At 41.5% G+C, this 60948-nt stretch overlaps 2 protein-coding genes and 1 pseudogene across 9 annotated transcripts; all 3 read right to left on the reverse strand.

Annotated features, from left to right (window-relative positions):
* Positions 1–133: 133 nt before the first annotated feature.
* LOC142844980 (PR domain zinc finger protein 4 pseudogene) lies at positions 134–2473 on the reverse strand (annotated as a pseudogene).
* A 5982-nt stretch (positions 2474–8455) lies between these two features.
* On the reverse strand, positions 8456–9394 carry LOC142844982 (olfactory receptor 4F6-like). Its single transcript, XM_075963750.1, has one exon. It carries the CDS (start codon positions 9392–9394, stop codon positions 8456–8458), a length of 939 nt encoding a protein of 312 aa, XP_075819865.1.
* A 19953-nt stretch (positions 9395–29347) lies between these two features.
* On the reverse strand, positions 29348–59713 carry LOC142843758 (uncharacterized). 8 transcript variants are annotated; one of them, XM_075961692.1, is made up of 11 exons: positions 59601–59713; positions 57518–57643; positions 55416–55532; positions 53352–53468; positions 51287–51412; positions 49474–49668; positions 45611–45789; positions 42388–42541; positions 32851–32936; positions 30280–30385; positions 29348–30057 (listed from the first exon to the last, which is right to left on the reverse strand). In XM_075961692.1, the coding sequence occupies exons 1-11, from the start codon at positions 59703–59705 to the stop codon at positions 30010–30012; spliced, it is 1359 nt and encodes a 452-aa protein (XP_075817807.1). In that variant the 5' UTR covers positions 59706–59713; the 3' UTR covers positions 29348–30009. The 8 variants fall into 8 exon arrangements, with proteins under 8 accessions (XP_075817807.1, XP_075817806.1, XP_075817810.1 ...); XM_075961691.1 differs by having other exon boundaries at positions 49474–49722; XM_075961695.1 differs by lacking the exon at positions 55416–55532 and having other exon boundaries at positions 49474–49722.
* Between the last annotated feature and the right edge of the window lie 1235 nt (positions 59714–60948).

Here is a 60948-nt window from a genome sequence, read left to right on the forward strand (position 1 = left end):
CTTTAGTTACCCCCACTCAGTCCACTTTTGGCAGTGGGTTGGAAGGATCAGAAAGCATTCCACATTAGAAACCACTGCAGTGTGTTGGTTTTGTGTTTTCCTGATGCATGGTCCACCCAGAGCAGGTTTCCTTCTATTTATGTGAGGAGAGAGGCTCGTCTGCTGAGTAAATAGCACTGCTCTGTTCACATGGAGTCTGTGAGATCATCTTCAGAATCCTCCTCCTCCTCCTGTGCTGAGGAACTCAGGTGGGCCCTTGGCAGGTCTTCAGGTGGTGAGTGACATGGTACTTGGTTAGATAGCCCTGTGGACATTTCTCACAGGCACAGCCTCGTTTTCCTTCGTGAGAATTAAGATGCTTCTTCAAGGGGTTTGTTCTTAAGAACAGTTTATCACACTTCGGACACTTGATCTGGGATTCTTGTGTGTGGTTGGGCAAACACTGCTTGAGGTCCTGCCTCCGCACAAACAGCTTGTCACAGTAATCACACTTGAGATTCTTTTCACCCGTGTGCATGACCATGTGTAACTCTAGGTGAGCCTTCTGGGTCAAGGACTTGTCACACAAAGTACACCCGTAATCCTTATGACCTGTATGTGTTTTGAGGTGTGTCCATAGGTTGCTTGGATCCCTAAAAGCCTTGCTACAAAAATCACACATATGACTCATAAACTGAACGTGGAGTTTGGAAGGAGAGCTAAAAGCCTGGGGGCACATGGAACACTTCTACTTCCTTTCCTTGCTGTGGCTTGGCCCGTGGTTGCTGCTGTGGCCCTGCCAGGGAGATGGCTATGGATGTGACTGGTCAGATGAGCTTTGAACTCTGAATAGGAATTGCACTCCTTGCCACAGTTATAGAGGTGCACATCTGGGTGTTCAGGAACACCAATCTGTTGAGCACAATCCCGGCTGTAATAGAAAAGCAGTTCATTTTCAGGAGGGATGTCTTGTGAGGCAAAGAAATAGATTTTTCCATCATAGGGATAAGCCACCAAATTCTGTTCTTCACGGTTCCTGGCTTTGCCCACAAACACCATCCAGTTACACTCATTTTCATCAGTTGTAATGATGCAGAATTCTAGGACACCATTGTGGTATGTCTTCCAGACATGGTACTGCCTTGTCTGGCCACTCTGCTGTTTCCATGGAGTGACTCTGATGACCAATTAGAATCCCGAAGCAAGTTCTCACAGGAATGATTTCTGCAGTCCATATACCTACTTCTGTCCCACAGTGGATGTGCGTAGAACAAGTTACTTTGGGAGTGACAGCCTTGCTCTGCTTTCTATTGGTGTGTCAGGAACAAAATTCTCTGGTCCGGTGATCAGGGCAGTCTGAAGGGTAGGCTCAGTCACAGAGAGTGCACCAAACTGTAAACAAGGTTGCCATGTTTTCTTTATTTGAATTGGATTCTTCCATTTGCAGCGAAGGTGGCCCAAAAGCCAAGCTGTCTGAGTATTCATCTACATGACCTGTCCCCACAGCAAGGTCCTGCATGATGGAAGAGACAGTCACAGGCTCTAGGCTAACACCAACTTCACGGAGAGAAACAGATCCTAGGTTGTGTCCATGTTTACAGAGTTGGTGCTGGTGACTCATGGTGTGGATAGAGTCACTGAGAGCACTGTCAGACATCCCATTGCTCTGATTTACAATGTGGTCGGTTTCCATGACCACAGGAAGCTCCAGACCACTCCCATGGATGGGTATCACAATCCTACAGTGTCCTACAGTGTCTGCTGTCAGGTTGTTGCTTACAGAATCCACAGAGAGAGGTTCATGACTTCTGGAGCCATTGGGGATTTGTGAATGATCTCCTGCAACACCATCCACTGTAAGCTCCTCTGCCATTCCATCTGTCGAGACTGGGCTGCTAACCCTAGAAACTTCTTCATAGCGATTGTTGTTTCCAGTGTCATGTCATGGCCATCATTAGGATGAAGCCTTTGGGCACCATGTACGTTCACAGAGCGAGAGTCTATTGAAACAGCACCTAATTCTCATCTAACATTTCCATTGACCTGATGTCCGGGATCTAGTGCTGAAGGGCTGTTGGTGATAGACAACGCTGTATTACCATCAGCATTTATAGAGTTGGGGTGGATGTACTGAGGAGATGGTCTGTCAGCCATGTAAGATAAAATGCCAGGTAGAATAGTTCTGAAGTAACTGCTCCGTAGGTGAGAGTAAGGCTGTGGAGGTAGGGTATAGTTTCTTTCAGGTAACCCACACATCACCCCTCGATCTCCAATGCCCAAGCCCACGGGGATTATCAGAGACAAGGCAGAAGGCAGAGAGCTCAGGGAGGGACCCAGGTTTGGAATTGCCACTGGGAGACCTGGAGCAGGGATGGCGACAGTGAGAGGGAGAGGCAGTCAAATCCCGGTGACTTCCTGAGACTGGTAGGGCATTGCTCACAGAGGATGAAGACAGTTGTTCCATCCCCACTGGGCTCAAATTCACGTCATTCATCCTGCGTGGGCAGTGCAGGTGCCGGGAGTCCGACTGGAGAGCGCCGGGGCCAGTGTCACATGCTATCACATCCCGCTGGTGGCCGCACCTCCGCGGACTGCCCGACATCCCGAAGGCTGGTGGCAGTGCTCCCAGCCGAGGGCCGGGCATGCGGGCCGGGCCCTGGCTGTTTCTCCGGAATCGCTGGCAGCCTGACTGGCCGCCCTGAGGCCCGCGCTGGGGAGCATCTGCTGGAAAGCGCCCGGCTCTTCATCCGTCTGGAGCTCAGCCCAGAAGCCTTTGCTTGCTCGGGACCCCGCCAATTTAACTTTTCGTTATAGCTCAATAAATCTTCACTCTGAATATATACAACAAATTTTATTTTAAAATCCATTTATCTGTTGGCAGACTCCAAGGTTGAATTATGTAACTCCGAAATTCTGTAATTCTCTCATTACCACCATCTTCCTCATATAGACAATTTCTTACACTATATCACTATATCACAAACTGTGATTGTATTCACCCCTTGTTACCTCCATAGTTCTCACACACTTTCCTCTCCTGTTAGTTTCTTTCCTTCCAACCCGGCTCTCTTGTATTTTGTGACAGGAATTTGAGTAGAGAATAATATGCAAAACTAAAATTAAAAAAATACAGCAAAGTAACAATACTACTAAATGTACAGTAAATAGCAATAAAAAGGGATTCACTAAGACAAAAACAGAAACATAAAAATGATAAGAAAGAAGCCAGTAGCGAGGCATGGCTTTAATCCCAGAACTCAGGAGGCAAAGGCAGGAGATTCTCTGTGAGTTAGAGGCAAGGCAGGTCTACAGAATGTGCTCCAGTACAGACAGAGCTACATAGCAAGACACTGTCTCAAAAATCCAAAAGCCAACCAACCAGTCAACCAACCAAAAGATAAGAATGATGATGAACAGTTGGAGTAGTTTCTTTCTTGGCTCACAGAAATTGAATACTGCTAGTTATAAAACACACATAGACATATTTGCGTACATGCACATACATACATGCATGCATACACACAAACGCACACACACCTGCATACAAGTACATACACACAGACACGCATAAATTCTTATATATACATGCAAATATGTCTGTATATGTGTGTGCATATATACATACACACACACACACATATATATATACACTGATACATAGTCAGTATCAGTGCAACCAGACATACATAAGCAGGTACACACATGCATACATATATGCATGTACACACATATACAGACATATTTGCATATATATGCACATGTTCACACAGACATATCTGCACACATGCACCCACATGGATGCTTATACACATGTATATTGATTTATGTGTATTTAAAGAACTCTATCACTTGAAAATGAGAGCAAAAACATGATATATGTCTTTTGTCCTTCTCTGTCTTTTTTGTTTAATATCATGATGGCCAGTTACATCTATTTCCCACTAAATTGCCTAATTTTATTTTCCTTTATGGCTAAATAAAAGTCCACTCTCTATATGTACACGTTTTCAAATTCTTTTTTATTTCCTGTTAACAGACACCATGGCTCAGCTCTGTAATTTAGTGTGCTAGTTTGGTTTCTGTTGCTGTGATAAAACATTGAACAAAAGCAGCTTGGAGGAAGAAAGACTTTCTTTGGCTTACAGGTTACAGTTCATCATAGGGGAAAGCCACGGCAGGAAGTCAAGGCAAGAAGTTGGAGGCAGGAACTGTAGCAGAGACCATGGAGAAATGCTGCTTCCTGGCTTGCTCTCCACAGCTTCCTCAGCTTGCTTTCTTTTATAAGTGTGGATCACCTGCCAAGGGAAGACACGCCTGCAGTGGTCTGGGCCGTCCCACCTCAATCACTAATCAAGAAAAAGCTTCACAGGCATGGCCACAGGCCAATCTGATGGAGGTAATTCCTCAACTAAGGTTCTGCCTTCCCAGGTAATGCTGACTTGTGTCAAGTTGACAACTAACCAGCACATGAAACTATTGTGAACAAACAGTATTGCAGTATGTATGATGGAAAGGCATCTTGATGGAGATTTGTCCTATAGTCTTTGGAGTGTATATACTCAGAAGCGACATACCTGGGTCATAGGGTATTTGCCTTTCTAGTGTTCTGAGGAGCTGCCATAGTTCCTAGAACAATCTATACACCTCTTTCTCAGCACTTTTTGTTTGTTTTTCTAATGATAGCCATTATAACTGGGGAGGGATGAAATCTGGATGCAGTTTTAATTTGTATTTCCCCAATATCTAAGGATGTTGAACTTTTAAAGAGCATTTATTGGCCATTTATTTGTACTTGATCTTCTGAGAACTGTGTGTTATTTGTCCCACTTATTGATTGAATTGTTTAGTTTAGTGGGGTCTATATATATTTTGGACATTATTTCTTCGTAAAATGTATGGGTATTGGCTAACTTCTCATGGGTGTGTTGCTCATCTTTCTCCATTTCCTTTTTTGACATCCTCTCACTTCTTTGTTCTGAAGTTCTTTCTCTCACTCTTTGGAATAGCATCTACTTTTTCTTTTCTTTTCTTTTCTTTTTTTAACTTTGTCCTCTGTTAGTTCACATGGAGTCAGCGTCTAGCCAGTCATACTAATCTAAAATTCTCATGGTTGTGTATTTTTAAGCATCATGAGACATTGGCCCTCTGACCCAGTACAATTAAGAAAATGATTGACCCAAATGATTGAGTAAATTTCCACTTTAGAAATTATACTACAGAGAAAAAAGGCAAATTTCTTTCTATGATTCTTGATCTACATTTGAGGTCTTTAATTTATTCATGTAGATATAGTGTTGCATGTTAAAGCTTCATGACAAAACACTGAAATGTCCACTAACACGTAATTAGCCTAAAGGCCCCAGGTGAAACAGGAACATGAGGATCTTGGTAAGATATTTTCCGGCCAAGATAATTCAGTGAGCTCTGTGAGACTTGTAAGTCAACTGATAGGCTTGAAACACAAATGTAAATTCTAAAGGCATAACTAGAGTAATAAAAGGGAGGGAGGCCTAAGTTCTGTTTGGATAGAGGTTTACATTAATAGTGAGAGAATGAGCCAAGAGTACAAATAGACACCATGTATACATTTCCCCTCAATATCCAATCAAATTGGGATGAAGTTGAAATTAACCTTTGCTTGTACTCAAAGTATCCAAATGACAATATTTAGAAATTATAATTCATCATCAAGTTTATAGACATGTTGGGAAGAGATTGATGATCTAAATAGGAAGAAAGAATGCAGATGACATATAATATCTAAGAAGTCACCTCTCCTCTTTAAGGTTGTTAGGCCAAATTCTTTTTATGTGATTAGCATGAATACGACATCATATGGCTGTTATGAACTCAAATATTATCCAATAAATAGTTTTTTCCCTTAGTTTTCCTTGCAAAATCCAGAACCCAAGTCTACTTATGATGAAAAAATTTAGAGAAACTCAAGTATTTCAATGAAGTTTGAAATGTCCAAATGTTCTAAAAATTCACAGCTATGGAAAGAGTCAGATTAAATACTGTCAGGTGAAACTCAGAAGAGATGCTAAGCATGACAGAGTATCTAGAATTGAATATGGACTAAAAATAGATATAAATGAAAAAAAACCCAAGATGAGTGAAATATGAATAAGCTGTAGAGTTTAGAATAATGTTGATGTCTCAGTGACTGGAAAATATGAATAATGTTAATGTCAGGGGATCTAAGTTTAGTTTGGGTAAAAGGTCACAAGGAGACTCTGGTGCCAACTTTGAGTGCTGATGAATCTGAAACAATTTCCAAAAAAGGCTTAAAAACAGAATGAGCAAAGGAAGAAACATCTAGCTGAATATCAGTAAAATCCAAGTAAAAAGCCAACATGAACGTTTGTTGAAATTCACTATTCAAATTAACATGAAAAACACAAGGAGAATAATATACATGGTCATGTCAATGAAAAAGCAGTTGGAAAGCACACCAGACAACTAAGGGAACATGATCTCGAATGACAAATGCCAGGAAAGGACCAGCAATCTGTCAAAATAGATTAACTTTTCTAAGGAACTGCACAGTTTGCAGAATCTTCCTACTTGAAGGAGCTTTCTTTTTTTTTTTTCTGTGATAACAACAGGTGATGGGTCTGTCAACTCCCCCCCCCCTTTTTTTTGGCAGTTCCTCCTTGTAGACTCTATTAAAAGGTTCTCAACCTTCCTAATGGCATGGCCCTTTAATATACTTCCTTATGTTGTTGTTACTTACAACCATAGAATTATTTCATTACTACGTCATAACTGTAATTTTGCTACTGTTAGGAATTGTAATGGAAATATCTGATATGCGATCTCTGTAGGGTTTGCGATTCACGGTTTGAGAGTCTCTGTTCTATTACAACTGTATGTCACCTCAGTTTTCTTAATTCCATCCCAAAGGAGTAGTCAAACCTTCCTCATAGACATGTACTAGGCATGGTACCTCCTACTCAGGGTTGTGTCCTGCCCTGTAGCTCTTTCTTTAAACTGGCACACTGGCATCATCAGACTGCCCAATCCACCTGTCCTTCTTCCAAACTTCTTCTTTCTGTAGCTTTGGAGCCTGTCCTGGAACTAGCTCTTTTAGACCAGGCTGGCCTCAAACTCGCAGAGATCTGCTTGCCTTTGCCTCCTGAGTACTAGGATTAAAGACATGTGCCAATACCGCCCAGCTTTCTTCCAAGCTTTTAATCATTCTGCTGATTTACTTTAAATTTTAATAATTCTGATATTTTCTCTTTATTTATTTTGCTATCTCTATGTATGCATTCTGTTTTTAGCCTTTCGAAAAATGCTACTTCTGTGATCATAGATTTATGTCTCTTTCAAATAACTTGCTCAACACTGTTAAAAACAAAAACATCACAAATGTTTTTGGATTTTATTAGAGACATAATTGGTTTTTATTTGTGATTCTGGAATTTGGTAGCACCCCACTTTGAAGTTGAATGAGTGATCTGTTGATCTAAATGGAGAACGTTAGCTTCATGAGGAGAAAAATCCTGAATAAAATATGACTCAAAGGAAAAGGCAAATTTGGAAAGAGGATGCTTTTCATTTCATTTGCTCCATATTTTTCCTTTCCATCTCCTTGCTTTTGTTTGTTTTGTTTTTTTTAAACTGAACTGTTTAGAAATGGAGTTTGAAGATGAAAGGCTCCGTTAGCACTGAGCCCTCTTTGGTCTGGTCTGTGCCACTGGAAACTCATCTGAAGCAATGGCTTCTCGTGAAAGCCATTCAGTGGAGTTTTATATTGAGTCAACAGTTCTTCATATTAAAGTTTGTCTTTAAAAAAAAGATGCAGTTTCAGTCTTACTGGTCTTTGAGGAAGCAGATTAGTAAATAAATGATTGATAAACTGAAGGGGTAGAAAATAAATTATCAGAATAGTAAGAAAAATAAGTTGTAGTAGACACTATAAGTAAGAATTAAATTTGAAAGCAATCTCAAGATTGGAAAGATAAATAGGTAAAAATCACATACCGATTTTTACAAGTTTATCATTATTGCATTCATCATTATACCCATGCAACATCTTTGGTGATGACTGACATGCACAAACTTTAGCTTTTTAGTATGTATATCTTTATTAAGAAAGTTTTATTTTATGTGTATTAATGAATTGTTTACAAGTATGAATGTATACTAATGCATGTTGGTCTCTATCATAGGCCAGAAGCGGCGATTTGATTTATTTATACTGGAATTACAGATAGTTGTGAGCCTCCATGTGAGTTCTGGAAACCAAATCTTGGTCCTATGTAAAAACACTGACTGATCTAAACAACTGAGTCATCTTTTTAAGCCCATCAAGTCTCTTACAGAAACTATGTATTAGTTGGTATTTCACTTTTGGGGAAAGCAAGTGAAGGCATATCAAATTTTGGTACAAAAAACATTCTGGATAAATACAACACAGTCAATGTAGCAATATCCATCTGAAATTCTAGTATAATTTGTGTGTTTTATATTAAGAAATTTTATTGTAATTAATAAACTGACTGCATAGTCTTCTCATTGCCACCTTCATCTCTTTATTCCTAAGTGTATAGATCACTGGGTTTAGAAAAGGGGTAATAACTGCATCAAAGAGCGCAAGAAACTTATCCAGATGTGATGTTGGAAATGGCCACATGTAGAAGAAGATTAATGGTCCAAAGAACAAAATGACCACCATGACATGAGCTGACAGAGTGGAGAGGGCCTTAGATAAACTACCCAAAGATTTCTTTTGAACGGTCATCAAAATAAATATGTAAGAGATGATCAGAATTAAAAAGGAGGCCACAGAAATGAACCTACTATTGGCAGTAACCATGAACCCCAAGGTGTATGTGTCCATACAAGCCAGTTTAATAAACCGAGGGAGGTCACAGAAAAAGCTGTCTAGTTCATTAGGGCCACAGAAGGGTAAGTCTATGACAAAAATCAACTGAGTCACTGAGTGGATGAAGCCAATAATCCAGGAAGCAACTAAAACCAAAATGCACTTTTTTGGACTCATGATAGTCAAGTAGTGCAGAGGTTTACATATGGCAACATATCGGTCAAAAGCCATGGCTATGAGCAGCACCATCTCAGTGCCTCCAACTGCATGGATTAGGAAGATCTGAGTGATACAGCCCCCAAAAGAGATGGTTTTGTGCCTTCTGAAAAGGTCGTAAATCATTTTTGGTGCTGTGGAGGAGCTAAATATCAAGTCGAGAAAGGAAAGATTAGCTAAGAGGAAGTACATAGGGGACTGTAAATGGGGGTCTGAAGTCACTGTTAGCACAATGAGAAAATTCCCCAACAGACTTGCCACGTAGAACATACAGGAAAAGAGGAAGAGGAAGAGCTGGGTTGTCCATGAGTTGGAGAGTCCCAGGAAGACAAACTCAGATATCACAGAGCGGTTTGCTTCACTCATTGCTTCTGTTGGCTGTGACAACCCTCATGTCATCTGAAACAGGAGAGCGATGAGAAACTGGTTTAGGACAAGCAATGCTCAACTGACAAAGTCACATGAAAGACTAACATGCCTTTGGCGATATTTTAAGTAAAATAGCAATTATTTATCTACTGAAGAATTTTGAGAGCAAGAGAAATAGTCTACTCCATGGAAGAAGTCCCCAGTTGTTGACCCAGTACCAAGTGGTCAGCCCTGAAATCATGTACATACAATACATACAAGTAACAATATATTGACTGAGTGGATTGTACTTATGTATTTATGAACATATATATATATATATATATATATATATTTATTTATTTATTTATTTATTTATGTAGAAACAATGAAAGAAAAAGATGTCGGGAGCTTGAAACAAAGCAGGGGGGAAATACATGGAATCAGAGGGAGGAAAGTGAAGTAATTATAATTTCAAAATATAAAAAAAGTCATGCTTCTTCCAGGTCAAATAAATGCAATTAATATTCCTCACATAGATCATTGTTAAAATATACTAAAATAATTAACTCTTTTACTTACTTTGATAACATATTCGTTATATTTTAAAAATATAATTTTGTTGGCATATCTTTGAGATGACTCTAAACTAAAGGTTTTTGGGATATTAAATGTGAAGAAATTATTAAGTGATGGTAGTATCCATGATTTGGATATTCCTTAATATATATTAATATTAAATATATGATTACATTAAATGCCCATATACATATTTCAGGACTAGAGATAAACATTTCTCTTTTCTCTACATTGTGATGACAAGGTGACAAAATGGGGCAGAGGATGCAGGTTTAAGACACTTACTGTGTGACTTGGAGAAATTAAAAAAGTCATGGATACTCTGGAGCAGATTCTGTCTGATCCTCAGTAGAGGAAATAAATGAAAAATATCAAGTGAAAAAGGCAACCAGAATGAGGGCAGTGTGTCATGATCCTCCACACAGAAATGAGAGTGAATATGACCGAGAATGTGGTGAGGACCTGTGTCCTCGTAGGTAAAGATTCTTAAGTTTATTCAAAATTAAATTAAATGCATGTCAAAATATTAATGTAACTGCCATTTCTTAATAATTAGCCAGGAGTTTAAATATTTGACAAAATTCAAGGTTTGGTGGTGGGTAGAGAAGCAAGCATTCTCACATCTGGTTGCAGAAAAGTCAAGAAGTTAGGTTTCAAACACCTTCTAAGTTTTTACTTTGGTGTTTGCTTTGGTTAAGCACTTCTGTCTCTATGACTGAATATTATTGAGTATACTCATATGTATTTCATGTAACTATGTATTTCAGGTAGACAATGAAATAACAATTTTTGTTATTTTTGGATAAAGCACTGTTTTCAAGCTCAATGTCTTGAAAATGCCTTCAGTTTAAGTAGAGGGAGAACACTGACTAGCTGGACAGTATACAAACAATGCCCATACCTGCTTATCTGAGTTTTACAAACTATAGCAACTTATTTACTTTTAAACCATTGTTAACTTGAAAGTCTAAAAAACACAATATTCTAAGAAGAGTTATTTACCTAGGTCCTGTGTCACATTAAATTTAATTTAAAAATCTGGAAATCAGGTGTGGACATTGTTGATGGACTGTCGAGCTGGTTAATTCTCTGCCTCTATTTAAATCTCAGTTCCCCAGGTGTGAAACTTGCTATTTGTTTCTCAGAATGACTATGCTTTAAAGGAGGGCAGAACTGGGACTGAAGCTGATGCTAGGACAGGGGTCGCTCTTCTCAAATTGAAAATGAGCATCATTGAGAGGCCAACATCCACAAACTCACCGAATGTAGAGAGTTTGAGCTCGTGCCTGTATGGAGCCTTCACTTGTATGTTCTAGTCTCTCTGGTGAGGGAAGGTACTCTGAAGGGTACTGAAAGAGAAACATGGACACCAAACCAGCCACAAAATCCTCAACGTAAAATCTGTCCTGCTTGCCAGGTGTGCTGGGGCCATGGTGGCACAGAACTTGTGAGAAGAGCCAACCAATGTCTGATGTCAATGCCATGAGAGAGAGTCCATGCCTTATATTGTGTGGGATGGTTAAGAACCAGAGACTTAGGGCAGAATCAAAATGAATGGGGAAAATATCATTAAAATGATTACTAATAATATTCTTCTCTAATCATAGATTGATGCCTTGTTCAGTCAGTATCAGAGAAGGTTCCTCTGGTAGATGAGAGTGAGTGCTCAACCACAGCAGACAAAACGCAGGAGGAAGAGTCTAAATTGAGGGCCTCCATCAGGTCCGTCCCCTCTGCACTTGGGGAAGGGAAGAAAGATTGTAGGAATCAGAGAGGCTGGAGGATGCAAGGAGAGCATGAGCCACTGAACCAACTAAGTGGGTGCATATGGCCTCAGAGAGACTGAAGTGGGAAGTATGGGGTTTGCACGGCTCCTCACCAGGTTCTCCGTGTGTGTTAAGGTGTTTTTGTGGGACTTTTAACACTGAGCGTGTATCTCTGACCCCTTTGCCTGCTCTTAGGACTCTCTTCTTTCACAGGGTTGCCTTGTCCAGCCTCCATTTGAGGGCTTTTGCCTCGTCTTATTGTACCTTGCTTTGTCATGTTTGGTTGGTGTCTCTTGGAACCTACTCCCTCCTGCAGGGAACCAAAGGCAGAGGGGACCTAGTGGAGAGGACCTGGGGAAGAAGATAGGTGAGGGAGTGGGGAACAGTCGAGGGAGAGGAAACTGTGACAGGTTGCATTGTCTGAGAGCAGAAATACATCTTCATTTAACAAAAGGGCAGAAAAGTAGTTTAAATCTAATACTTCAGTGAAAACAGATTGAAGACTGAATAGTGTTTATTAATGAGGATTCAGACCTCAGTTCCACTGTCTTACCTGTATTCATCTGAGTGCAAGAGTCTGTGTTCACACTTCCGCTGCTATGTGTGAAGTGTAACAGGAAAAGCCTCAGGGTTCTCTACAGAGTAGGGCATTCCCTCCTGTGCTCAGGGCAGCTCATCCTTTCCTGGGCCAACATCAACAGGCAATGGACTTTAAATCATGTGAAATTAGCATCGATGGAGCAGCTTGATAATGCTAGAGTTTTTGTTAAAATCACAAGTCAACATTTGAAACAGATCACGAAAAGACTGGCTATTTACTTTTTCTTTTCAATTATTAAAAAATGTTGAAGTAAATTAGAAGTTTCTGGATAGTGCTGAAAAATTTCCTCAAGAGTTCAATATAATCACCAGAAGCTTCTCCACTGTATCCTCTTCCTGGGATGTACAGAGAGAGGTCAGGACATTGCTCAGTGTCCTAGAAGTTATGTAGAGAGGACATTAGACCTGCATGCTTTTACATGAGTCCTTAGTGCTCCTGGGACAGACTGGAAGGCTACTATCACCCCAGTGAAACTTTGCTGCATGTTTGTGACAGTCTTTTGATTCTAAACTAAGATAACAAAGGTCCACGAAGGGTGAGGACTCTGCTTAAGCCTTAGAACAAACTGTTGGAAAATCTGAGTAAGTGTGTTTCCCTCTTGGTCTCATCAGTCCAGATTTATTTATTATTTCATTCCACCCCCTTATTTTTCTATGATTGTCCTACACTTTGTGTCCTGCCTGTGGATCAAGGAATCACAATACATCACTTGGATGAAATTTTAAGAAGAGAAGGTTTTGAAGGTTTTATCACATAGTATAAATCAAGTTTTAATCAATTGTTTGCCAATCATCCCATATTGTTGATACAATATGAGTATGTCTCTTAACAGCTTATTGTATATCTATATAAGTATTGTATTTACAGTTAGAATTCAGCCCTTCAACATATCTATCTATCTATCTATCTATCTATCTATCTATCATCTATCTATCTATCTATCTATCTATCATCTATCTATCTATCTATCTATCTATCTATCTATCTATCTATCTATCTATCTATCTATATGAACCCTAGCTTCTTTACTGTTTTCCAAAATTATTGATATTTTTCCCACCTGGCTACACTTCAATTCTTATTTTATTCCCTTTGTGGAACACACATGTAAGACTTCCATGAAAATGCCACTGGAGTAATATCTACCATGTTGAACACCTCATGGCTTTGCTCATTCCTCTGATTTGTATATTTTACTTGATATGTTGCAATTTCCACATTGAATTTATTTTTATAGTTGATTAGGTTTTTCTTCTGCTCAATGTGTTTCCATTGAATTTCTGATTTTCTTCAAAGATAGTTCTATCAGTGGGATAGACAGAGGTGCAAGGAAGTGCTGGATAGGTAGGTCAGAACGAGCAAACACACACACACACACACACACACACGTCAATATAAAACTTAGAATGTTGTGAGCTAACTATAGAAAATAACGGAAAGCCAGCTTCCATCCATCTAACCTACCTGAATCAGTGTTGGGAAGATCACAAGTTAGATAACACAAGCCTGCTGAGCCCCAGGCTGTGCCATAGCTTAGCATAAAAAGTCAAGTGTTGTACCTCCACTGAGGAAAGGCGACTACTTATCAACATGGGAAAGACACTGAAGTGTTGCCATAGAATTTTGGGATTGTTATTTTGTGTACATTTGCCAATGGGAATTGTTTCCAAGGACCACAGAAATTTGGCCAGAGCCAAAGGAAAAATTTGGTAATGGGTCACCCGAGGAGAGAGAAGGCAGACTACAGGGATTTCGTATTGGTGAACAGCACAATCTTTTGCTTAATTTAAAATCCTTTTGATCTATTGCTTTTCTTATTTATAAGAAGAGAAACTCTATAAGATTTAAAGTATATACTTTTAAAAAGTAAAAAGTAATGTATCATTTCCACAGGAAGGTAGGAATGGAGAGATAAAATGAGTAAAATGTCCCTCAGTGTTTACTGTATGGTATAATCTATGTCCCATGACAATGACTGACTGAACTAGATTTGATAAGAGGTACAGCTGTCTGGTTAATATTGAGCCAATTTATTATTATTATTATTATTATTATTTGAGACAGGGTTTCTCTGTAACTTTGGAAACTGTCATGGAACTAGCTCTTGTATACCAGGCTAGCCTCAAACTCACATAAATCTGTCTGCCTCTGCCTCCTGAGTGCAGGGACTAAAGGCATGTGCCACCACCACCTGGTGGCCAATTTGTTATTGATTATTTGATATTCAGAGAAAAAACAGAACTCAATTAGAATAGCTCAAATTGAGGAACGGATAGACCTGGTGGATCAGGTAAAAGGCAAATCATTTACAGTTCACCTTTTCTAGAATAGGATATTTTTTCTTAAAAATATCAATAAAAGCTAAAATTTATAGGTAAAATTTGTTTCTTTATCTAAAACATATGTAGAGAATCGATTATAGGGCCACTGTAAATTAGAAACTTCTTTTGTTGAGAGTTCTCTGTTCAGTACCCCATTTTAATTGGATTAATTAGAGTTTTAATGTCTAGTTTTTTGAGTTCTTTATATATTTTGGAGATCAGACCTTTGTCTGATGCAGGGTTGGTGAAGATCTTCCCCCCTTCAGTAGGTTGCCTTTTTGTCTTAATGACAGTGTCCTTTGCATTACAGAAGCTTCTCAGTTTCAGGAGGTCCCATTTATTCATTGTTGTTTTTATTGTCAGTTTAAATCTTGATAGTACAATAATTTGGTCACATGCTTTTCTAGATTCATTTGTGCTTTTGTTGCTGAGGCTTCTGACCCTCAAATAAATTTCAGGAACATAAAAGAAATGCAGCCTGGTTTCTGAAATGGAAGGGATCCTACTCTATTGCAAAAAAATTCTCAGAATCAATGAATCAGATTATGTATACAAACATATATGTTTTCTTTTTAAAAAATATTTATTTATTTGTTATGTATACAATATTCTGTCTGTGTATATGTCTGCAGGCCAGAAGAGGGCACCAGACCTCATTACCCATGGTTGTGAGCCCCCATGTGGTTGCTGGGAATTGAACTCAGGACCTTTGGAAGAGCAGGCAATGCTCTTAACCACTGAGCCATCTCTTCAGCCCAACATATATGTTTTTACATCATATGTACATGTATATACACACACTTTTATTAGCTGAGGTGTTTACAGAATGGAAGTTTGGAAGATATAAGACAAAAGCTAATGAAGGAGGGTCATCTGTCTATCTGTTGCTTTCTTTGGTTAATTAATAAAGAAACTGCTTGGCCTGATAGGTCAGAACATAGGTGGGTGGAGTAACCAGAACTGGATCCTGGGTAGAAGGCAGTGAGGCAGACGTGATGGAGCTCCAGCCCAAGATGGATGTAGGTTAGAATCTTCCCGGTAAGCCACCACTTTGTGGTGCTACACACATTAATAGAAATGGGTTAAGCAAGATATGAGAGTTAGCCAAGAAGAGGCTAGATATAATAGGACAGGCAGTGTTTAAATGAATACAGGTCATGTGTTGTTATTTCAGGTGTTAAGCTAGTTGTGTGGGAGCCAGGCGGGATGAAAAGCAGGCCTGCCAGCAGCTCTGTCTACAAAAAGCCTTTACGAATCCTCTTGGTGCACTTTTAAATTGATGCATATGAAGTGTCCTTCCCCATCTCTTTTTATTAATCTTGGTTGGAATTTTATTTTGTTAGATATTAGAATAGCTACACTAGCTTGGTTCTTGGGGCTGTTTTCATTTCTTTTTTTTATTGAAAAAAGGAAAAAAAAACAAGTTTCCACCTCCTCCCAGCCTCCCATTTCCCTCCCCCTCCTCCCACCCTTCTCCACCTCCCCCCACTCCTTTCCCCCTTCCTCTCCAGTCCAAAGAGCAGTCAGGGTTCCCTGCCCTGTGGTAAGTCCTAGGTCCTCCTCCCTCCATCCATATCTAGGAAGGTGAACATCCAAACTGGCTAGGCTCCCACCAAGCCAGCACATTACGAAGGATCAAGACCCCGTGCCGTTGTCCTTGGCATCTCATCAGCCCTCATTGTTTGCCATGTTCAGAGAGTCCAGTTTTATCCCATGCTTTTTCAGTCACTGTCCAGCTGGCCTTGGTGAGCTCCCAATAGATCAGCTCCACTGTCTCAGTGGGTGGGTGCACCCCTCGTGGTCCCAACTTCTTTGCTCATGTTCTCCCTCGTTCTGCTCCTCATTGGGACCTTGGGAGCTCAGTCCAGTGCTCCAGTGTGGGTCTCTGTCTCTATCTCCATCCATCTCCAGATGAAGGTTCTATGATGATATGCAAGATATTCGTCAGTATTGCTATAGGATAGGGTCATTTCAGGTCCCCTATCCTCAGCTACCCAAGGAACTAACTGGGGACCACGGCTTGGGCACCTGGGAGCCACTCTAGGTTCTAGTCTCTTGCCAACCCTAAGGTGGCTCCCTTAACTAAGAATTGTGCTTCTGTGCTCCCCTATTCAACCTTTCTTTATCCCAATCCTCCTTTTTCCCCAAGTTTCCCCCATCCTCCCCTACTCCCTTTCCTCTCCCCATCTCCCCTTACCCCTATCCCACCCCACCCCCAAGATCTCAATTTTCTCCCCGGCAACTTTGTCTATTTCCCATAGACAAGAGGATAACTATATGTTTTTCCTTTGGTTCACCTTCTTACTTAGCTTCTTTAGGATCACCAATTGCAGACTCCGTATCCCTTTATCTATGGCTAGAAACCAATTATGAGTGAGTACATCCCATATTCATATTTTTGGGTCTAGGTTACCTCACTCAGGATAGTGTTTTCTATTTCCATCCATTTGCATGCAAAATTCGAGAAGTCATTGTTTTTTACCGCAGCGTAGTACTCTAATGTGTAGATATTCCACAGTTTCTTCATCCATTCTTCCATTGAAGGGCATCTAGGTTGTTTCCAGGTTCTGGCTATTACAAATAATACTTCTATGAACATAGTTGAACAAATGCGCTTGTCATATGATAGGGCATCTCTTGGGTATATTCCCAAGAGTGGTATTGCTGGGTCCAGGGGTAGGTTGATCCTGAATTTCCTGAGAAACCGAAACACTCATTTCCAAAGTGGTTGCACAAGATTGCATTCCCACCAGCAATGCATGAGGGTACCCCTTCCTCCACAGCCTCTCCAGCAAAGGCTATCATTGGAGTTTTTTATTTTAGCCATTCTGACAGGTGTAAGATGATATCTCAAAGTTGTTTTGATTTGCATTTCCCTGATCGCTAAGGAGGTTGAGCATGACCTTAAGTATCTTTTGGCCATTTGAACTTCCTCTGCTGAGAATTCTCTGTTCAATTCAGTGCCCCATTTTTTAATTGGGTTAATTAGCATTTTAAAGTCTGGTTTCCTGAGTTCTCTATATATTTTGGAGATCAGACCTTTGTCTGTTGTGGGGTTGGTGAAGATCTTCTCCGAGTCAGTAGGTTGCCTTTTTGTCTTGGTGACAGTGTCCTTTGCTTTACAGAAGCTTCTCAGTTTTAGTAGGTCCCATTTATTCAATGTTGCCCTTAATGTCTGTGCTGTTGGGGTTACACATAGGAAGCGATCTCCTGTGCCCATCTGATGTAGGGTACTTCTCACGTTTTCTTCTATTAAGTTCAATGTGTTCTGACTGATAGTGGGGTCTTTAATCCATTTGAACTTGAGTTTTGTGCATGGTGATAGATATGGGTCTATTTTCATTCTTCTACAGGTTGACATCCAGTTATGCCAGCACCATTTGCAGAAGATGCATTCTTTCTTCCATTGTACACTTTTAGCTCCTTTATCGAAAATGAGGTGTTCATAGGTTTGTGGGATAAAATCCGGGTCTTCTATACGATTCCATTGGTCGACTTCTCTGTTTTTATGCCAGTACCACCCTGTTTTCATTACTGTAGCTCTGTAATAGAGTTTGAAGTCAGGGATGGTAATGCCTCCAGAAGATCCTTTATTGTATAGGATTGTTTTGGCTATCCTGGGTTTTTTGTTTTTCCATATAAAGTTGATTATTGTCCTCTCAAGATCTGTGAAGAATTTTGATGGGATCTTGATGGGGATTGCATTGAATCTATAAATTGCCTTTGGTAGAATTGCCATTTTTACTATGTTGATCCTCCCAATCCAAGAGCAAGGGATGTCCATCCATTTTTTGATATCCTCTTCAATTTCTTTCTTCAATGCCTTAAAGTTCTTGTCAAATAGATCTTTCACTTCCTTGGTTAGATTTACCCCAAGATATTTTATGCTGTTTGTGGCTATCGTGAATGGAGAAGCTTCTCTAATTTCCCTCTCTGCTTCCATATCCTTTGTGTATAAGAGGGCGACTGATTTTTTTGAAGTTGATCTTGTATCCTGCCACATTACTAAAGGTGTTTATCAGCTGTAAAAGTTCTTTGGTGGAGTTTTTGGGGTCGCTTATGTACACTATCATATCATCTGCAAATAAAGAAAGTTTAACTTCCTCCTTTCCAATTCGAATCCCCTTGATCCCATTATGTTGCTATTGCTAGAACTTCAAGCACTATATTGAAGAGGTATGGCGAGAGTGGACAGCCTTGTCGTGTTCCTGAGTTAAGTGGGATGGCTTTGAGTTTCTCTCCGTTTGAGTTTCTCTCCATTTGAGTTTCTCTCCGTTTGAGTTTCTCTCAAATTGATGTTAGCTGTCGGCTTGCTGTATATAGCTTTTATTATATTTAGGTATACCCTTGTATCCCTAATCTCTCCAATACTTTTATCATAAAGGGATGTTGAATTTTGTCAAATGCTTTTTCAGCATCTAATGAGATGATCATATGGTTTTTTTCATTCAGTTTATTTATATGATAAATTACATTGATAGATTTTCGTATGTTGAACCAGCCCTGCATCTCAGGAATGAAGCCTACTTGATCATAATGGATAATTTTTCTAATGTGTTCTTGGATTCAGTTTGCCAGTATTTTGTTGAGGATTTTTGCGTCGATATTCATGAGTGAGATTGGTCTATAATTCTCTTTCTTAGTTGAGTCTTTGTGCGGTTTTGGTATCAGAGTAACTGTAGCTTCATAAAAGGAATTTGGCAGTGCCTCTTCTGTTTCTATATTGTGAAATACATTGAGGAGTATAGGTATTAGGTCTTCTTGGAAGTTCTGGTAGAATTCCGCATTGAAACCATCTGGCCCTGCGCTTTTTTTGGTAGGGAGGTTTTTGATAACAGCTTCTAATTCTTCGCGACTAACAGGTCTGTTTAGATTGTTCACCTGGTCCTGGTTTAATTTTGGTAAATGGTATTTAACTAAAAAAGTGTCCATTTCTTTTACATTTTCCAGTTTTGTGGCATACAGGCTTTTGTAGTAAGATCTAATGATTCTCTGAATTTCCTCTGTTTGTGGTTATGTCCCCCTTTTCATTTCTGATCTTATTAATTTGCAAATTTTCTCTCTGCGTTTGACTAGTTTGGTCCGGGGTTTGTCAATCTTGTTGATTTTCTCCAGGAACCAGCTTTTTGATTCATTGATTCTTTGGATTGTTTTCTGTGTTTCTATTTTGTTGATTTCAGCCCTCAGTTTGATTATTTCCAGTCTTCTACTCCTCCTAGGTGAGTCTGCTTCTTTTTTTTCTAGAGCTTTCAGGTGGGCTGTTAAGTCTCCAATGTGAGCTTTCTCTGTTTTCTTTAAGTGGGCACTTAGTGCGATGAACTTTCCTCTTAGGACTGATTTCATAGTGTCCCATAAGTTTGAGTATGTTGCTTCTTTATTTTCATTGAATTCCAGGAAGACTTTAATTTCTTTCTTTATTTCTTCCTTAATCCAGGTATGGTTCAGTAGTTGACTGTTCGGTTTCCATGACTTTGTAGGCTTTCTGGGGGTAGCATTGTTGTTGAATTCTAACTTTAATCCATGGTGATCTGATAAGACACAGGTGGTTACTAATATTTTTTTGTAACTGTGGAAGTTTGCTTTGCTACCGACTATGTGGTCGATTTTCAAGAAGGTTCCATGAGCTGCAGAGAAGAAGGTATATTCTTTCCTCTTTGGGTGGAATGTTCTATAGATGTCTGTTAAGTCCATTTGCTTCATTACCTCCATTAATTCTCTAATTTCTCTGTTAGGTTTCTGTCTGATTGACCTGTCCATTGGTGAGAGAGGAGTGTTGAAGTCTCCTACTATTAGTGTGTGCAGTTTGATGGCTGCCTTGAATTTTAGCAGTGTTTCTTTTACGTACGTGGGTGCTTTTTATTAGGGGCATAGATATTCAGGATTGAGACTTCTTCCTGATGAATCGTTCCTGTTATGAGTATAAAATGTCCCTTTCCATCTCTTCTGATTGATTTAAGTTTGAAGTCAACTTTGTTAGAAATTAGTATGGCCACACCTGCTTGTTTCTTAGGTCCATTTGCTTGATAAGCCTTTTCCCAGCCCTTTACTCTGAGTAGGTGCCTGTCTTTGTGGTTGAGGTGTGTTTCTTGTAGACAGCAGAATGTTGGATCCTGTTTTCGTATCCAATCTTTTAGCCTGTGCCTTTTTATAGGTGAGTTGAGCCCATTGACATTAAGTGATATTAATGACCAGTGGTTATTAACTCCAGTCACTTTTTTAGTAGTAGGGTTTGTGTGTTTCCCTTTTTTGAGTTGCGCTGGTTAAGGGGTCTAGATGTCTGAGTTATTGTGGTCATTGTTGGACTCCTTGGTTAGTGATTTTCCTTCTATTATTTTCTGTAAGGCTGGATTTGTGGCTACGTATTGTTTAAATTTGTTTTTATCCTGGAAAATTTTGTTTTCTCCATTGATAGTGAACGAAAGCTTGGCTGGATATAGTAGTCTGGGCTTGCATCCATGGTCTCTTAGTTTTTGAAGTACATCTATCCAGGACCTTCTGGCTTTCATGGTTTCCATAGAGAAGTCAGGTGTAAGTCTGATAGGTTTACCTTTATAAGTAAGTTGGCCTTTTTCCTTTGCGGCTCTTAATATTCTTACTTTATTCTGTATATTTTGTGTTTTGATTATTATATGGCGAGGGGATGTTTTTTTTTTTTTTGATCCAGCCTATTTGGTGTTCTGTATGCTTCTTGAACCTTCATAGGTACATCCTTCTTCAGGTTGGGAAAGTTTTCTTCTATAATTTTATTAAGTATATTTTCTGGACCGTTGAGCTGCACTTCTCCTTCTACTCCAATTATTCTTAGTTTGGTCTTTTTATTGTGTCCCATATTTCCTGAATGTTTTGTGATGAGAGTTTGTTGGAATTGCTGTTTTCTTTGATCAGTGCGTTTATTTTCTCTATGTTATCCTCAGAATCTGAGATTCTTTCTTCTGTCTCTCGTATTCTGCTGGTTATGCTCGTTTCTGTAGTCTCTATTCGTTTACCTAGATTTTCCATGTCCAGCCGGCCCTCTGTTTGTGTTTTCTTCTTTGCCTTCATTTCAGTTTTCAAGTCATGAACTGTTTCCATTATCTGCTTGATTGTCTTTCCTTGGTTTCCTAGGGTATCATTCACTGATTTACTCAATTCCTCGAACTTTCTGTTATACTTCTCATACATTTCTATAAGGGCGTTTTTTTATATGCTGTTTAAGGGTGTCAATCCCTGTCATGAAGTCAGTTTTTTCTACTTCTTCTTGATTAAGGTGATCATGTCCTCCTTTTGCGAGGTTGCTGGCTTCTGGTGGTTTTGTGTTGTTTTTCAGATTGTTGGGTGAATTCCTGCCTTGGTGTCACCCCATCTCTTCCTCCCAATACTCTCCTATGGATCTTCTTTTACAGGATCAGGTCTTCTTGCCCACTGATGTACCTTCCCAGTGATGTCACTCCCCAGTGATGTTTCTCCTGGTGTCCAGATCGGATCTCCTTGCTGCTTCGTTAGCTCGCAAACAAAGGGCCCACCCTGCTTGCTGCAGGCAGGCTATGGGGACAAAGGAGCTACCGCCCTCCCCTTTCCCCTAAGCTTCGGGTTTGGTCCCAGTGCCCAAGCAGGCTGAGCTGGGAGGCGCTCTGCAGCCAAAGAGGGGAGGGAAGGAGGGAGACGGGGGGGGGGGGGGGGGGGGGGGGATCTGGATGTAAGCTGGGTGGGATAGGAAGAGAGAGGAGGTATTGGGCAGTATAGCCCCTGTAGGATGACCAGGAAGGGTAGGCGGGCTGTTCCCGGGTGCCGCAGCACTCACTCACCACAATGGTGTTTCACTCGGTCGAGAAGGAAAATCTTAAACTGAATATATTGTATGAAGAAGATTTTCATATACTTAAAAAGGATAGAATCATAATACATTGTGTATATTTTGGAATATGCTTTTGAAACTTAGAATGTTACTGCAGGATCATTGTTATCAAGTCATGTTGTGATGATTTATGGAAGATTATGAGTTTTCAGGGTATCTTCTACCAGTATTAAATACAGATTTTTTTTCTACTATCTTAGCACATTCTAGTGGTTTGTAGAAGCTTTTGAAAGCAAGTGTGTAGGACACAGAGAGCAACGGCTTTAGAGGAGTCTGTGGGAGGAGACTGATGTTCTTTTTTTTTCAAAAGATTTATTTATTATGTATTCAGTATTCTGCCTGCATGTATCCCTGCAGGCCAGAAGAGGGCACTAAATCTCATTACAGATGGTTGTGAACACATGTGGTTGCTGGAATTGAACTCAGGACCTTTGGAAGAGCAGGCAAAGCTCTTAACCACTGAGCCATCTCTCCAGCCCCGAGACTGATGTTCTTACCCTGCTTTGTTGCTGTGTGCACAATCTATTGTGAAGCATTTATGACTTTAAAGGCAGTGTTATGAATTAATGTGCTCTTCTTGAAACTAAAATTCATGCTTGGACAAATGTATCATGAGTTATTGTTCTCTTATTTTTATAATCCGAGTTTAAACTATTTTAATTATTTCTTTTTAAAAAAAATATTTATTTATTTATTTTTTATGTATACAATATTCTGTGTGTGTGTATGTCTGCAGGCCAGAAGAGGGCACTAGACCTCATTCCAGATGGTTGTGAGCCACCATGTGGTTGCCAGGGATTGAACTCAGGACCTTTGGAAGAGCAGGCAATGCTCTTAACCACTGAGCCATCTCTCCAGCCCTTAATTATTTCTTTACACATGATTTTAGGACTAATTTTTCAGTAGTTATGCAGTTTTGTTTTGTCAAACAGGTATTCATTGGATGTTTAAATCTTGACAGAAACTTGTGGATGTATAGTTATATAAGGCAATGTTCCTTCCCTGGAAAATTTTCTATTATTTAGAGCAATAAAGTAAGAAACAGAGTTCCAGTGTTAGTAGTTTAGCGTGGCAGAGAAGCATATACAAAAAGTCAAGAGACCACAGAGTGGAAGACAGCAGAACACACCTGTGTATCACATTACCTGAGGGACTTGCAAAAATACAGAGAAAACATTTAACATTTTTCAAGAAAATAAAATGTTCAATATATGAGAGTTTTAATTTCCAGAGACAAAAGGTATGAGTTAGCTTAAACAATCCTGAAAACTAAATGACAAACTCTCAAGTAGATCACAGAACTTATCAACCACAGGAAACTACAAAGGAAAACAGAATAAGAGAGTAGGAAGGGATATGACATTGAAGATGGGAGACTTTTGTGCAGTTTCCTCCTCCTAGCATTTTCAAATGGTTAAAATTCTACTTCTAATTCATATCCATCTCAGATTCTTTTATAAACAGTTAATTTCATTTTTAGATATGATATGGATAATTTAAAAACAAAAGAATATCTAAAGTTCCGTGGATTTATATTTATTTTTTGATTTTCTCCTATCAGTTATAGGTTATGTTTGTACTAATTTTATTTTTGAACAGCAACTAGAAAAAATACTGGTAAAGAATTTTGAAAAATAGAAAGTTTTAAAGTGTGGTGTAAAGTGAGAAAGAAAATGAGAAATCATGAAAAGGATTTTTAAGCTATTTGGGCATGTTGGTACACAGCTTAGTTGACTGAGGCAGGAGGATTGCCAGGAGGCCAACCTGGAATACACAAAAGGACATTGTATCAAAAGAACAACTAAACATTTAGTTTATTGAGTCCAGAAAATTTGAGGCTACAAAGTCATTTTCTTTTATTTGTGTATGTATTTATTTGAAAAGGACACAATCATTTAAATTTCCCACAATAATAATTAAAAATAGAGATTTTCCAAACAAATTGAGAAGTTTCAAATATGAAGTATTTCAATTGAGTGTGTGAGTAAGCTTGCAATATTTCTAGACTGAAAAAGAAATAAACATGGAGGATGGTTTACATGAGCACTGCTCAGTGAAGATATTGAACTTGATGACTCTGTATTAGGAACGTCAATACCAAACACCTTGTCCATCATTAAGGACTGAATGTCTTGGAATATGTATTCCTTGGTTCATACTTTTGTATAGGCCAAGGAAAAGCATTAATTACTACACTAGGCAAAGACATGGGATGGTCTTTCTCATCCTGGATATTTCAATAGTTATGAGTGTAAAGAATGTGTTTATGAAACAGCACTTTCAAGTAGGGCTAATGTGTAAGTGAAGACAATTCCAAACACCAGTCTTAGGAGTTTTCTCTGTGGGTAAGTATGGATTCCAAGTAAATGAACATCTTGTCCTTGTGTACAATCTAGAAACTTTTTTAATGTTTGTATTTCATACCTATATTTATTCATTGAAAAGATTCTTCTCTCATACAACACATCCCAACTACAATCTTCTGCCTCCACTCCTCATACCTCTCCCTACCTCCCCTCTCACCTAGAGCCACTCCCTCTCTGTTTCCTCTTCAGAAAGAATAGGTCTCTAAGAGATGAGAGATGACAGCCCAAATCGGACAAAGCAAAATACAATAGGACAAGGCAAAAGCCCTCAGATGAGGCAGGACAAGGCAACTCAACAGAAGGAAAAGCACTGAAGGAGCAGGTAAGAAGAGCCAGAGACCCCCACTCCTGTTAGGTGTCTCACAGAACACGGAGCTGACAGTCATGACATATGCAGAGGACCTCCTGCAGACACATGCAGGCCCAGTGCCTACTGTTTCAGTCTCTATGAGCTCATGTGAGCCCCGCATAATTGATTCAGTGAGCCATGTTCTCCTGGTGTATTCCATCCCCTTTAACTCCTACAGTTTTTACTCCCCCTCTTTGTTGGAGGTCCCCGATCTCTGAGGGGAGGGAGCAGACAGAGACCTCCAATTTACACATTCTCTCCACATAATGTCTGGCTGTGGATCTCTTCACCCACTCACATCTGCTGCCAGAGATGACTGGACAAGACACTGATCTATGACTATAGCAGAATATTATTAGGAATCACTTCATTGATCTTTTTTCCAATTGTGTTTGCTTCTATCCCAAGTCTTTGGGTTATCCAGGCCATCCAGGCACTGTAGGGAATGAGGCTCCCTCTTGTTGCATGGACCTCAAGTTAAACAGGTCTAGACATATTTATATAACTTTCCCTGTACTAAAAATTTAGCTGTTGGCACTGTTGTCTTTTAATTCTAATCTTCCTAATTTATCATATATGATATCTTCTGGTATTTTTGCTGTACTTATATCTCACTCTTCTCTAATTATGAGTTATCATTTTAGGCTAAATTCACTTTCGGTAAATTTTTAGTTCTTACTAGATGAAGGGCATTGCAAATAAAAAAGATAGTCAAATTCACAACTGATAAATTGAGAATGTCTTCAAAGAGTTTTAGAACGTAAAACCCAAAAATACCGTAATAATAATTGTTATCTTATACACATTCAAAAGAATCAAAAAAGAGAATGGATTTATGAAATTTATCACTGTGCAATGAATATATGCAAAATACTTATATATAACATACCTGAAATTATTGTATTTTTATTGTTCTAATTTTATGGTTTCTGAAGGATAGCTCTGAAAATCACTGCTTATCATTCCTCATAAAATATCCATTATTTTGCTACAGGAAACTGCTTTCTTTTTCTCTTTCTAATTGCACAAATGCTGTTCAATTTTCTTAGTTCTTTTAAAGATTTTTTCTTTATTCTTATTTATTTCTACTTTTTCTCCAAATCTTTAATTCTATAATCTTTTATTTTCTAATCCTCTATCACTTTATAATTCTGGTCAGTCTCTTTGCATACCTTCTTTGGCTATATAATAACATTTTAATGTGGTCTTTTGTAGGCTCATATTTTTATATGCTGTGGCAGCCAGGCTCTAAAGCCATAGGCCCAACTTGAGGTAGTCAGGTAGCCTTCCAGACAAGCTGTCCCTGCCCTAACAAAGGGTTAGGATGTTGTTTTGCTCCTTGCTTTGCAATTTGGAGGATGCCTGATAGAGATGCTGATTCAAGCCTACATGCCAGCTAGCATAGAGAGCACACAGGGAGTTGTGGACATGACTAAAATCCATTCACCTGGATACCTAGGAAACAGAATGCTAATATATTTCCCACTCAGTTTATGTTTTGGAATAAAAAGCTGTTTGGAAAATAAATGAGAGGAATTCTTCAGGATGTGAACTCGGGAATTCATGGGGGATCACTGAGAATCTCCTTCCCAACAAAACCATGTGAGTTGTGTCTTTATTTCTGCACCTCCACGCCAGTCCAGAGAGAGATAGTTTATATTGGAGTCTGGTTCAGAGAAATAATTGAAGGTCCGGGCTAGCATCAGTCTCTGACATAATGGCACCCAATGTGGGGCTGATCTGCAAAATCCAAAAAAAAAAAAAAACAAGGAATAAGCGACCAGATGTGAGGAACCAATGAGAAAAAAGTTGGTGGATATGTGAATATTGAGCACTCAAAAATAGAGATCAGAATTTAAAAAAGTGTAGACAAACGGGACAAAATTTAGATCTGGAGTAAAAATTTGTAAATAATAGAAAAGAGTATTCAGTTACATATGTTGATAGCTAAAGGGAGTTATAAGAGTAGAAGAAAAACAATGGCAAAGATACTTAAAATCTGTAAGTGTGATAGATGCAGAATTGCAACTTTTATCACTTGTTAAAGAGGTAGGAAAACAGCTTTTGGCCCAAGAATCACCTAGGTTACCACTGAGACTGAGACACGATGTGAGCACAGTAGTCACCTGATTCTAACCCACCTTTGGGTAAAAGGCAAGCAGGAGCAAAAGTAAGTTTAGAGAGCAAATTTAACCTCCCACAGTCAGTACCCCAGAGTCAATCAATAAAACAAAGGAGAGAATTCAAAAATTCTCCTAATTTTATGATTTACAAGTTAAAATAAAAAAAAAGATATTTAAAAATCTGCCCGCCAGAGCTTAGAAAGACAGGTTGGCAGACCGAGAGAGATTGTGTTCTTCCCCCTGCCATGCAGTGCAATTTCAACTGAAAGCTGCAATACAGGTTTAAAATAAGAAGCCTCTGAGAACTACAACTTCAGGTGAATTAAAAGTAAATAATAAGGTTAAATATGTTTCTTTTCCATTTCACAATTTTGCTTCTTTGTCAAAAGTCAGCACTCATTGTCAGCCACATTCAGAGAGTCGGGTTTGATCACATGCTCATTCAGTCCCAGTCCAGCTGGCCTTGGTGAGCTTCCATTAGATCAGTCACACCATCTCCGTCGGTAGACGCACCCCTCGTGGTCGTGACTTCCTTGCTCATGTTCTCCCTCCTTCTGCTCTTCATCTGGACCTTGGGAACTCAGTCCAGTGCTCCAATGTGTTTCTCTGTCTCTATCTCCATCCATCGCCGGACGAAGGTTCTATGGTGATATGCAAGATATCCATAAGTGTGGCTATGGGAGAAGGCCAGTTCAGGCACCCTCTCCTCTGCTGCCAAAGGACCTAGCTGGAGAAATCCCCTTGGACACTTGGGAACCCCTCTAGAGCCAAGACTCTTGCCAACCCTAAAATGGCTCCCTTAGTTAAGATATCTTCTTCCCTGCTCCCATATCCACCCTTCCTCCATCTCAACAATCCCATTTCCCTAAGCTCTCCCCATCCTCCACTTCTCCCTCCCCATCTCCCCTTCCCCCAAACACACCTGACTCCTCTGGCAGCCTGAGGTCCTCAGTGACAAACAGACAGCAAAGAAGTCCCAAGATAATCATAAGAATTTGTTATTGAATCTGACCCAGGCTCTTCTGACCTTGGTGGGCTATGGAATTGTGACCTGATTGGCTTAGAGATAATGAACCCAGAAAGGGTCCCAGACCGGTTTCTCTAATCTTGGACTGAAGAGGCATTTCTACAGAAGAACAGAGCTTTTCTGCAGGAGAACAGACAGCTCCTAAGGTCCCTTCCAGATGGACACTGGACTCGGGACATTTCATTTGTTCTGTTAAAGCTGTTTTAAAGTAGAGACAATGTAGAAAGGGGAAATCTTCTAGCTAACCTGGAATTCTAATCCAATGTCAGAATTAGAAGTATCAGAGCAGACGTTATAACACATCATATGGCAATGCTGTTCTCTGGAGAAACCATAGGACTTTAGAGATGAGACAGAGAAAACTCATTTCCCCTTTACAGATATCCACCGTTCGTCCCTTGAGTGGAGTGTGACATGCAGGAATAGCTTTGAAACCAAAAAGATTTGGTCTGAAATCCACTTGTACAATGAGATAGCCAGCCACCTTTTCCCAAGCAGCAATTTCGTACAAAAGCATAATTATACCCACCCAACCTGCATGAGGTATGAAACTCCTGCACTGCGTGTCCTAGGTGACTGATTTGCTGTTGTGCTGTTTTCTTCTTTGACAGTCTTGCTATGTACCACACGCTATCTTGAACTTAACTAAATGGACAAGACTGACCCCGAACTTATGATCTCCTGTCTCGGCCTTCTGAGTGCTGGAGTTGCAGGCAAGTGCCCAACATTTTCCAGTGTTCTCTCAGAACAATACACAAGGCTTCAGGACTTCACCCCGGCACTCTGCTTCTTTAACTCAGTCTCGGGGTGGATTTCTTCCCCCCACCTCCTCTGCTTTGGCTTCAGCAGCTGAGGCTAGAAGGATGCTCACAGCCCTCTGAGGCTGGTCAGTGAGAAGGGAGGCTTTTCAGAACTTTAGTACTCTGGGAACCATCCCTCCTCCACTCTCCAGAGAGCAGACACAGGTACGTAACAACTGTGCTGACAGACAACCTCACACAAATCTTCATTCCGAAAATAACACTTTATTATTTTACAATAGTTCAGGAAAGTCCTTGGGAGGTTGTGACTAAAATGGAATCACCATAGAACATAGAGCTGATCGGTGAGCCCATCAGTCTCCCTCTTCAGGTGATGAGCACAGAAGGGAAGATGTGATGTCGGCAATGAGAAAGCCGGCGGCTAGCAAGGGGGGGGGCACAGGCACAGTGGTGTCACTCGAGACCACTGCTCTCAGGTCTGGATCAGGAGTTTCGTCTTCTCTTCCCATTGTCTCAGCCCTGTTCACAGAGCCGGGTGACAATGGCATTGAAGACAGAATAACTTACAACCATGAGCCGTAGCTCAGGGGTTCTTGAGCTAGAAGTTGTGATGCTCCGGCTCCTGAGTGGCTTCAGGACACGCACACATGCCCCAGCCCCAGTGGAGGGACATCCAGAAAACAGGATGCACCAGGCCTTGAGTCCCAACCTGTCCTCTGTTGTTATGGGAACTTTCTAAGATACGGAAGGGTTGGAAGTGGGAAGGCTGTTCTAAAAACTAAAATTCTGACATTAGAGATGAAGGAATTACAAGTTCTGAGAGCTGTTTATATATATAAAGTGAAAAGTTTATTTATAACTTGTGAAAAACAGGATGAGGAGCACATGAGCCATCAGGAATAGATGTTACAGTGAACGCGGAAGAATCCTCTTCCAAAGAGCAGTACTGGGTGTCTGAAACAAACAAAACAAAACAACAACATGAGGAAGTCAGCTCCACCTGAGGCTCTTTCTCTTCACCAGTAATTCTGCATCTTAGCCAGCTGATCCCATCCTCACAGCAGAGGGGCACTCCAGGAGAATGTTTCCTCAGGGGCTGAACACCAATAACATTGCCCATCTCCATACCTCAGCCTGTTCCCACAGCCGAGTTCTCCCTGCGTCCTTCCCTCTTACCCTTCCGCAGCTGCTGTCTGAGACATCTATTAGTATGGATGTTTCGGGAGAGCCACCGGTACCAATCGTAGAAGTCCGGGGTGGATTGACTTCACTGTGCCCCAGCCTGTGTGGAGAGAAAGATACAGCACACATCCCCTGCATGAGCATCTTCCCAGCCATCCTGGGAAGGTGGCTTGGGGACTGGCAGCAGAAATTTCTCCCATAGGCCAGGCCCACACAGTAGTAAAGGAACTGCTTATTGAGGATGCTGGCTTGGGTGCTTCCGGCTGGGAAGCTGGTTAGTGTCTGACCCATGGAAGCACGACTAACAAGGGAACTAGAACCCAATGCCCGTTTGTCTTTATGCCTCATGTTCTCCCCCCCCCCCACACACTACATTTCATTCAGAAACTCACTCATTTCTCTCTCCCCTTCCGTCTCCACCCCACCCTGGTTTTTTCTTTGTTTTTGAGCAAGGGGCTTACTATGCAGCCCAAACTGGCTTTGAACTTACGATTGTCCTGGCTCTGCTCCCCAGGGCTGGGATTACAGGCATGCTCCATCACGCTCAACATTTTTTTTTTTCAATTTATAATAGGCAAAGAACTCAAGAAATTTTGTAGGACTCTTAGCATGAGGCTGAGCTGCAGCCACTGCAGCGCCTGCAGCTTCTGCTCTGATTTCTGCTGATGTACTTATTACTTCATTCTGGAAATTCTCCATTTAAGGAGAAGCTGCCATTACTCAGTGGCCTCTGTGAACAACAGGGCAAGGCCTGTCTCGTCACTCAGGGCAGACATTTTAACTGGAGTGGGGGGCATGCGAAGCCCCTTCCTCTTCATGTTTCTTCCCCACACAGGGAATCTCCATCAACTGGACACTTCTCTATGGGTTGCTGTCTTCTTCAGCAGAGAGGAAATACCTTAATCTGAACCTGGTTCAGGTGGGCCATATTTAGTGGCCCTGCTCTCCATTCTGGGTTTGTTGTTATCATTGTTTTGTTTTCTGAGACAGGGTTTCTCTATGCACCTAGGGAGTCTGCCCTGGAACTTGCTCAGTAGACCAGGCTGGCTTCAAACTCACAGAGATCCACCTGCCTCTGCCTCCCAAGTGCTGGGATTAAAGGTGTGCATCACCAACACCTGGCCTTCATTCTGCTCTCAGTCCGAAGGAAAGGGGGGAGGGGCTAACCTTAGGTTAATGTGGTCCAGACACAGGCTCCAGACTCATCCTGACTAAGCTGTCTCAAGTGGTCCTGAGCCTCCCCACGGACCAGGTTTCTCATAAGTGGCAGAGAAACGGCCATGAACAAATGTGTCTGAAAGTCTCTGCAAGGCCACTACACAAGCTGCACTGTGTTCCCGTAGAGCCTACCCTCAAGGCTACCTAGACGGCGTTGAGAACAAAAGCTGTATGGAAGCTGGATGGGAAAGAAGGAAATCTCAGCTAAGACCTGCTCCCTGGGGAAGGCATTGCAAGAAGGCACAAACACCCCTAGTGCCGTTCATTCTGAGGGAAGAGACGGCAGACACAGTGACTCGCCCTTACACACATAATGGAGGTGTCTGCTGTTTCTTTCCACGTAAAGGGGATCTCAGCAACAGAACGCTTGCAGCCACACCACCTTCTTACACACAGTGATCTCCAGTTTCCTTGATGTGGAATAAGTAATGAGCAGGACACAGCTGTGTCTTTCCAGTCACATTTGTGGTAGAGTACCCACAATATCACACACATTCATGCCCTCCTAGATGGCCAAAAGCCGGTGACTGGCAAAGGGAAGTTCAGGGTTAGGTAGTGCATTTGCCAATAAATCAAGCCACACTCCTTCTTAAGTGCTCTTCTATTTCCCCTAGGTTACAATCTTTAAAATTTCAATTGGCTAGCTAGGTGCGGTGACATATAGTTTTAATCACAGCACTTGGGAGGCAGAGGCAGGGCATTGCTGTGACTTCAAGGCCAGCCTGGTCTACAAATCAAGTTTCAGGCCAGCCAGAGCTACTCAGAAAGAACTTGTCTCAAAAACAAACAATCAAAATCTGGGAGTCAGACAGGTGATGAGAATGCGTTCATTTGGCCCTTTAAAAGCTCTGACGCTGGGGTCCTGGAGATGGCTCAGTTGGGAAGAGCGCTGGCTTTGCAAGCATGAGGATCTGCATCCCCACCCCCGGCAGCCATGTGAGAGCTGCCTGATTGTGTGCACCTGCAGTCCCCAGGGCTAGGGAGAAGACAGAGGCAGGAGGATGGCTAATGACCCCCGGTCACTGAAAAATGGCAAGTGCCAGGTTCAATGAGAAACTCTGTCTCAGGGGACAATGTTAGAAAGGGTTACACAAAGACACCCAACATTGTCCTCTGACCTTGCCCCCTGCCACACTAAGAGCATATGGCGAACTCTACTCCACCAAGATTACAACCCAATTTCATTAAAATAACATACACTGGCCATACACAACAATAGGTTTCATTACGATGTTTTCATACACGTAGATAATATAGTTTTATCATATTCACCCATCACCCTCTCTTGTCTACCACCCAATTTCTTTGCACACAGTGTATGATGGAGGGCGAATCACGCTCCTGTACCTTGGCTGTGTCTCCCCTGTGGCCTCCGGATCCCTCTTTTCATTGCTTTCCTGGGGCACGCCTGGATTGAGTCCATTTGGTGGCCCCTAGAAACAACAACAGTTGTGAGGGAAGCTCTTCAGACACCATGTGTGTGCAAACTGAGAGCCTTCCACCGTGTAGGGAAGCGACAGTCCCTAGCTATCACTCTGAGCACTTCCCGCCGCTGCCTTACCACCTGCAGCTCCTGCACCTGCTTCTCCAGGACAGCACAGTACTTGAAGAGGTCATTACAGGGGTGCTGTCTCTTGAGGAGACTCTGGCTGGCATTGCTGAGGTGGATGGAGAGGGTATTCTCCTCCTCTAGCAGCTGAGAGAATCGCAGCAGGGGTGAGGATAAGTGCCAGCCCAGACCACATCACTGGAAGCAGTGCTTAGGCAACTGGCCTGAACTTGCAGGACCTACCTGATTTGCAGTGCAGAATCTACCTTAGAGTCCTACCACGGTCTGCTTCTTTAAAGGGAAAAATACCTAAGTGTTTCAGCCACGAAAGGAAACTAATTCTGGAAGAAGAGCAGGAAACTGGTTTATTTTTACTGGTTCCAAGGACTATGAACTGAATAACGATTAAAGAGAACCAACCCCCTAACAAAAATTCCAGTAGAACAGGCTATTCCAGGAATGTATGCAAAGCGCAGAAGGTTGGTTCCATGCTAAAATTACTAATAAATAACAAGCCCTAGAACTCAGTATAGACAGAGAGCAAGCTCACACTTAAAAATGTGTGTCATAGTATTACTGGGTGTGCATGTTTCCAAGGGAGCAGACAGAAGTTATATGTCTCTATGTGTACTTGTGAAGCGGAAGTGAGAGCCCAGATGCTCACCAAGTAGAAACAGTATGCCAACCTTTTCTCTAGGTCCCGAGGGATAAGCCACAGTCAGATATGTCCCTGCACAAGTTCAGTCAGGGTACCCACTACCTGGCAAAGCAATCTAACTGCTGGTTTCTAAACCAGAAAACATTTTTACTATGAGTGAAAACATTTAGCTGACTGGGATGGACTCCTCTTGAACCAGAATTGGGCTTCTTCACTTGTGGACTGTCATTTTAAACTTCAGTCACGATTAACACCCAGATACATTGGTAGCCATGGAGACGTCCTCCTGAGTACCCACCACGGAGACACGGGAAGGCTTGGGTCACAGGAAATGGATGGATCTGGCTATGAGTCTTGTGTTCTCTTGATTCTCTTCTACGTGTTTGTTAAGAAAGTTCATCAATGTTTCAGAGAAAACAGTTTTCTAGAGACATCTGGGAAAACGCATTGAATGCACACAGATAGCACACATGATCACAACGTGCTCTGTAACTGAACGTGGCTCCAGATGACTGTGTGTGGTTGTTACTCTAAAGATCAAGTTTCAGTTTATAAAACATTTGGACAAATTCCATCTTCATTGAAAGAAGCAGAGAAAGCACCTCCCTCCTTTTTTACAGATGGAAAAAGGAAGTAAGTTTACACTACTCAAGGCCATGGCAGCAGCAGCTCCCAGAGCAAGGCTTACAGGTGTGGATCTCAGTCTTGAGTCCCACCTACTTTATGATGCTCCCCAATCTAAACTACAGTAAGGGCACTGGAAAGGCATGGGTGTGGGAAGAAAGGCTGTTACTGGAGAAAAGGGTGCGAATTTTGGGGGAGCTAAAGTTATTTGAGGGTGGTGGGCTGAGTACAATAGAACTCCAGGGTGAGGACTAACCCCATGCTCTCCCACCACAGGAGAAGCAATCCTAGCTGGAATGAACAGCCCCCAGGTACACCAAACACAAGTAAACGCAAGCAAAACAAATCTCCCCATTTTAAAATTGTTTCTCCCAAGGTCCCAATGAGGAGCAGAAGGAGTGAGAACATGAACAAAGATGTCGGGACCACGAGGAGTGCACCCACCCACTGAGACAGTGGAGATGATCTACTGGGAGCTCACCAAGGCCAGCTGAACTGTTACCACAAAAAGCATGGGATAAAACTGGACTCTCGGAACATGGCGAACAATGAGGGCTGATGAGACGCCAAGGACAATGGCACGCGGTTTTGATCCTACGCAATGTGCTGGCTTGGTGGGAGCCTAGCCAGTCTGGATGTTCACCTTCCTAGATATGGATGGAGGGGGGAGGACCTAGGACTTACCACAGGGCAGGGAACCCTGACAGCTCTTTGGAGTGGAAAGGGAGGGGGAGAGGAGTAGGGGGAAGGCGAGAGGGGTGGGAGGAGGGGGAGAAGAGTGGGAGGAGGGGGAGAAGAGTGGGAGGAGGGGGAGGGAAATGGGAGGCTGGGAGGAGGTGGAAATTTGTTTTTCTTTTTTTTTCTTTTCTTTATTCTCCTTTTATCAATAAAAAAAATTAAAAAAAAGTAAATAAAATTGTTTCTCATTTTGTCTCTAGTAAATCTAGAAACAGAAGTCAGACCCATAAACTTGTTGGAAGCAAAGGCTTATGAACTACAAAGACAAATAGTCGATCACTAATCAGCCACTCGTAACCCGTCTTGGCTGTCTGCATTCTGTCTAGGTTTCTGGGGTTAGGAGCAGGCATAGGATCCAGGGGCACGGCCCTCCCAGTGTACATGGAGTCTCACTGGAGCAACCACTGCTCATAGGAACGGCTGCTGTGGGGCTGCCACTACAGAGATGTGCAGTGCACAGACCACTTAGGCTCCTCAGTTTCTGCCGCTACTTTACTCACAGGCTAACTGAATTCAGTCCACTAAGGCTAGACTAACATTATACCATTAGTCACGTTTTAAGGTTTCTATCACATTCCTACACTGCACAGAGACATTGAGCTAAGCAGGTAGAACTGTGTAGAACACCTTAGCATTTAGCAAAGGAGCGAGGGCAGACAGGGTTAGAGAGAAACACGTGTGGCGGCCCCTCAACTTCATCTCAAGTGAGAAGCTGGGACCCACAGGGAGTGAGACTAAGCTCACATGACTTAAGGTTTTATGTGTGTCCTCAGTGCCTACCACATGACCAGACTCTCAGCCGGCAAATGACAGTTACTTGTTAACTAGTGGATGAGTGAGGCTAGGGAGGTGCCTTCCTTGTAGCCAGATTCCAAAGAGAACTATTTCTTATCCAGAGTGATGATGGACTATAGCAGTATGTTCATACTGCAAACGGCTCCACTTAGTTCTAAGCCTGTGATTAGAAGAGGAATGACGGACTTGCCAGGGTGTGAGACATCCTGGTTCTTTATCTTGACTGCTTGTAACACATCTCTTTGTGAACACGTAGCCTTCTATGCCAATGATCTGTTACTTTTGTGTGTTAACTGTTGTAGAATATTACTTTAATGTGTGTGACTTTAGTTTATGTTGCATTTGTTTAACTCCGTGAAGCTGTGATTCTTGGCCTGTCTAAAACAACTGATGGTCTAATCAAGAGATGAATGGCCAGTAGCAAGGCAGACGAAAGGACAGGCGGGGCTGGCAGGCAGGCCGAGAGAATACATAGAAGGAGAAATCTGAGGGAGGATCAAGAGAGAATAAGGAGAGGAGGATGGCAGAGGCCACCCCCCACCCCTACATAGCAAGACGCAGAGTAAGAGGGAAAGTACGGTACACGGAAGTGAGAAAAGTAAAAAGCCCAGAGGCAAAGTTAGTCAGAATAATATAAGTTAAAGAAAAGCTGGATACACCCAAATAGGGAAGAATATACCTTCTTCTCTGCAGCTCATGGAACCTTCTCAAAAATTGACCACATACTCGGTAACAAAGCAAACCTTCACAGTTACAAAAAAATATTAGTAACCACCTTTGTCTTATCAGATCACCATGGATTAAACTAAGAATTCAACAACAATGCTACCCCCAGAAAGCCTACAAACTCATGGAAACTGAACAGTCAACTACTGAACCACATCTGGATCAAAGAAGAAATAAAGAAAGAAATTAAAGTCTTCCTGGAATTCAGTGATAATAAAGAAACAACATACTCAAACCTATGGGACACTATGAAAGCAGTCCTAAGAGGAAAGCTCATAGCACTAAGTGCCCACTTAAAGAAGACGGAGAAAGCACATATTGGAGACTTAACAGCCCACCTGAAAGCTTTAGAAAAAAAAAAAGAAGCAGACTCACCTAGGAGGAGTAGAAGACTGGAAATAATCAAACTGAGGACTGAAATCAGTAAAATAGAAACACAGAAAACAATCCAAAGAATCAATGAAACAAAAAGCTGGTTTCTGGAAAAAATCAACAAGATTGACAAACCCCTATCCAAACTAATCAAACGGCAGAGAGAGAATATGCAAATTAATAAGATCAGAAATGAAAAGGGGGACATAACCACAGACACAGAGGAAATTCAGAGAATCATTAGATCTTACTACAAAAGCCTGTATGCCACAAAACTGGAAAATGTAAAAGAAATGGACACTCTTTTAGATAAATACCATATACCAAAGTTAAACCAGGAGCAGGGGAACAATCTAAATAGACCTGTTAGTCGCGAAGAATTAGAAACTGTTATCAAAAACCTCCCTACCAAAAAAAGCCCAGTACCAGATGGTTTCAATGCAGAATACTACCAGAACTTCCAAGAAGACCTAATACCTATACTCCTTAATGTATTTCACAATATAGAAACAGAAGAGGCATTGCCAAATTCCTTTTATGAAGCTACAGTTACTCTGATACCAAAACCACAAAAGACTCAACCAAGAAAGAGAATTACAGGCTAATCTCGCTCATGAACACCGATGCAAAAAATCCTCAACAAAATACTGGCAAACTGAATCCAAGAACACATTAGAAAAATTATCCATTATGATCAAGTAGGCTTCATCCCAGAGATGCAGGGCTGGTTCAACATAGGAAAATCTATCAATGTAATTTATCATATAAATAAACTGAAAGAAAAAAACCATATGATCATTTCATTAGATGCTGCAAAAGCTTTTGACAAAATTCAACATCCCTTTATGATAAAAGTCTTGGAGAGATCAGGGCTACAAGGGTCATACCTAAATGTATAAAAGCTATTTACAGCAGGCCGACAGCTAACATCAAATTAAACGGAGAGAAACTCAAAGCCATCCCACTAAAATCAGGAACAGGACAGGGCTGTCCACACTCTCCATACCTCTTCAATATAGTGCTTGAGGTTCTAGCAACAGCAATAAGACAACATAAGGGGATCAAGGGGATACGAATTGGAAAGGAAGAAGTTAAACTTTTGTTATTTGCAGATGATATGATAGTATACATAAGCGACCCCCAAAACTCCACCAAAGAACTCCTACATCTGATAAACACCTTTAGTAATGTGGCAGGATACAAGATCAACTTCAAAAAAATCAGTCGCCCTCCTATACACAAAGGATAGGGAAGCAGAGAGGGAAATCAGAGAGCCTTCTCTATTCATGATAGCCACAAACAGCATAAAATATCTTGGGGTAAATCTAACCAAGGAAGTGAAAGATCTATTTTACAAGAACTTTAAGGCATTGAAGAAAGAAATTGAAGAGGATAACAAAAAATGGATGGACATCCCTTGCTCTTGGATTGGGAGGATCAACATAGTAAAAATGGCAATTCTACCAAAGGCAATTTATAGATTCAATGCAATCCCCATCAAGGTCCCATCAAAATTCTTCACAGATCTTGAGAGGACAATAATCAACTTTATATGGAAAAACAAAAAACCCAGGATAGCCAAAACAATCTTATACAATAAAGGATCATCTGGAGGCATTACTATCCCTGACTTCAAACTATATTACAGAGCTACAGTAATGAAAACAGTGTGGTATTGGCATAAAAAGAGAAAAGTCGACCAATGGAATCATATAGAAGACCTGGATTTTAACCCACAAACCTATGAACACCTCATTTTTGATAAAGGAGCTAAACGCATACAATGGAAGAAAGCATCTTCAATAAATGGTGCTAGCACAACTGGATGTCAACCTGTAAAAGAATGAAAATAGACCCATATCTATCACCATGCACAAAACTCAAGTCCAAATGGATCAGAGACCTCAATATCAACCTGAACACACTGAACTTGATAGAAGAGAAAGTGGGAAGTACACTACAACAGATGGGGACAGGAGATCGCTTCTTATGTATAACACCAGCAGCACAGACATTAAGGGCAACATTGAATAAATGGGACCTCCTGAAACTGAGAAGCTTCTGTAAAGCAAACACACTGTCACTAAGACAAAAAGGCAACCTACTGACTCGGAGAAGATTGTCACCAACCCTGCAACAGACAAAGGTCTGATCTCCAAAATATATAAAGAACTCAAGAAGCTAGACTTTAAAATGCTAATTAACCCAATTAAAAAATGGGGCACGGAACTGAACAGAGAATTCTCAACAGAAGAAGTTCAAATGGCCAAAAGACACTTAAGATCATGCTCTACCTCCTTAGCAATCAGGGAAATGCAAATCCAAACAACTTTGAGATATCATCTTACACCTGTCAGAATGGCTAAAATCAAAAACACCAATGATAGCCTTTGCTGGAGAGGCTGTGGAGGAAGGGATACCCTCATCCATTGCTGGTGGGAATGCAAACTTGTGCAACCACTTTGGAAAGCAGTGTGGCGGTTTCTCAGGAAATTCGGGATCAACCTACCCCTGGACCCAACAATACCACTCTTGGGAATATACCCAAGAGATACCCTATCATATGACAATAGCATTTGTTCAACTATGCTCATAGCAGCATTATTTGTTATAGCCAAAACCTGGAAAAAAACCTAGATATCCTTCAATAGAAGAATAGATGAAGAAAGTGTGGAATATATACACATTAGAGTACTACTCAGCGGTAAAAAACAATGACTTCTCGAATTTTGCATGCAAATGGATGGAAATAGAAAACACTATCCTGAGTGAGGTATCCCAGACCCAAAAAGAGGAACAAGGGATGTACTGACTCTTAATTGGTTTCTAGCCACAAATAATGGTCATTGAGTCTATAATCTGTGATCCTAAAGAAGCTAAGTAAGAAGGTGAACCCAAAGAAAAACATATAGTTGTTATCCTGCGTATGGGAAGTAGACAAGATTGCCGGGCAAAAAATTGGGAACTTGGGAGTGGGTTGGGAGGGGAGTAAGGGGAGATGGGGAGAGAAAAGTAAGAAGGGGATAATGGGGGGGGGGGAACTTGGGGAAACGGGATGATTGGGAGAAAGGAAGGTTGGATAGAGGAGCAGGGAATCACATAACTTAATTAAGGGAGCCATCTTAGGGTTGGCAAGAGACTTGAACCTAGAGGGGCTCCCAGGTGCCCAGGGTGATGTCCCCAGTTAGCTCCTTGGGCAGCTGAGGATAGGGAACCTGAAATGACCCTATCCTATAGCCATACTGGTGAATATCTTGCATATCACCATAGAACCTTCATCTGGCGATGGATGGAGATAGAGACAGAGACCCACACTGGAGCATCGGACTGAGCTCCCAAGGTCCCAATGAAGAGCAGAAGGAGGGAGAACATGAGCAAGGAAGTCAGGACCACGAGAGGTGCACCCACTCACTGAGACAGTGGGGCTGATCTATTGGGAGCTCACCAAGGCCAGCTGGACAGTGACCGAAAAAGCATGGGATGAAACCGGACTCTTTGAACATGGCAGACAATGAGGGCTGAAGAGAAGCCAAAGACAATGGCACTGGGTTTTGATCCTACTTCATGTTCTGGCTTTGTGGGAGCCTAGCCAGTATGGATGTTCACCTTCCTAGACCTGCATGGAGGGGGAAGGACCTTGGACTTTCCACAGAGCAGGGAATCCTGACTGCTCTTCGGACTGGAGAGGGAGGGGGAGAGGAGTGGGGGGAGGAGGAGAGGAGTGGGAGGAGGGGGAGGGAAATGGGAGGCTGGGAGGAGGCGGAAATTTCTTTTTTTTTCTTTCAATAAAAAAAAGAAAAGCTGGATAGAGACAAGATAAGGTTGGGATTTTATAAGTAATAATAAGCCTCTGTGTGTGTATTTATTTGGGAGCTGGATGGTGGGCTCCCAAAAGAGCTAGCATAAAAAGAGTAGAAGACAACCAATTACATTTTACTTTGATAAATCATTAAAAAATTTCAGCTGTTATTATCTACCAAAATAATTTATTTCATCATCTATAAACACCTGTTTCTGTTTATATGTTATATAAATATGACATATAAATATGTCATAGGAGGAAAAGCCCCGACAGAGCTACAGACTAGCATTTAGAGAGGGACAAGAGCTGAGGTGTGACCGGAAGGAGTCACTGGGTCTTCACAGCCACAGAGCTACAAAGGTCAGAACCTCTGTAATAGGTAGGTGAGAGGAGACCCCTCCCCACCAAACAAAACTAAGCCATTTAGTTTATCAGTTCATTTGAATCCAAAGCCTATGGAGTCTGACATTCTAGTGATGGTTGAATTTATCCCTCTAACAAGTCCCTTGTATGTGTGGTAAACACACTAGTCACACACATGACCACTGACTTCAGAATGACTGCAGCCTTGAGCAAGTGGGCTTTTCTCCTCATCAGGGAAAATCATCTCCTGATTTTTATGATTTTTGAATCACAATGTAATTAGTATTTGCGTGTGTTTGTGTGCATGTGTGAAATACACATGCATGAGTGTAGGAATGTTCATTCTACAGCACACATGTAGAGAACACAGAAGAGCGGCGCTCAGGAGCTGATGCTATCTTTCCACTGTGGGATCCAGAGATGAAACGGAAGTCATCAGGATTGTGAGGTGAGCACTTTCACCCGTGTTCTGTGACTTCCTGTGAGAAGATGCACGCACCCACCCCACACTGTGCAGACATTTGCGGGCATTCACAACTTTTCTCACAGACCCCTGGACTCACTAACCACTAGCTTCATGCATGACGTCTAATTTTGGCAGACCCTACCTATCTATGTTTCTCTGAAGAGGGCAGGACTGGGAGGAGCCATTGAGAACACTTGGACCAGTCAAAGCAGCAGGAAGACAGTGACTGATGGAGATGCATGAGGAGATGCTGACACATTACTAACACGTGATAAGATGGGGTGAAGTTTCTGCATCGGTTTCCCCAAGTCACTCTCAAAGACCGGCCAAGGGCGAGGGGAATGTGGCCTGTGTCCTCTGCTCTGGAATAAACACTCGCTCTTATAACTTTTGTTCCTAAGTTCTGCTGGAGCTGGTGCCTGTGCTGAATCTTACCACCAGGAAGAGAAAAAAAGAAACTGAATTTCAGTCTAGCACAAAACACGTACCTTGCTGTTCAGCTGCTCAGTTCTTGATTCTTTCTGGTGAATTTCGTCTAAGCTGTTATTAAGCTGAGCCCTGAGAAGTTCTGTCTCAAGGTTTTGTGAGCCATCGACGGAGACTGATGTTTCTGGGGATGCTTGCCAGGAAACAAACGTCCGTGGCATTGTCTCCTCAGACAGTTCATACTTAACTCCTCCCCCTAGAAGAAATCATGCCCACTGTAGAAGTTGAGAGATGGGCAGTTACTTATAGGAGGAGGATGTTTTTCTGGATCGTGGCACCCTGCGCAAACTACATGATCTCCTCACCTGTCTCTGGTACTGTGCAGAGAGAATAGGGATTTGTGAGGAAGACCGCAGGAGACTCTGCAGATGACCGAGCTTCTCATCTTTATCTGCGATTGCCATAATGTACTGCTCCTTCATCCACTTCTCATGAAGTTCCCAGGTACTTTTTTCCATTCTACACCATGAAAAAAATGGCTCAAATATACTCATGGTGCAAAGAAGAAAAATTCTATATTCCAAACATTCTTAGGCAATGTTAGCAATGTAGCAAAACTAATACATATCAGAGTAAAATTTATTTTGCAAGTGGAAGCACCCAGTAAGGGGTGAGAGCGGGCTGTGACAGAACTGGAGGAGGAGCTCCTATTGGCAGGACTGGAGGACCTTCATAGGAAAGAGCTAGGTTTCCAAACGGGAAACACAATTCAAAATTGGCAAGAAAACTCAGCAGAATGAATGCAGAGTGATGTCCAGAACTGCAGGAGTCAGTGTGTACAACAGTGAGTACGGATGTGGATGGCGAGACCAGGGAGTCAGTGTGTACAACAGTGAGTACTGAATGTGGATGGTGAGACCAGGGAGTCAGTGTGTACAACAGTGAGTACGGATGTGGATGGGGAGACCAGGGAGTCAGTGTGTACAACAGTGAGTACTGAATGTGGATGGCGAGACCAGGGAGTCAGTGTGTACAACAGTGAGTACGGATGTGGATGCGAGACCAGGGAGTCAGTGTGTACAACAGTGAGTACGGATGTGGATGGGGAGACCAGGGAGTCAGTGTGTACAACAGTGAGTACGGATGTGGATGGCGGGACCAGGGAGTCAGTGTGTACAACAGTATGTACGGATGTGGATGGCGAGACCAGGGAGTCAGTGTGTACAACAGTGAGTACTGAATGTGGATGGTGAGACCAGGGAGTCAGTGTGTACAACAGTGAGTACGGATGTGGATGGTGAGACCAGGGAGTCAGTGTGTACAACAGTGAGTACTGAATGTGGATGGTGAGACCAGGGAGTCAGTGTGTACAACAGTGAGTACTGAATGTGGATGGCGAGACCAGGGAGTCAGTGTGTACAACAGTGAGTATGGATGTGGATGGCGAGACTAGGGAGTCAGTGTGTACAACAGTGAGTACTGAATGTGGATGGTGAGACCAGGGAGTCAGTGTGTACAACAGTGAGTACAGATGTGGATGGCGAGACCAGGGAGTCAGTGTGTACAACAGTGAGTACGGATGTGGATGGTGAGACCAGGGAGTCAGTGTGTACAACAGTGAGTACTGAATGTGGATGGTGAGACCAGGGAGTCAGTGTGTACAACAGTGAGTACGGATGTGGATGGCGAGAACAGGGAGTCAGTGTGTACAACAGTGAGTACTGAATGTGGATGGTGAGACCAGGGAGTCAGTGTGTACAACAGTGAGTACGGATGTGGATGGTGAGACCAGGGAGTCAGTGTGTACAACAGTGAGTACGGATGTGGATGCGAGACCAGGGAGTCAGTGTGTACAACAGTGAGTACGGATGTGGATGCGAGACCAGGGAGTCAGTGTGTACAACAGTGAGTACTGAATGTGGATGGTGAGACCAGGGAGTCAGTGTGTACAACAGTGAGTACGGATGTGGATGGTGAGACCAGGGAGTCAGTGTGTACAACAGTGAGTACGGATGTGGATGGCGAGAACAGGGAGTCAGTGTGTACAACAGTGAGTACTGAATGTGGATGGCGAGACCAGGGAGTCAGTGTGTACAACAGTATGTACTGAATGTGGATGGCGAGACCAGGGAGTCAGTGTGTACAACAGTATGTACTGAATGTGGATGGCGAGACCAGGGAGTCAGTGTGTACAGCAACACATACGGAATGTTGATGGCAGGACTAGGTAGGGCACTGGAAACCACCACAGTCCTTCATCGGCATCATGCCCCATTGCAGAATCAACACCAGGGTTGACTCTCAAGGACTTAGTACTTTGGTTCTTGCATATATTAGGTTTGAGAACTGAGCAAATGCTAGTCTTGCCAAGTTCCTTCAATAAACTAGGAATAAGCTAGTTATTTCTTAGGACTATTGAAAGATTAAATGAGACACCACACATCACTCATCAAACACGAAGCCTGGCACATGTAAAATATCAAATAATAGGCATTAGTTGTTATTTTATTTACTTATTTTCTTGAATTTGGTAAAGAGTGGAGTTTCTAATGAACACCAGCTATTTTTTTGGTATGCATAAAAGAAGCTGCGTGTGACATGTATCACATCACATAGGATGCTGGGTGTGACAGGTACATGTCACATAGGATGCTGAGTGTGAAAGGTACATATCACATAGGATGCTGGGTGTGACGGGTACACGTCACATAGGAAGCTGGGTGTGACGGGTACATGTCACATGCTGGGTGTGACGGGTACATGTCACATAGGATGCTGGGTGTGACGGGTACATGTCACATAGGATGCTGGGTGTGACATATTCATGTCACATAGGATGCTGGGTGTGACAGGTACATGTCACATAGGAAGCTGGGTGTGACAGGTACACATCACATAGGATGCTGGGTGTGACGGGTACATGTCACATAGGAAGCTGGGTGTGACAGGTACACATCACATAGGATGCTGGGTGTGACGGGTACATGTCACATAGGAAGCTGGGTGTGACAGGTACACATCACATAGGATGCTGGGTGTGACGGGTACATGTCACATAGGAAGCTGGGTGTGACAGGTACACATCACATAGGAAGCTGGGTGTGACGGGTACACGTCACATAGGAAGCTGGGTGTGACGGGTACATGTCACATGCTGGGTGTGACGGGTACATGTCACATAGGATGCTGGGTGTGACAGGTACACATCACATAGGATGCTGGGTGTGACAGGTACACATCACATAGGAAGCTGGGTGTGACGGGTACATGTCACATAGGATGCTGGGTGTGACGGGTACATGTCACATAGGAAGCTGGGTGTGACAGGTACACATCACATAGGATGCTGGGTGTGACGGGTACATGTCACATAGGATGCTAGGTGTGGCATGTAACATGTCACATAGGATGCTGGGTGTGACGGGTACATGTCATATAGGATGCTTTCACTGAAGGAAGCTAAGTGAAGTGTACATACATGCTCTCTCACTGTTTCCTCAGTATTCTATAAAGCAGCAACTATTTCAAAATAAAGTGTTAAAATAATAATAGTAAAGGGTCAAAATGCAGATGCAGGAATCATCCTACCTGAGCTGATGTAGCTCTTGCTGCCAGGCCAGGCTTTCCCGCCTAAGTTCCTCCTGCATCATCTGCATGGTTTCTGCCTGCTCTTGATACTCCTGGAGCTGAGCCTTCAGTGGCAGTAGCTCAATGACCTCCTGATTCCTCAGTAAGTACTGCTGCTGCAGGGTCTTCAGTTCCTCCAGCTTTAACCAGAGGGAACAAAGGGTGACTTCCCATTCCTTACTGACCAGTCGCTCTTGTCACACAGGCACCACAGACTGTGAGCACCTTCCCACAGTCCACAGACAGCCAAGGAGCTGCCATCAAGGCTCCAGGGCCTAACCATCCCTTCCATTCTACCCTATTGCCCCACCTCTGAGGTCCAGAGCTCCGACTTTGACCTGAGACAGACTTAAGGGACCTACAGGTTATTGTGAAGGGGGATGTAAAGAGTGGCTTCCCACTTACACATGTGCCCGCCATAAACTTCTGTATTTATACATGAACACCAGCCATTTTCCTTGTTGGTGCTGTTGTTGTTGTTGACTTGTTTATCTTGTCTTTGTTTCTCAATTCTCGGGCAGAACTCAGGCACATAGGCAAGGGCTCTATCACTAAGCCAATCTCAGCTGGACTCCAGCCTTAACTCAAGCTGAGCTGATGTCCACTATTATAAAGAAGGTGCACACCCTACCGTTAAGGACACTTGGGCTCTAGAATTGGATACCCTGTTTCTTGGATGAGAGTTGATCTAAGTCTTTGTTTCCCTCACCTATTAAATGAAGATAATCAGCACTTTTCCTCATACAAACATGAGAATTAAATAAGAAAACAATGCGTCTCACACACAAGGTTAATGGATGTTAGGATGGACTCACCTTTAGAAAACTGCGATCCGTTTAAAACTCTTTCCCAATACCCACTAAGAGCTTGATGCAGAAATGACGTCAGGACACCTGGGTAGACAACAGCCTTCAACACACACCTTTCACCCAATCACAAATATTAATGCTACCGTACCAGTAGCTCTTTAAAAAGCAGCAAACACAAGAGCGGGAAGACAACAAAGGACAGCAGCAACACACACTTGAGGCCCAGAAGCAGATGACACATTAGCCGGGGAAACCACAGGCGCTGAGACAGGTGAGAATGCAGGCAATCAGATCATTATAGCATCAATAAAGAGTTACCAAGAGAAACTCACCAAAGAAGCAACCAGTCAGGTGTGGAGGCACATACCTGTAACCCTGGCCTTTGCGAGACTGGTGCATGAGGATGTGAATTTGGGGGCAGCCTGGCCCACACTGAACGCTCTAGGCAAGCTTCAGTTATATAATAAGACCTTGTCTCAATAGCAAAATGGGAGGTGGAGAAGTAGTTCAGCAGTTAAGAGCCCTCACTGCTCTTCCAGAGGACCCCAGTTCAATCCCCATGTTGGGCAATTCAAAATTGCCTGTAATTCCAGCGCCCTCTCCTGGCCTCCACAGGCACCTGCACATGTCATACACTCACAGTAGAATTAACAACAAAGCAAAATACCACCATTCTTGGAAAGGTAAGTTAGAAAATTTACCCGTGAAACAAGAAAAAAAAATACATAAAACAACGAGAAAAGAGAAATTTCTTTCAAATTAAGAAGCAGGGCTGGAAAGATGGCTCAGTGGTTAAGAGTACTGTCTGCTCTTCCAGAGGAATTCGGCTGGGGTCAATTCTAGCACCCACATGATGGTAATAACTGTTACCACAGTCTGAGGACATCCAAGACCACCAGGTATGCATGTGTTACAGACCAAATAGCTAACTATACATCGTTAACAACACCAAGAACAAAGAACACCAACAACAAGGTGACAAAAACAAAATTATCAAATGGGGTCAAAAGATAGGGCCGAGAGCATAGGCACTTGTGTGCAGGCAGCGCGAGTCAAACGGGATGACAAGCACTTTGGAAGTAAGAAGGCAAAACAGAAGCAAGCAACTGGGAAGTGTGGCAGGAGAATCTGAGATCTGGAGTGGCCCCCAAAAGGAAGCAACGAGGAATACATTCCCACCAATAAGATGGTGATGTGGGTAGAAGGTCCTCAAGGCCATCACTGTTTGCTGAAGAGCTGGGTCTGATGGCCTGCAGGCTTAAGATCAAGTAAAGGGCTGAAAAGATGAGGACAAATAATCAGGCCTTGCATGGCAGATCAAGGGAGGGATCCTAAGCTTCTCCCAGACAATCGTGTGCCTTTTAAAGGTTCCTAAGCAGGCAGTTATACGAACGGGAGAGTTTGGGAATGACTTGTACACAAGCACATTTATTCTCTGCTGGAGAGGTTATGCGATGGGAGCACTGGTGTCAGAACTGCTGAAGGGAAAGAAGCTTCTCGTGGGTGTGAGAAGAAGGTGAAAGGATGGACATTTGAGCGCATTCAGAACAGAATAAAATACCTTGCTCATTAGGTGATAAAAACCAGAGTGACAGCTTTAAGAAACACTATCACAGCACGTTACAGAAGCAGAGGAAGGGCTTCTTAAAAGACTTGTCTCATCAATATTCAGTGGACAGAAAGTGTGCAATAGTGCCGAGAGAACAAAGCAGTGCCAGGGTTTCCAATGCATAAACTCAGAGTGCATGGTCCCTGGATGAAGCAGAGCTAACTTGGAATCGGCTGGAACAACCCAGGACAAGGATTCTGACTCAGAACAGAGTGAATCCCAGCATGACATAAGCTACTGCTTTTAGGCATAAACATGTATAGGCATATGCATGTTCATGTGGGTGCAGGCACATGTGTGTATAAGGGCCTGAGTCAGCCTGGGTGCCAGGGGACAACTTTGGGTCTATTCCTCTGGTGCCATATAGCTTTCCCCCCAATTGTGTCTTCTTTCAGCAAACAGCGCCAAGCCTGACACTAGTGAGACTTTGGGCTCCCACAATGACATCAGTGACCACCTCCAGCAGCCTGAGCAACTCAAGGGAAGAATTGCTGAGTTAGAGATGGAGAAACAGAGTGACAGGGGGCTCAGCCAGACACTAGAAAACGAGAAAAATGCCCTCCTGAGTCAAATCTCGGCAAAGGATGGCGAACTAAAACTATGTGAGGAATCTTCAAGTTTAACGCTCACACTCTGAGTATCTTGCTCTTGCGATTTGCCTGCCAGAGCTTGTGTTTCTTGTTCAGTGATGCCATCCGTTTGTTGAGGGAATTTCTCAGTGGCCTCTAGGCTAGCTTGTTTTAGTACACTATCTTCTCCTTGAAGCTCCAGATCTTCTCTCAGAAGGTTTTTCTTTGCCATTAAAGCCTCAAACTCCTTAGAAAGGGTTTTATTCTCTAACTTTACCCTTTCTAGTTCTTCCTTCAGGCTGGAATTCTTTTGGAATTCCTCCAAAAGAAGGAATGACATTCAAAGTTGTCCTCTGGCCATCATACACATTCTAAGTACACACAATGTGAGTTAGTACAGGGTAAGCTCAAATACAAGAAAGTCAATTTTCAATACACCTTAAAAATACAGATTTAATAAAAGAATGTGCCTTTGAAATCTCTTTTTACCTCTTTTATTTTTTTTAAATACAAAACTGACTTCATCTATTTGAAGTTTTAGATCAGGGTTAGGACATGAATGGTCGCAGTAAATCTGCAAATGAGAAAGAAACCAGCCCATTGCTGACTCCCACAAGTCCTCAAGAAGTTCCGACCTGATGAGATAAGGAAAAAGGGAAAGTATGGACAAGACAGAAAATGATGTGCAACGAAAGAGAGGACACCAATAAGAAGCCAAGGAATACATGGAGGATGTGTGGAGCGCAGCAGGGAAGGGCAGGGCATGGAAAGTGGCTGAGAGGTCTGGATTAAATGTTAACAAAACAAGAGTCATTCCATGGAGTGTGAGCAACACACCTGCTGCATCTCTGTCTCCACATCTGCCTGGGTTACTAACGGAAGCCGCTCATCTTCACGGAGGCGGACCTGGGTTACTAAAGGAAGCCGCTCATCTTCATGGAGGCGGACCTGGGTTACTAACGGAAGCCGCTCATCTTCATGGAGGCGGACCTGGGTTACTAACGGAAGCAGCTCATCTTCATGGAGGCAGACCTGGGTTTCAAAGCGGGCGTCTTTTTCATGGACCATCTGCTGCATGGAACTCAACTGAAGACACATGCCAGAGAAACTAGACAAGGTACGCTCCAGAGTAGCTCAGAGACAATTCTTTCAGCCTAACCTCCAAAGATGGGCACACAGCACCGACGGACAGTGCTTCTCTAAACCTCAGCTCTGAGGGGCAAGGGTGAGAATGTCAGAAGAACAAGAGGCCCAGCAGTAACTTCCAGACAAGAACGAAAGCCTACTATCAAACTCCAATCAATTCATATATAACTTTAATTAAAAAAATCTTCATCGATACTAAAAATGTTATAAATATGGGAGAAGATATTTTTTAATTCTGAAATGATTAGAAAATTAAACATACAAGTGAAGTTAAATTTCTGTTAGCTCCTTCAGTACCAGACTCATGCTCAAAAATGGTCCTGGACCCTCACTCCTATAAATTAGCAGTTCAAGCCATGGACATTATTCGAAATGTTCTACAAATAGAAATACAAGGCTAGTCTATCTTGTGTGCTTATCTGTTTGTGTTTTCAAGGGCACACCACCTCCCCAGAGAGCCATGACCAGCTGTCACTCCTGCAGGCTGTTCTCTTTAATGCGTTCTTTCTGTCTTTCCCAACTCTTCCCCACAAGAACGCAGCTTGTCTAGAGTGTTGCCTAGCTCCCAGGATTCCTCTCTGTCTTCCCCACAAGAACATGGCTTATCTGGAGTGTTACCAAGCTCTCAGGGTTCTGTTTAAATCCCATCTTTTTTTCCTCTATGTTTCTATAATTACCATGTTCACAAAATACTTTAAAGCTGAGGCTACTTTTATCAATTTTACTTTTTGAGATAGGTCTTCCTGTATAGCCTGGGCTAGCTTGGAACTTGTCATGCAGCCAACACTGGTGTCAAACCCATAATCTGTACACATCAGTCTCCTGCATGCTAGGGCAATGACTTTTGTTAACACATTTAGCCTTTGGTATTGTGTTTGGAGTGACTTGCTCCACAACGGAACTGTTACCATATTCATATGTCTTCGCTGCCTTTGTTTTAAGTACGTAAAAGAATAAAAAATGTGTAAAATTTCCCTAGTCTACACTATATATGAAGCATGAAAGCTTCAACAGAAGTTAATAGGATAAGATTATCAATTTCTGGGTATAAAACTCTCTGTGTTCAACTGTCAGCCATCAATACATGGAAGACACCTCTGTTACCAATATGTCTGATGGCTAAGATCAGCTGCATGTTGTGTGCAAAGGTCTCCAGGGATGAAAATGCGGCATGGCACAAAAGCATCCTCAAAGGAGAACAACGAGAAACTGAGAAAAACAGAGTTGAGGGAGCCCACGCAAACAGGGTGGCACTGGATTGAGAATGACCAAAAAGAAGAACGCTGCATACTAGAGTCATTAGCAATGAGCTTCATACCCTCCACTTCTTTAGTCTATGTTAGGAAAGTAGCTTCTTCAGCCACACCCTCCTAGGCTTGGCTTTAATATCCTAGCTAACATACTTTCATCTACCAAGCTTTTCAAGTGACTGCCGGGGTGACTTGCCACCTGCACCATTCTGGACCCCATGGATACTATCCTAATGGAGGCGCCATCATCCTACCTGTGCATCTTGCTCTTCCTGTGTCAGCCTGAGATCAGTCCGCAAAGTACTAATAAGTTCTTCCTTTTCTTGAAGCTGCTTCTTCATCAGGCTGAAATCCTCGATCTCAAACAAAATCTTATGCAACTGAAGGAGGAAAATATTTACTTAAGCAATGGGATTGGCAACTTTTAGTTCTTTTGACTTTCTCATTTGCCTTGAATACCTACCCTATTTTTTTCTAATTTCCACTTTAATAAAGCAAAAAGAATTTTATTTGCTAATTTATAAATTATCATTGAATTGCCAAAACTTTTCAGAAGAAGACAGAAGCAATAGCAATACGCTTTTCAATTTCTTTGAAAGCTAACATAGCAAAGAGACAGACCAAATAGACAGTGAGCAGAAAAACATGAAAAACAGTAACAATATGTAAAAACTATCCTAAAAACCTTGCACTAAACAAGTTAAGGGCAAACAATAAAAATTGGGATTTTCTTGGCATTAGAGACTATAAAATAATAATGATGAAAAAAAAGACAGCAATAGAGCTACATCTGATGTTCCTGTGGAATAAGGAAAAATCCAAGGTAACCAAGAAGTATTTGCAGGAATAGGTGGCAGCTAGTATTAGAAGAGATGCAACACTTCCCGGTCTTTGATCATGGCTAAATGCAGGCCATCCACAGGAAAAAAAAACCCAAATGCGATCTGTATAGAGGTTTAGCAATGGTTCAGTGGCAACTAGCACTTGCTACTCTTGTGAAAAGATCCAGGTTCCATCACAGCACCCACGCTATCTGTAACTCCAGTTGCAGGGGATCTGATGTCCTCGTCTGACCTCAGGGTTATGTAGTGCAAATACATACATGTAAGCAAAAATATTCACACAAAAGATGCATGAACAATTACATAATACCATTCAAAAGTCAGGCATGGTGGCTCATGCCTATAATTCCAGCACTCAAGAGGCTGAGACAGGAGGACTGGCACAAGTTCAAGGTAAAACTGGGCTACATTGTGAGACCTTCCTTCAAAAACAACAACAAAAATCACGAGGAATAAAGAGCAGAAAAATATGCTGAAAAACACTGTAACTTATTTCATCGTTAAACATGTTTAAGAAAAATGAAGAGGACATGAAGGAACGATAGAGTTAGAAAAGTTTGGAAAATTAATAAAATTCATGAAGTTGATGGAAAAGAAAACTCGTTTCAGAAGAAAAATCCCAACACATAACAGAATGCCTTGAGTTAAATAAGAAAAATAATAAATCAAAAAAATATTAATCAAAATTGGGAAAAAAAATACACAACCAAAAATAAAGGTCAAGAGAAACTTGCAAGGAAAAAAATGAAAGCATCGGAGCTGAGCGAATGCTATGCATCATGTAATTCAAGAGTTTCTGAATACACACGCTCCATACATGAAGAATACAAATATCACCGTCACACACACACATGCACACTCTAATAAAAGAGTAGACCAGGAAGCATGGGAGTGGGGGGCAGGCAGGGAGGGACAGACTGACGGGAGAGCACTACTGATCTGGCTCTGGCTTCAGAATGACCATGAAGAAGAACGCTGCATACTAGAGTCATTAGCAATGAGCCTCATACCCTCTCCACTTATTTAGTCTATGTTCAGTAAGTGGCTTTAAGGCTAAGATATATCTTCCTAACAAGATTTTAATCAGAAAAGAATGGAGGCAATGATTTGATTTCTTTTGTTGTATCTATCCGTTTCCTTTGAGTTCCGCCATGAGCCCGTTCCTGAGATACAGAATCTCTGTGTGCGTTTAAATTGGAGTATCTTGACTCAAGGAATAAAAACAGTCATCATAAAGCTATGGCAAGTTCACCAACCTAAAAGGCATTTTTGAGGGGTTCTGATGTTTCCTACTAAGATATGAACCACTTACCATACTTGTGGCTTCTTCTGCCACACCCTCCTAGGCTTGGCTTTAATATCCTAGCTACTATACTTTCATCTACCAAGCTTTTCAAGTGACTGCCGGGATTGACTTGCCACCTGCACCATTCTGGACCCCATGGATTCTATCCTAATGGAGGCGCCATCATCCTACCTGTGCAGCTTGCTCTTCCTGTTTCTGCCTGAGCTCAGTCTGCAAAGTACTAACGACTTCTTCCTTTTCTTGAAGCTGCTGCTTCATCAAGACAATCTCCTCCATCGCAGTCGATTTCTTATTCAACGGAAGTGGAAAATATTTAGTTAAGCAATGGGATTGGCAACTTTTAGTTCTTTTGACTTTCTCATTTGCCTTGAATACCTACCCTATTTTTTTCTAATTTCCACTTTAATAATGCAAAAAGAATTTTACTTGCTAATTTATAAAGTATCATTGAATTGCCAAAACTTTTCAGAAGAAGACAGAAGCAATAGCAATACGCTTTTCAATTTCTTTGAAAGCTAACATAGCAAAGAGACAGACCAAATAGACAGTGAGCAGAAAAACATGAAAAACAGTAACAATATGTAAAAACTATCCTAAAAACCTTGCACTAAACAAGTTAAGGGCAAACAATAAAAATTGGGATTTTCTTGGCATTAGAGACTATAAAATAATAATGATGAAAAAAAAGACAGCAATAGAGCTACATCTGATGTTCCTGTGGAATAAGGAAAAATCCAAGGTAACCAAGAAGTATTTGCAGGAATAGGTGGCAGCTAGTATTAGAAGAGATGCAACACTTCCCGGTCTTTGATCATGGCTAAATGCAGGCCATCCACAGGAAAAAAAAACCCAAATGCGATCTGTATAGAGGTTTAGCAATGGTTCAGTGGCAACTAGCACTTGCTGCTCTTGTGAAAAGATCCAGGTTCCATCACAGCACCCACGCTATCTGTAACTCCAGTTGCAGGGGATCTGATGTCCTCGTCTGACCTCAGGGTTATGTAGTGCAAATACATACATGTAAGCAAAAATATTCACACAAAAGATGCATGAACAATTACATAATACCATTCAAAAGTCAGGCATGGTGGCTCATGCCTATAATTCCAGCACTCAAGAGGCTGAGACAGGAGGACTGGCACAAGTTCAAGGTAAAACTGGGCTACATTGTGAGACCTTCCTTCAAAAACAACAACAAAAATCACGAGGAATAAAGAGCAGAAAAATATGCTGAAAAACACTGTAACTTATTTCATCGTTAAACATGTTTAAGAAAAATGAAGAGGACATGAAGGAACGATAGAGTTAGAAAAGTTTGGAAAATTAATAAAATTCATGAAGTTGATGGAAAAGAAAACTCGTTTCAGAAGAAAAATCCCAACACATAACAGAATGCCTTGAGTTAAATAAGAAAAATAATAAATCAAAAAAATATTAATCAAAATTGGGAAAAAAAATACACAACCAAAAATAAAGGTCAAGAGAAACTTGCAAGGAAAAAAATGAAAGCATCGGAGCTGAGCGAATGCTATGCATCATGTAATTCAAGAGTTTCTGAATACACACGCTCCATACATGAAGAATACAAATATCACCGTCACACACACACATGCACACTCTAATAAAAGACTAGACCAGGAAGCATGGGAGTGGGGGGCAGGCAGGGAGGGACAGACTGACGGGAGAGCACTACTGATCTGGCTCTGGCTTCAGAATGACCATGAAGAAGAACGCTGCATACTAGAGTCATTAGCAATGAGCCTCATACCCTCTCCACTTCTTTAGTCTATGTTCAGTAAGTGGCTTTAAGGCTAAGATATATCTTCCTAACAAGATTTTAATCAGAAAAGAATGGAGGCAATGATTTGATTTCTTTTGTTGTATCTATCCGTTTCCTTTGAGTTCCGCCATGAGCCCGTTCCTGAGATACAGAATCTCTGTGTGCGTTTAAATTGGAGTATCTTGACTCAAGGAATAAAAACAGTCATCATAAAGCTATGGCAAGTTCACCAACCTAAAAGGCATTTTTGAGGGGTTCTGATGTTTCCTACTAAGATATGAACCACTTACCATACTTGTGGCTTCTTCTGCCACACCCTCCTAGGCTTGGCTTTAATATCCTAGCTACCATACTTTCATCTACCAAGCTTTTCAAGTGACTGCCGGGATTGACTTGCCACCTGCACCATTCTGGACCCCATGGATTCTATCCTAATGGAGGCGCCATCATCCTACCTGTGCAGCTTGCTCTTCCTCCTTCTGCCTGAGCTCAGTCTGCAAAGTGCTAATGAGTGCTTTATTTTCTTGAAGCTGCTGCTTCATCAAGACAATCTCCTCCATCGCAGTCGATTTCTTATTCAACGGAAGGGGAAAAATATTTAGTTAAGCAATGGGATTGGCAACTTTTAGTTCTTTTGACTTTCTCATTTGCCTTGAATACCTACCCTATTTTTTTCTAATTTCCACTTTAATAATGCAAAAAGAATTTTACTTGCTAATTTATAAAGTATCATGAAATTGCCAAAACTTTTCAGAAGAAGACAGAAGCAATAGCAATATGCTTTTCAATTTCTTTGAAAGCTAACATAGCAAAGAGACAGACCAAATAGACAGTGAGCAGAAAAACATGGAAAACAGTAACAATATGTAAAAACTATCCTAAAAACCTTGCACTAAACAAGTTAAGGGCAAACAATAAAAATTGGGATTTTCTTGGCATTAGAGACTATAAAATAATAATGATGAAAAAAAGACAGCAACAGAGCTACATCTGATGTTCCTGTGGAATAGGGAAAAATCCAAGGTAACCAAGAAGTATTTGCAGGAATAGGTGGCAACTAGTATTAGAAGAGATGCAACACTTCCCGTTCTTTGATCATGGCTAAATGCAGGCCATCCAAAGGAAAAAAAAACCCAAATGTGATCTGTATAGAGGTTTAGCAATGGTTCAGTGGCAACTAGCACTTGTTACTCTTGTGAAAAGATCCAGGTTCCATCACAGCACCCACGCTATCTGTAACTCCAGTTGCAGGGGATCTGATGTCCTCGTCTGACCTCTTGGGGTTATGTAGTGCATATACATACATGTAAGCAAAAACATTCACACAAAAGATGCATAAACAATTACATTATACCATTCAAAAGTCAGGCATGGTGGCTCATGCCTATAATTCCAGCACTAAAGAGGCTGAGACAGGAGCACTGCCACAAGTTCAAGGTAAAACTGGGCTACATTGTGAGACCTTCCTTCAAAAACAACAACAAAAATCACGAGGAATAAGGAGCAGAAAAATATGCTGAAAAACACTGTAACTTATTTCATCGTTAAACATGTTTAAGAAAAATGAAGAGGACATGAAAGGAACGATAGAGTTAGAAAAGTTTGGAAAATTAATAAAATTCATGAAGTTGATAGAAAAGAAAACTCGTTTCAGAAGAAAAAGCCCAACACAAAACAGAATGCCTTGAGTTAAATAAGAAAAATAATGAATCAAAACAATATTAATCAAAATTGGTAAAAAAAATACACAACCAAAAATAAAGGTCAAGAGAAACTTGCAAGGAAAAAAATAAAAGCATCGGAGCTGACCGAATGCTATGCATCATGTAATTCAAGAGTTTCTGTAAACACACGCTCCATACATGAAGAATACACTGAGTATGTGCAAATAACAACCAAGAACACCACACACACACACACATACACACACATGCAGACTCTAATAAATGAGTAGACCAGGAAGCAAGGGAGTGGGGGGGGGCAGGCAGGGAGGGACAGACTGATGGGAGAGCACTACTGATCTGGCTCTGGCTTCAGAATGACCATGAAGAAGAACGCTGCATACTAGAGTCATTAGCAATGAGCCTCATACCCTCCACTTCTTTAGTCTATATTCAGTAAGTGGCTTTAAGGCTAAGATATATCTTCCTAACAAGATTTTAATCAGAAAAGAATGGAGGCAATGATTTGATTTCTTTTGTTGTATCTATCCGTTTCCTTTGAGTTCCGCCATGAGCCCGTTCCTGAGATACAGAATCTCTGTGTGCTATTAATATGGTGTATCTTGACCTAAGGAATAAAAACAGCCACCATAAAGCTATGGAAAGTTCACCAACCTTAATGGCATTTTTGAGGGGTTCTGGTGTTTCCTACTGAAATATGAACCACTTACCATACTTGTAGCTTCTACTGCCACACCCTCCTAAGCTTGGCTTTAATATCCTAGGTACCATACTTTCATCTACCATGCTTTTCAAGTGACTGCCGGGATTGACTTGACCCCTGCACCATTGTGGGCCTCATGGATTCTATCCTAATGGAGGCGCCATCATCCTACCTGTGCAGCTTGCTTTTCCTGTGTCTGCCTGAGATCAATCCGCAAAGTACTAATAAGTTCTTGCTTTTCTTGAAGAAGCTTCTTCATCAGGCTGAAATCCTCGATCTCAAACAAATTCTTATGCAACTGAAGGAGGAAAATATTTACTTAAGCAATGGGATTGGCAACTTTTAGTTCTTTTGACTTTCTCAATAGCCTTGAATACCTACCCTATTTTTTTCTAATTTCCACTTTAATAATGCAAAAAGAATTTTACTTGCTAATTTATAAAGTATCACTGAATTGCCAAAACTTTTCAGAAGAAGACAGAAGCAATAGCAATACGCTTTTCAATTTCTTTGAAAACTAACAAAGCAAAGAGACAGACCAAATAGACAGTGAGCAGAAAAACATGGAAAACAGTAACAATATGTAAAAACTATCCTAAAAACCTTGCACTAAACAAGTTAAGGGCAAACCATAAAACCTGGGATTTTCTTGGCATTAGAGACTATAAAATAATAATGATAAAAAAAAAGACAGCAATAGAGCTACATCTGATGTTCCTGTGGAATAGGGAAAAATCCAAGGTAACCAAGAAGAATTTGTAGGAATAGGTGGCAGCTAGTATTAGAAGAGATGCAACACTTCCCGGTCTTTGATCATGGCTAAATGCAGGCCATCCACAGGAAAAAAAAACCCAAATGCGATCTGTATAGAGGTTTAGCAATGGTTCAGTGGCAACTAGCACTTGCTACTCTTGTGAAAAGATCCAGGTTCCATCACAGCACCCACGCTATCTGTAACTCCAGTTGCAGGGGATCTGATGTCCTCGTCTGACCTCTGGGGTTATGTAGTGCATATACATACATGTAAGCAAAAACATTCACACAAAAGATGCATGAACAATTACATTATACCATTCAAAAGTCAGGCATGGTGGCTCATGCCTATAATTCCAGCACTCAAGAGGCTGAGACAGGAGGACTGCCACAAGTTCAAGGTAAAACTGGGCTACATTGTGAGACCTTCCTTCAAAAACAACAACAAAAATCACGAGGAATAAGGAGCAGAAAAATATGCTGAAAAACACTGTAACTTATTTCATCGTTAAACATGTTTAAGAAAAATGAAGAGGACATGAAGGAACGATAGAGTTAGAAAAGTTTGGAAAATTAATAAAATTCATGAAGTTGATGAAAAAGAAAACTCGTTTCAGAAGAAAAAGCCCAACACAAAACAGAATGCCTTGAGTTAAATAAGAAAAATAATAAATCAAAAAAATATTAATCAAAATTGGGAAAAAAAATACACAACCAAAAATAAAGGTCAAGAGAAACTTGCAAGGAAAAAAATGTAAGCATCGGAGCTGACCGAATGCTATGCATCATGTAATTCAAGAGTTTCTGAAAACACACGGTCCATACAGGAAAAATACACTGAATATGTGCAAATATCAAGACCGTCACACACACACATGCAAACTCTAATAAATGAGTAGACCAGGAAGCAAGTGGGGGGGGGGGCAGGCAGGGAGGGACAGACTGACAGGAGAGCACTAATGGTCTGGCTCTGGCTTCAGAATGACCATGAAGAAGAACGCTGCATACTAGAGTCATTAGCAATGAGCCTCATACCCTCTCCACTTCTTTAGTCTATGTTCAGTAAGTGGCTTTAAGGCTAAGATATATCTTCCTAACAAGATTTTAATCAGAAAAGAATGGAGGCAATGATTTGATTTCTTTTGTTGTATCTATCCGTTTCCTTTGAGTTCCGCCATGAGCCCGTTCCTGAGATACAGAATCTCTGTGTGCGTTTAAATTGGAGTATCTTGACTCAAGGAATAAAAACAGTCATCATAAAGCTATGGCAAGTTCACCAACCTAAAAGGCATTTTTGAGGGGTTCTGATGTTTCCTACTAAGATATGAACCACTTACCATACTTGTGGCTTCTTCTGCCACACCCTCCTAGGCTTGGCTTTAATATCCTAGCTACTATACTTTCATCTACCAAGCTTTTCAAGTGACTGCCGGGATTGACTTGCCACCTGCACCATTCTGGACCCCATGGATTCTATCCTAATGGAGGCGCCATCATCCTACCTGTGCAGCTTGCTCTTCCTGTTTCTGCCTGAGCTCAGTCTGCAAAGTACTAACGACTTCTTCCTTTTCTTGAAGCTGCTGCTTCATCAAGACAATCTCCTCCATCGCAGTCGATTTCTTATTCAACGGAAGGGGAAAAATATTTAGTTAAGCAATGGGAATTGGCAACTTTTAGTTCTTTTGACTTTCTCATTTGCCTTGAATACCTACCCTATTTTTTTCTAATTTCCACTTTAATAATGCAAAAAGAATTTTACTTGCTAATTTATAAAGTATCATTGAATTGCCAAAACTTTTCAGAAGAAGACAGAAGCAACAGCAATACGCTTTTCAATTTCTTTGAAAGCTAACATAGCAAAGAGACAGACCAAATAGACAGTGAGCAGAAAAACATGGAAAACAGTAACAATATGTAAAATCTATCCTAAAAACCTTGCACTAAACAAGTTAAGGGCAAACAATAAAAATTGGGATTTTCTTGGCATTAGAGACTATAAAATAATAATGATAAAAAAAAAGACAGCAATAGAGCTACATCTGATGTTCCTGTGGAATAGGGAAAAATCCAAGGTAACCAAGAAGAATTTGTAGGAATAGGTGGCAGCTAGTATTAGAAGAGATGCAACACTTCCCGGTCTTTGATCATGGCTAAATGCAGGCCATCCACAGGAAAAAAAAACCCAAATGCGATCTGTATAGAGGTTTAGCAATGGTTCAGTGGCAACTAGCACTTGCTACTCTTGTGAAAAGATCCAGGTTCCATCACAGCACCCACGCTATCTGTAACTCCAGTTGCAGGGGATCTGATGTCCTCGTCTGACCTCTGGGGTTATGTAGTGCATATACATACATGTAAGCAAAATCATTCACACAAAAGATGCATGAACAATTACATAATACCATTCAAAAGTCAGGCATGGTGGCTCATGCCTATAATTCCAGCACTCAAGAGGCTGAGACAGGAGGACTGCCACAAGTTCAAGGTAAAACTAGGCTACATTGTGAGACCTTCCTTCAAAAACAACAACAAAAATCACGAGGAATAAGGAGCAGAAAAATATGCTGAAAAACACTGTAACTTATTTCAACCTTAAACATGTTTAAGAAAAATGAAGAGGACATGAAAGGAACGATAGAGTTAGAAAAGTTTGGAAAATTAATAAAATTCATGAAGTTGATAAAAAGAAAACTCGTTTCAGAAGAAAAAGCCCAACACAAAACAGAATGCCTTGAGTTAAATAAGAAAAATAATAAATCAAAAAAATATTAATCAAAATTGGGAAAAAAAATACACAACCAAAAATAAAGGTCAAGAGAAACTTGCAAGGAAAAAAATGAAAGCATCGGA

The sequence above is a fragment of the Microtus pennsylvanicus genome, chromosome 2 (genome assembly GCF_037038515.1).
Source record: "Microtus pennsylvanicus isolate mMicPen1 chromosome 2, mMicPen1.hap1, whole genome shotgun sequence".
Classification (NCBI taxonomy): Eukaryota; Metazoa; Chordata; class Mammalia; order Rodentia; family Cricetidae; genus Microtus; species Microtus pennsylvanicus.

Excerpts from the sequence above, each read along its gene's own strand:
- LOC142843758 (XM_075961691.1), bottom strand. The coding sequence starts at position 59,705 with ATGGAGGAGATTGTCTTGATGAAGCAGCAGCTTCAAGAAAAGGAAGAA. Across the intron at positions 53,469-55,415 it reads AGGAAGAGCAAGCTGCACAG|AAATCGACTGCGATGGAGGA; the intron begins GTAGGATGATGG and ends CCGTTGAATAAG. Across the intron at positions 42,542-45,610 it reads CAAGAGCTACATCAGCTCAG|AATGGAAAAAAGTACCTGGG; the intron begins GTAGGATGATTC and ends TTCATGGTGTAG.
- LOC142844982 (XM_075963750.1), bottom strand. The coding sequence starts at position 9,394 with ATGAGTGAAGCAAACCGCTCTGTGATATCTGAGTTTGTCTTCCTGGGA.